Below are 72,089 nucleotides of genomic sequence, written 5' to 3'. Positions count from 1 at the left end.
TGAAGTGGTGGAGATGTTCTACTCTGTGCTGTCCAAGATGGTCACCACTAGAACACGTGGCTAATTAGCATTTGAAATATGGCTGTGAGGTTGAGGAAATAATTTTTTTATTTTATTTAATTTTAATTAACTTAAATTTAAATAGTCATGTCTGACCAGTGTGTACTGTACTAGACAGCACAGATTAAAAGCATCACTGGTCAGCAGCAAAGTGCCTGTGAAGCTTCAACGTCACCAAGATGAAGCAACTCATTTGTTCAGTGGCTGAAAACATGGGGCGTGGAATCAACTGTCTGATTTACGTCCTGGTTCTACCTCTTATTAACAAGGTAAAAAGCTACTCTGGGAGACATATGGGACTTCCACTTACGCTTGGGATGTAGAAAGCTGGAAAAAAAATGCTTCCACTATTACTAAAACAAAACAAAAATACTGGGCAATCTGAAAATTCATAACTTTTCTTGAAGTCATCAGAGAGCTGAGAATTCAGGGCAACAAACTAGAAATTTAAAGGAAGAGTATACCAATATTTACTTACCTAAGAGATGCAGCCAGATATCAGGAAGAATTCAAAACAACTTTTAACATATTGGTAAAAACCAGGTATGGGCTTTGAGAGAATATAGACACCTTAGCATGTCTAGTTATAAGGGAATTTTGCATCCATTTGTAGACTCTTTGCCACAGACCTCGCTAGAAGATTAGAGAGAATCTGGAGAACAAATTTCTCATGGAGCAGCATAGAGGAGAGGACCAGCAGTCACCCAGACTCTTTCTCCAGTCTGCACAAAGCACCAAAGCCTCGGATTGCTATGGGAAGAGCAATAAGCACTGTTCCCCTTAGGAACCTGGTGAAAACCCATTTCCATTAGGTGAAGAAAACTAGCCAGCAAACAAACAAACCAAACACTCTTTACCCATAGGGACAGTGACACACAGTGAGCCCAGATCTACAGTTAGGAATGAGGCAAGAATCTTAAGAAAGCCACAATTCTGAGCCTCAGAGACACAGTACCTGCCTGGACTGGGGTTTAATCACAGCAAGATAATGCCCCCCTCATTCCCTCACCCAAACCAGGCTAACAAGTGTTAAACAAGGAGTAATCCTGGTGTCTTACTGGAAAAGAGGCGAGAACATGAAAAGAGGACCTCTCTGAGACACAGTACAAAGAAAACACCTAAAACTGAGAATTGGAGCAAACAGTAAGGAAAAGACTGCAGTGATTGATCTCTTTCCAAAGTTCCCTACTATAGTGGTAACCTGTTTGCTAATGCAAGGTACTGGTTTCCTTGCCTGTGTCACTTACATTGTCAGTGCTTTCTGGGGTCCCTTCCCAATGAATTACCTGTTCTATAATCCTTGTCACAGGGTTGGCTTCTGGAGGAACTGTAAGTCACACTGTAATTAGTGCCTGAACCAATTTTAAACAGAATTTGCAATCTGCCTCCATATTATAATACCCTGGGAAAAAATTTTAAATCCTGATGCTTGGATCCCATCTGCAAAGATTTTGTTTCAGTGGTCTGTGTGGAGCGAGATATCAATATATTTACAGTGCTCTCTAGGCGATTCTGGGTGGCAAGGGTGACGCTAAAGTGTAGGTGACATGGTGTTCCATGGTTGAACCTTCCAGTGGGCCGTGACTATCTTACTGGTAGGGCTTTCATTTTATTCATATTTTTATCTCAGTTTCTTAGTCTGGTACCTCATATGTATCTTTAAATATCTGTTGTATGAAAATAATCAATTCAAGTAATATTACTTTGGGGAAGAGCTCATGAGGTAATTTTAAGGTACATCCACACATTGTCTGATATTCCTCCCTTCAAGAAGTAGACTTTAATTCTCCTCCCCTTGAGTAGGAGCTAACTTAGTGACTCATTTCTAATGAATACACCATGGTAGAAGTAATGGTATATCACTTCTGACAGTAGGTTATAAAAGACTGCAGCTCTCATCTGGGGTGCCTGTGAATAAGTGCTCTCTGTCTCACTCTCTCTTTTCATATTACTCACTCTGGGGGAAGTCACATGGTGGGCATCCCTACGAGAGGCCCACATGGTAAGGAACTGAAGCTTCCTGCCAACAGCCATGTGAGTGAGCTTGGAAGTGAATCCTTCAGCTCCAATCAAGTCTTTAGAGACTATAGCCCTGGCTGACAGCTTAACTGCAACCTCATGGAAGACCCTGAGCTAGAATCGCCAGCTATATCAACTCCCAGGTTACTGTCCATCAAAAAACGTGTGAAATAATAAATATTTGTTGTCTTAAGCTGCTAAATTTGAGAGCAATTTGCTATGCAGAAATTGATTGTGAACACAGCTCTTCACCACAATATACCCACCCAAAATTCCCTAGGCTATAAATTAGATGGTAATTCAGGTTCAACCTGGGAACAAGATGACCAAACCACAATTTACAAATCCTCCCAGATTAAAAAAGAAAATTACCACTAAAGTGGGTATTTGTAGAAATATCATATCAGAATGAAGTTATCTATCCAGGTGCATTTCTCATCTTCAGGAGAGCACAGACCACAGTCTGTTACATTAACCCAATACCACGTTTTGCTGTAGTTCTGAGTCTGCCGTGACAGAGTTTCTGCAGGCCACTGTGTTTGAATCACAGCCTATTCAGCAGGGAAATTCTGCTGCTACTCCTTCGGACCCCATGCTATAAATAGAGTACTTGCTTATTATTTAAAGTTTAGTAAAAAATGAAAGACATATTGCAACTAAGAAAGCTCTTAAACATCTAGGTTGCCTGTTTTTTGGTGGCAGACCTTCTTGCTACATAGAGGTAAATAGTCTCAGAGATTGTTTTGGATTGGGTCTCCTAGAAGCAGATCCTGAGGTTGCAGTTGATTCATCAAGCAAGTGTGCTGAGCAGAAGGCAGTAAGGGAGTGGGAGAAGCAGGGCAGCGAGAGGAAGAAACCAAGCAAGGCTAAAGTTTCCTTTCTGATGAAGACCAACTCTCACCCTGATCCTGGGGGAAGAATTCACCTGATGATCAAAGAGACCCCAGTGCCCAAAAGTCATCTCCAGGGCTAAGTTGAAGGTGCCATCAGTTAATATCAAACCCTGGAAACGCTGGGAAATGCGTGCAGAGTGCTGCAAGGGGATATGGGTAGGCCCCAACAGAGTTTTCTACAGAAACTATCTTTGGACACCAGCAGCATCTTTCTTTGGAGGATTGCCAGAATTAGCAAGCAGAAACACAAACTGCCTAGTTAAATTTGAATTGCAGAATAACAATAAATACTTTTCTGTAGAAGTGTGTCCCTTACTTCTTGTCTTTTATTTGGAACCCTATTTTTAGGATGCTTGTTTGCTTCTTTTGAAAATTAAAGAGACTTCAGTAGTTAGGAGGGTTGTTTCTTAGGTTAGAAAACAAACTCTTGTTTTGTCTATACAATGCCAAATATCAGAATTAAAACCAGAGATATTCAAATATTCCCTTCATCTATGCATCCATTGACCTATCCGTCCCATAAACATTTACTGAATACTAACAACCAGCAACAGAGCTGCATTCTGGGAATAAAATAGTGAGCACACGACTGTAATTGCACAACAATTTTAAAAAAGGGAAAAAATAGTGAGCAAGGTCAAATTCCATGTCTGCCTTTATGGGGTTAATAATTTTAAAAGTCCAGATACATTACCACATTTTAAATTTTCATAGATGCCTGGCATCCTATAAGCATATTTTACATCTAAAGGAAACATTACTCATGTGATCTACATTATTTTTCTTGAAATGCTTATTTGCATTCATTTGGAATTGATGGGCAGAAGAGGATATCACTGTTTACATATTCAACTCATTCGATGCTCTGTGTCCTTTGACCTATATATGACTTAATCGTATTTTACCAGTTAAGTATAGAAGTTAATTCCCAAGTGTCTGACAGAAAGAACTGTCTATGTGTAATTTTTTGGAATAAACTTCTCAAGAGTATGACTGAAGTACTTTATATTTCAGTAGCACAATAAATAATTTGTTCAGACAATAACAGCCTTGTCAAGGACAGTTTTCAACTAAAATAGTTAAGAAAGGATCATAGGTGTTTTCATAGTATTATGCTCTATTATTACCTATCATGAATAAACCTACCCAACCATCTCTACTACCCCAATGGCTTTTAAACTGTTCTCCTGTATCCCAGACTGGACTATTTTTATTTTTAGTTAGAATCAATAGCACAAAATTCCTCAGAGATAACATACTTTGTTATGTTGCCAGTTTGAGTCCTCAATTCCTTAATGTCATTCAAAATTGCAGTATGGTTCAATCTGCTGTTGTAGAAGGACTCTGCACCCACTGCAGGCCTATTTAGCAACAACTAGGGAAAGAAATTATTATTATTTTTAAGTTGATTTGCAAACAAAGCACAAAATATAGATGAATCTCACTGGGTTCCTCTATTTTAATTAATTGGAAAATGGCTCCAGAGTTATTTAGCTTCTTTTCTAGATATAAAAGAAAAAAATCAGAGGAATAAACAACTGAGTCATCTTTAGCAGAAGAATAACCACAGATATCTATATCTATAAGGAAGCCTAATGCAGATTTTTAAAAATGCAGTCCTCTTATTTCTGCATAAGATTTCTAAACCTCATCCTGTCCCTCAAAATATTTAAGGAGATACAGTTTGATAAAGAACAATGTCACCAGTGTTAGTGCTCCAGTGGAATATATTGGAATACATTCTGACAATAGAATATGTAATCTGACAAAAGCTTAGCAAAGGTTTTTCTACGTAACATTTGTTAAAAAGTGTAAGCAAAACTAAAAATGTCAATCAGCTTTTTGATTACTGACCTCAGACCCTTCCAGAAGCAAACCAGTACCTCCAATATTTACTTACCCCTTTGCAGAGAAACAGAGAATCTATGATCCCTGGCTGGCCACAGTCTATTGGGAACCAGAACTACGAAGGATCCCAAGGATACTATCCCCTTGAATAGGTAAAACGAATATCCTTGAGCAATCAGGGAACGATTCCAAGATACTACCCAGAAAATTGCATAACATACCAAAATGTATTACAGGCGTTACTATTTCCAAGTACTCTAACAGGTATTACATGAAGAAAAAAAAATACCAAGGTTAAATGTTTAAAACAGCTGGAAAAAATTTGAAAGATTTCCACTCCATGGAGTAAGGATCTTTTAATATGCTAGTGCATAGTGTGGCCCTCCAAAGGTGTACCCTTTGCAGTTTCCTAATCCTTTTTTAAGGCCAGAACTCATTTTTACCAGGAGCCTCTGAGATAGATAATCACTGTTGTTCAGAGAGCACTCATCTCTGAGCTCCCTCATTCACCCACCAAGAATATTTTAATTTTAAACAAAGGGTCCAAACCCTGAACAAAAGGAGTGAAGGCTGCATTTTACCAAGCAGACAAACAATAGATGGGGAAGATTTTGATGAGTTATTTCAATTTCACAGGGCTTCTGGTAAGACAGTCAACACCAAGAATCAGAGACAGCTTAGCTGGCAGATAGAGAAAAACAGTATTTCTTAGCCTGAGCTTTTGAAAGTAAAAGCTGCTTTTCAGATTTTGCTCTTATCTTCAAATTATACTTTTTTCAAACTCTAAGGAGCCACCTTTAATTTATTTTCTCCTGGAACTGACTTAATATTCGAGGAACAAAAGGGAAAAGCTGTTAAGCTATCATATGCAAATATACTCTTTAGAAAAGAGACCAGCTCTTCTGCTACAACAGTACACGGTAAAACTCAAAATTTGCAAAGTATTCATTGCATCCAAAGCATATGCAAATGAATACTCCTGTGAGGTCACTCCCAAATGTGTTCTGTGGACCAGGTCACTTTATTCTCAATGCTTAGCATAATATCTTGCTACTCACACACTATCTTGGACAAATTTGCAACATGGAATATTCATTTCCAAGGAGAAAGTTGTTTTTTACATAGTCAATGAAACAGTAGCATTTGTAAATTCTGTTTAAAAAAAATCAGATAGATTCAGTAATTGTTGCTGATGGTGGGGGACATCTCATGTAGTATGTGTTTGGTTTTCTTTTTTTTTAAGTTTATTATTTATCTGTTGGTCTCTGTGGTTGTTTTTCTTACTGAAGAGAGAAAAGAGTGCTGTCAATTTTAAAATAGTCTGCTATTGACACATTAGAAGGGAATTTAATTATTCTGGCATAAAAAGCTGGGAAAGCAAAATAAATACATTTAATACAGACAGACTCTCAGCTACTCTAATTGCTTATGCACTATAAGGGCTTTCAAATAATAAGTCCTTAAATAATAAATTGATACGGGAAAGAATAATGATATCCAGGTGCAAAACCTTAATCGGGGAGCTGGGCCGCATACTCAATGGCATAATTACCTCTATTACCATATTCTAGCCTAACATAAGGGTTTTGAGTCATGGAAACTGGACAGAAATAAAAGACAAACTATGTTCAAATCACACAATAGAGACCAGGTATCTAAAGAGATACTTGAAATGTAACAGCAAGCTTTGGTTTTACAGGAGACATTCCATTTAAACATGTGCCACACTTGGTCTGAACCGCAAAAGCACAAGTTAACAAAATTCTCTATGGAGAGCTTCAGTGTTCTTAGCCAAAAATCTTCACAGAAGGAACTCCTTTAATTTCCAAATAATAGTTCAAGCTACTCCATCACAACTAGATTTTGTTGCTTAAAAACAGACCCTCCTCTGTGCTACTCCAAACTCTGCACCAGGAGGCTTATTCACTGCAAGCTTCTGAAGGCACCCACTGCGTTCGTCCTCCGTTCTGTATATCCACACAGTAATTCACCTGAAAGACTGGCATGTGATCTGTGCTAGGTAAGGATAATTCCGGAGTTCACATTTCCTCACACCTAAAGAGCATGCGGTGTTTGAGAAAAAGATTCAATCTAATGCCAGCATCTCTTGGATGCATCCATTTTTTTTCATTAGTATCAGGATTAAGCAATGGGATATCTCACCAGTACACTTTCTGAAATATGGAAGTTTCTGAAAATGTCAAGTTTTTTTCATAATTTATTTGGTACAATTCTAAAATATGAACATTTCTGAAAATTTGGTATTTTAAAAATAATTTATTTGGCAGCAGAATCTGATTTGTTCCTATATAGCACTGTAGAAGTATTAATGTATATGATTATATAATATTACCCCACCTTCTCTGTGGATGTTACAAAATATATGGTATGTATATTGTATTACTTTGTTAATTATAGTACAAAACTTACCTAAGAATGTCAGAAGAGGGATTGCAACCCTGCTATAGGTATTGACTGAATTGCAATTTGATTCACCAACCAACACATACAAATGACTGAAAAGCATGGCAGCTCATGCATTACAATGAGGTTGCTACAGTTGCTGTAACCGTCTGTCCTGTGATGGACACCACATGACCTGCATCTCATCGCTCGGAGTCTCTGGCATCACTGATGGATCGATCGTTCAGGTCCAGTAGATTACTCTATTACTAAGTAATATTAACAAACATAAGCCTAACATTCTTCCACCATTCAAATGACAGAATTTTTATAAATTAAACCTTTTATCAGTCTCGTTGAATATTCCTGCTAGACTCTCAGGTAAAGAATTACTATATAATATAAACACAACAACACATCGAAGTCCTAGACTGTTACCTAGGCTACAAACCTAGAGTCAGAATGTTTTTTTATTTTTACCTACATTCCTCTAATAGTTGAATCTTTTCACCTTGAACACATATAACTTTTATAATGTTAAAAACTGCTTTTATTTTACATTGTAAATTTAAAAACTTGAATGCTACTGTCTTATTTCATCTTCTATTATCTAGACATTGGTATTATGCTTCATTGACCTATAGGCACCCTTTTCAGATATGTCTGATTAATACTGACTCTTTTCCATTTCTCTATTCTCGCTGCATTTGAAGTTCCTCTTCTCTGAAAGCTGTATTTCCTTTGCAGCCTCCACAGAGTATGCAATAGAAACCCTCTAGAACTATAAAGAAAAGAAAGGAGTCTTTCCCCATATCATTCAAATTCTATATCAATATGACCAATGCTGGGATAGAGTGAACAAATGCTCAAATAGAGTCAGAAACCTCTACTGTTCATGGCCAAGACCAAGTCACCATTGCAGAGCCAATTCAAAATAAGTCAAGATGAAATTTAACAGCTCTACCCCTCTTCAAAGTATAACTTTGGCTGAGATCTACACGAGCCATGTCAGTGTTTAATACAGTGAGAAGAGTTCCCCTTCTTAGTCTCAAAAACCCTCTGTACATGGATTTATGTCAGTCTGGACTGAAGGATATGCTCCGAGAATTTGTTCTATTGTTTTGTACAGCCTAGAGCAAACATATCTCTATCTTTCACAGAAACATATGTCAAACATAAAAAAAATATTGTTAGATTTTTCTATCACTTTGTGCATTATAATGCAGCACTTAAGGCTATAGGCGATGAACCCAGATTCTCTGAGTTAGATTCCACCTAAATTCTAGGCACTTCTTAACTTAATAGATGCAGAATTATTGGGGTCCTTTTAAGACCATGGACTGTAAAGAATCATCCTGCATTCCTCCCAAATCTTCATAAAGAAGCCTGCTCCCTTCTCAATATCATCTCAGGTGATATGTCTTCACAGAATTTTCATTTGTTCAACCTAATCTTTAAGTGAGTTTTTCTGAAGTAACTATTTTGGTACAAGATGCCACTATATATGGATGTTTGAAACAAGGTTTTTGCTACAAGAAACTTAAAAGCTAGTTAAAGTTACATTATAAATCCCCAATGTAGCTACAACTATGTACACATGCAATAAAACTTTGAGGAAAATATGCGTGTCTGCACTGAAACATCAACTTTAAAAATGCCTGCACCATGACACAACATTCTTATTTGAAAGTTTCAGGCTGGCAACCTTCTTATTCTACACCAGTCCCTCACTTATTCCTGGATTCATTTCGTTTACTTAGAATATTCCCTCATTGAATGAAAGCCCCTTAGATGACAAAGGACAGGAGCTTGCGAATAGCTTATCCTACTCATGACCAAGACCAGGAATGCCAACAGGAGAGGTGCTAAACTCAACTGTCTCTGATCTCCCTGCCTTGTCCAGCCTTCTCCATCAGGGTGACCGATGCCACCATTCATCCAGCTGTGCACATCAGGAGCACACCAGTTATCTCTGGCGTGTTCTTCCTCCTGCCACTCCCACCAGTCCTCCCTGGATTTTATTTCCTGAAATATTCCTCAGCATCACCACTACTGTTCTCTTTCTTAAAACACATAGTCAAGGCAAGAACTTCAAAATTCCCAAAGTATAGAAAGCACTTAATGAAAAATATTTTAAAATCCTCCTTTCCATTCCTCAACCCCAAATCCCACAAATCAGAAGTAATCATTGCTGACCATTTCTCACATATTATTCCAGAAAACTTCAGTGTGTGTAAAACCATTTTAATGTTGGTTGGGAACTCAGCCTAAGAAAGGAAAGTATTCACATCAAAGAAAATAATATGCAATTATAAAGTAATTCTAATCTTATTTGCATTGTTAGATGAATATGGAAGACTATCGAAGCTTAGACAACTATATGGTACTGTTTAAACTCACCCTGCTTCTCTGCTCTCATGTCTTATATCCCCAAAGGTGTCCAGAGCCTCACCTTCTTGAGAGTTTCTTGCCCCACTTATTCTTCAGCTACAACATCTTGAAAGGGCCACTTCGACACACACAGCAGGTCAGGTCCCCACTATTCAAACTAACAGCACTATGGGCTCCCCTTTCATGGTACCTACCAGCATTGTTATCAAATTAGTTAGCATGTAGTTAGTTACTTGGTGGATGTCTTACTGTTCTAAGATTCCTCAAGAGTAGGAGCCATCTCTCTCTTGCTCTCCTCCACTTCACCAGAATCTAGCACAGCACTAAGAGAGTAGGAAACCTCAAAATGTGTTAAGTGAAAGAATGAATAAATGGTCAAGATAATGAGTGACCAACAGAAAAGATTTTTGAAACAGTAAACTCCAAAGTTATAATATTGTTTCTATAAAAAGGGACAATTATAGGTTTTTAAAAAACTGACACCTTGACTTTTAAAAAGTTGTTGTTGGAAAGATGCCTATATTTTATTTTAATCCTATCAATTCAACAGAAAACATACAACCAACATTGCTTTCTAGAGCCAAACCCAGTAAAACTTATATCTTAGTGCAGATTTATGTATCTATATAAATGACAGAAGTGTGAATAGTAAATAAAGGCAGTTAAACATGTATGATTCAATCTCTCTAGACATAATTTAAGAAATGTAAGAATAAGAACACATATAATGATGTTCCGATATATGAATGTTGCTGCAAACACTAAATCAACTGACCCTTGAACAACACGAGGTTTAGGGGTGTCAACTCCCTGTGTAGTTGAAAATCCACATATGACTTTTGACTCCCGCAAAACTTAATTACTAATAGTCTACTGTTGACCTACTAATGGCCTTACCAATAGCATAAAGAGTTGATTAACAAAGAAGGAATGACCAGTGAGGCAGGCGGGAATGCAGTATGTATTATATACTATATTCTTACAATAATGTAAGCTAGAGAAAAAGAAAATGTTATTAAGAAAATCCTAAGCAAGAGAAAATATATTCATAGTATTCATTTTTTAAAATCCTCATACAAATGGACCCATGCAGTTCAAACCTGTGTTGTTCAAGAGTCAACTGTATCTGTACAAGCTGTTTCATTTACCTATTGCTGCATTCCAAAAATCCACAAGTTGGTAGCTTAAAACAACAATCACTGTAATTGCTGAAAATTTTGTGGGGTAACTGGAGCTCAGCTGGGAGTTGCTTCAGCAGGTCTTTTAGGGCTCTTTCATGCAGTTCCAGTCAAATGGTAGTGACAGCTGGATCATACAGAATGGCTTCACTCGCATGTTTAGTGGCTTGGCTGGAATATCTTCATATGGAAGCTGGATTCTAGAGCAAGGGCTCCAAAAGAATAAACCTCAATCTAAAAGTGTTATCAAGTTTCTACATGAATGATACTTGCTAATGTCAGATTATCTAACCTCAGAGTTTATGTGGAAGAGACTATACAAGGTCTTAGCCACCAGGAGACATGGTTCATTGGGGTCCATTAAATTAACAATTAACTTCTGGTCATGACAGAGGCATAGTTAGACACATTTTGCCTCCTCATGTAACCACAGACAGAATTACAACTATATCTCAAAACAAGTAACAACCAGAACTGTCAGAAAATCAAGCTGTATGGAAATCTGATGACCAAGGATTTAAAGAAACCATATTCATCCAGATGGGTAGGAGGGGCAGAGTCACAGAGACAGGCAGAGAGACAAGGAGACACAGTATGGCATGGAGAAGCAGCAGCAGCAGATTGGCAGGCAAAAAGCCTAAAGGAGTTCATCATCACCAAGCCATTATTACATGAAACATTAACGGGATTTATGTAAGAAAAAGAAGAAGATCAAAACTATGAACAGTAAAATGACAATAAACTCACAACTATCCACAACTGAATCTAAAAACAAACAAACAAAAAAAACCTAAGCCAACAACCAGAACAGGAACAGAATCATAGATACGAAGATCATGTGGAGGGTTATCAGCTGAGAGCAGGGAGGGGGAGAATCAAGAAAAAGGTGCAGGGATTAAAAAGCATAATTGGCAGGTACAAAATAGACAGGGAGATGTTAAGAACAGTATAGTAAATGAAGAAGCCAAAGAACTTATATTCATGACCCATGGACATGAACTAAGTGGGTAGGGGATTGCTGGAGGGAACAGGGTACTGGTTGGAATGGAGCAAAGGAGAAAAAAATGGGACAAGCATAATAGCATAATTAGTAAAACATATTTTTAAAAGTACACAATTAAATCCAAGGTGATATTTACAGCAAAGGAAAGACTATATCAATGGTGCCAAAGGTCACCAAGAGATAATAGAGAAGCTTACAGAGTTCACTTGACTCGTGGAGGATAACTCCTTTCTTGGTTTCCCTCCTGTTTCACTGACCATTCCTTCTTTATCTCTTTGCTACCTCCTCTTCATCTACTTCACCTCAAAATGCTGGAATGCCACAGCCCTGTCATTGCACAGCTTCTCCCCTTATCCACATTCATTCCTTAGAAGATCTCATTCACTTTCATGACTTTACTTCAAAATTCTGAATATTTCCAAATATGTATCTCTACCACTGACCCCTTGCCTGAACTTCAGAAGAATGTATCCAAATGCCTTTTAAAAATTCCACTTGAGGGGCTGATTTTCATCTCAAATTTAACATGTTAAGAACTGACTTTGTTTTATTCGTCTCAATAAATTCATCTAGTAGTTTACATAAAACACTCTGCAGCTACCCTTGACTCCCGTCTTTCTCTAACAACTCATATCCAAAATATCAGGAGTGAGCCCTGATTGGTATGGCTCACTTGGTTGGGCATCTGCCCATAAAGCACAAGGCTGTGGGTTCAATTCCCAGTCAGGGTACATGCCTGGGTTTCAGATTCAGTCCCCGATTGGGGCACATATGAGAGGCAACCAATCAATGTTTTCCTACCTCTCTTTCTCTCCTCCTTCCCCTTTCTCTAAAAATAAATAAATAAAATATTTAAAAACACAAGATATTAGCCATGCTATTGGCTTTACCTTTAAAATGCATCCCAAATATAGAATTACTTCTTTATGACCTAGCTAAGCCTCCATCATCTGTCAGTTACATTACTGTAATAATCTCTTAATTGGTTCAATGTTTTCATTCCTATTCTCCTGCATTCTAGTCTTTTCATAGGAGTTGGACATACTTTTAAAAGTAAATCTGATCCTGTCATTGCTATCCTCAAACCTTAAAATGCCCTCTTAAGGTAGGGGAAACAAATCTCTGAAGATCTCACTTTAGCCTTCAAAGCCCAACATGAGCCTTGCCCCTGACACATCTCTTACCACTCCTCCTTTTGTACTTTCTACCGTAGCTCACATCAGTTTCTCTGCTTTTACTCAAAAAGATGAAAGCATGCCCCCCTTTCTGGGCTTTTGCACTTGCAATTCCTATTGCCTGGCACCCTCTTCCTCCAGATATATGCATGACTTATTCTCTCTCCTTATTCAAGTCTCTGCTTAAATTTCACTTCATTAAAATGACCTTTTCTATCTACCTTATTAAAAAGAAAAAAAAAACTAGTCACATTCAGCAGAATCACACAGGTACTAAAATAAGTTCAAAGCCCACCTTTATGGTAACTGTCCAGCATATCCATTATTATCCATTCTTTTATCCTGACATTTTTCTTCATAAACCTTATAAATTCACATCACTATACCACATTTTAATTTGTATGTTTATTCATCGTATCTCTCTATTGCCCCTTCCCCAGAATGTAAACACTTTGAATGTAGAATATTATTTTTGTTAATTGCTGTAATACAACCACCCAGAAGACTGCTTTTTCTGTCAAATAATTTTTAATGTAGGAACTAATAAATGAACAATTAGAATATTTCTTCATCCCCACATTGTTGGAAAATATAAAGCTTAAAAAAGTAGACTCATCCTAACACTTAACCTAAGTTAAAACTAAGAGGAGTCTATAATGCTTGGATAAATCGGGCAAAACATGTTTTAATTTACTAGGAATTTAAGAAATACAAAAAGCAATATAAGGTAGAGAAAGGAAATTGGACTGAGATTTAGGAAACTTGGGCGACCATCCTGACTGGGATTCAAACATGTTTTATGACCCTGATGTAATAAGGACAGCCTCAGGAAAACCTCTTTTAATATAAAACCTTACACCCACAATACATCCAAAAAATAATATTCCTTCTTAAGAGAAACACATGGAATTAATAGATAATGACTATTGATCTTAAGCAAAGTATGCCAAGATTTTTGTGTCTCTTCCAAGAAAAAGATTACATATAATGCCTGCAAATCCCCCCCCCATCAAACAGTGCCTCATTTCCGTAAAAAATCTTACTTGATTGCTTTAAAGTTTCTCTAAAAGACTGTGGAGAAATTTTTCTATCAGTTTCCTAAATAAAGGAAGAAGAGAAAGGCAGAAGGATAAAGGGGTGGAGGAGGGTAGGAAGAAAAGGAGAGAAAGAGGAAGAAGACAGAAAGACAGTGGGAAGGAAGAAGAAAAGGAGGGGGAGGGTAAAAGGGGAGGAAGAAGAGCACAGCTCATAATGACAGGTAAAAATACTCTTCTCCAAAACTACCCTAAACAGTTATTTCATGGCCCTCCTGGGGCTAGAAGGGAAGCCATAAGTAGAATCTCTTTCTACCTGTCCTGTTGCCAAGTAAACTCTCTGTACAGCAGCTTCAGGGCTGTGAGATTGTTTGAGTAAATAATCCCACCTTCATGCAGAGAGCTGAATTATTACATCTAACACTGCAATGAATGGGTATTAACAGGCTCTGTATCATGGTGTCCTACAATTTATGAATCAGTTCTATCAAGTAAAGCATGGTCTTGTTCAGAGAGACAAAAGACTCATAAAGTCAGTCACTATATTGGGCAAGTCCCTATACTTCATAAAACTTAGTTTTCTCATCTTTTAGAAAGAAGAATAATAGTGGGTAGTGAGTTTTCTATAATCCTTTTTAGTCCTAAAATTGTTTCTTTCCAATTATTTCCATTATTTTTTCTTATTGTTACTCTATTTAGTTGTTTAACTAAAAAGATTAGTTAAGAAATTTTATTTCTTGAATTGTAATATGTGGAATGTTGCATTTAGCAAGGTTTTAATAAGTATCCTCCACACAAAGCCCTCCATGGTAAAAAGAAGTTTGGGAAACATTGGGGTTGTCATGGTTAAACATGTTCATTGCTGACAGGACTTGTCCTCTCTGCTAATAGGCTAATGTACCTCTATGACTGCATAAAAGAAGAACACTCTACAGTGTACATCACCTCCAAATTTTATCATCAAGCAAATTTACATGGAAACTCTGTCATTCTAGTTAAAGTTGGCTATACAATAGGTGTTTGTCTCCTCTCCTTTCTGAAAGTTCACTTAAAGTATTGTAAAATAATTAAGTTTAAATCTTCAGTGGTAAAGAAAATAAAAGGGCCAAGAGCTAATATGAGTTCCCGACAAGTTTGTGGGATATAATCAAAGCAGTTGCAGGAACAGGGGAAGAGGATAGAAGCTAGACAATGTATGAAGAAAAATTCAGCAGAGAATTCTGTCTATGACCTGAGAGAATCACAAAGAGGCTCTGGACTCACACACATACACACCATGTTGTGCGGAAGAGATGAGTGAGCTCAGAAGGAGATGTAGAGATGAAAACAGAACATTAATTAAAAGTTTCTAAATGAAATAATCAATAGCCACATCCTTCTCTGTCCCATAATACAACATAAATTGTGCTTTGTGATATTGTGATTTATAAGATTTTATATATATATATTTGGTCTTCATCCCTGTTTCAGACATGAAACTCCCAAAACCCTTGGAATTTCCTAATTTATTAAAGAAGCCATAAAGATGTCTTTTGGTATTGATAATAAGTCAACCTTTTCAACCACACCTAAGTTTTTGTTAATAAGGTGACTTTTGAAAAGCTCCTAGGTAACCCAAGGGTGGAGGCAGGTTGCCAGGAGAACCAACCAAGAAGAGCTGAAACTTTCAGTTCCCCACCAACTTCCTCTTCCCCCAATCTCCAGGGAGGGGAGCCAAAGTTCAAATCAATCACCACAACCAGCGATTAAGTCAATGGTACCTAAACAAAAATCTCAGAACTGCAGAGTTTCAAGAGCTTCCAGCTGGTGAACAAGAACACACCTATATGCTGGGAGGGTGGTACACTCCAAGCTCCATGGAGACAAACAGAACCCCCTACGCTTGGGATCCTTCCAGATCCTACCCCAGGTGTCTTCTTCTAGCTATTCATCTGTATCCCTTAATACCCTTTGTAATAACTGAATGGTCTAGTAAGTAATCTGTTTTCCTGAGTTTTTTGAGCTGCTCTAGCAAATTAATTGAACTTGAGGAGGGGGGTCACAGGAACCTCTGATTTATAGCCAGTACAATTGGTGGGTTAGAAGCACAAGTAACAACCTGACTTGTGATTTTTCATCTGAGGTAGGATAGAGAGGAATCTTGTGGGACTAAAGGCTTAATCTGTAGGATATGATATTACCTCCAAGTAGACAATGTAAGAATTAAGTTAAATTATAGGACGCCCAGCTGCTGTGGCAGTAGTACTTTGTGTGTGGAAACCCTAAACATCTGGTGTCAGAAGTGAACTGGTGTTGTAGCACAGCAGCAATTTTCAAACCAGTGTGCTGCAAGAATTCTTGAAACATGCAATGCCTATCTAGTCAGAGGCACTGACTCTTTTCCCTTAGATTGTCAGATAAAAATGACAACAGCCAACCCAACAATATCTGCCCCATGGGAATGAATCAAAATTATACTTATTTTTTGTCAGATTGGCAAAAAATATATATTTTTGGTATGCCACAGAATTTTAGTAATTAGTTTATGTGTGCCATGAGATGAAAAAGGTTAAAACTGGTGTAGTAGAGTATTGAGAATAGAGGAGATACACAGGAGTGTTCACTTTCTGAAAAATCTAAACACATTAGAGTTGATAGTCCAAGACTCTAAAGTTCAAGTGGTAAGGGTTGTGATAACTGAGAAAATGAAGTAAGAATTCAATCAACATGCATAACCTAAGAACTCAAATCATACAACAGTGGCCAGCACAGAAAAGATACCCACTATGACATTTCTAAACATTAAGAATAGGGGAAGAACTTTAAAGTTTCCAGAGAGAAAAGGCAACCTACAAAGGAGTGAAAACCAGATTGGTATCAGACTTTTCTTCCAAAATAACACATGCTGCAATAACTCTATAGTTCTGAGGAAAAAATATTTTAAGATTAATATGTACCACCAGCCACCTCAGCTGGATGGCTCAGTTGGTTGGAGCATCAACACATGCACAGAAACAGTACCTCCCAAAAATGATATTTGGGGCACATGAGCACACTGCCAATATTTTACTGCATAATAGATTCATTGTGTTAATTCAGTAAATACTGAGTTCAGGACCTTTTAAAATCAAGAGCCATTGGTATTATCATAATAATATTGCTTCTAAAGGATTTAAGAAATATAGTTTCTAAATTTTTGACCTTATGCTATGCTGCCCTTCAAATAATCAAAAATGGGTGAAACTGGTAGTGATAAGCAGGGAGTGAGGTAAATGAACAACTACAGAACCTCAGTGAGAAAAGATAGATGGACATGCCTGGGAATATTGCTCTAAGGCACTGTGTAGGTGGTTCCCATGGCAGTAAAAATATTTGGGGGATGGCAACATCATTGTTTCAAAACCTCAGGTTGTCCTTAACCACTGAACATTACTCAGGGAAGTGGTTTGAACAGTTAAAACAACACTCTCCCTCTCATCTTCAAAACAATAGGTATGATCCTGGTACTATTTTCTAGCTGTTGAAAATCAGGACAACAAGGCAAAGATTCTATTGTGTTCTCTGCTGTTTTCTGCTCAGTCTAGTTATCACCTTCTTCTCTGCAGATACAAAGCTTTAAGTTACCCAGGTGAATAAGGAATTCATAGCCAAGTTAGTACAGTAGCTAAAAAAAAATGGGAAAGCTGTGTCAAATAGGTATTTTGAAAAGCTTTCTGGCCTGTAAGTCTATAGAAGAATAAAAAGGGAAAGTATGTTTCTTAATTGTGTGATAGTGGGAAAGGAGCTACTTAAAGTTTCTATTAGGCAGCAGAGAAGTAAAACAAACCTGAGCATTGAAAAATTTCAGGGGTACAGGTAAAATCAGATCTCTGACCATTTAAAATTTCTTAAAATAGATCTTTCATCCCTAGTTGGTTTATAAGCAACATACCAAGCTTACCTTCAATAATAAAATGCAACCCCCTTGGAGATATTCAATGGCCCAGGAATCAGAGCCTATTCCTATGCTCAGGGCAGGCATTAGTAATTGATCATCACTTCATACTCAGCCCAGTGGAGCCTCCCAAACCTCTCAACACAGAGTTTCTGGCAGTCCCACTCCAAATAAGACACATGATATAATACATTTTGCAAGTCTGGCTACAATGTTGCCACTTATCCAATATTTCAATATAAATTGGACAAAGGCTTTGAAACCTGAGCATTGGTCACATGAATCAAACACTCCAGTTTTCCCTTTGCTTCCTCCTATCAGGACACTTCCTTTCTGATGTCCAACAGGTACCCTTGACTCTGAGCATCTACAGAAGAACTGACTACTTCTCTCCCTCTCCACAGTGGTGCCTGCTCATCTTACTTCTTCCTGCAAAGAACTCACTTCTCTCAAGTTCAGCAAACAGCTTGTAACTATTTAATTTGTGTAGCTTGTAATATTTTCCTTTGGGTCTGCAGATAATACAACCCAGTCCTCATGTTTCTATAGTTGAAATCATCTAGTTAGTTGCAGGACATGGATAGTTCATTTTCCTTTGAAAGTGCTTAAATAAGTTTTCTTTAGAAAATTCTATGTGTTTGATTTGGGTACCTAGACTCTATGATGTCATGTAAGCATATGCCTCCAACAGTCTCTTTGTCCCAAAGCCTCACAGCAGTGAATTACACTGCACTTTCAATACCACTAGAAGAAGGCTCTTCACAAAATTGTAAGAAATTCAGCTTTAGCTGGGTTCCAAACAAAGTCAGAATCTAACCTCCTGAGGAGCTTTACTTGCATTAACCAAGAGCATGGACATAAGTCTGAGAGCAGCAAATACTTACTGTGCTACCAGGTGAATCATGAGGTAGGAAGTCCCAATGTGCGAGAGCACAGGGAACTGGCTCCTGAAGCCATATAATAAATTGTAGATAATAACCTATAATGGTATCCATGCATGCTTGAGAAAGATTTCAGATATCAGGAAACACAATCTATACTCCAGCAATCATTAGTGTAGGAAGAATGTTAAAGACCTTTTAACAACCCCATCCCACACCTCCTTTGATATTTGGGAAAGTTGAGCTCCAGAAATATTAATTAACTTGCTTGAAGTTACACAGAGAAGGAAGCTCTAGTTTCCTGGTTCTTAGGCTAGTCATTTCTCCACTAGCTATCAATCTACCAGTTCTTAGTTAGGAATAGTTCATACTCACTCTGTTCGAGAAGTATTCTTTTTGTTTAAATATATACATGCATATGTACTATGTTTAATTATAGTAATATGTTATTGGAGAATCCATATATGATTTTGAAGAAAAAATAAGTTATTTATGAATGAAAATACATAACACATTTTTTTAGAGTTTAATGATAATTTAGAGATCAAAAAATAAAGCAGAGCATTGGCTGGCTGACTTATTTGGTTAGAGTACCACCCTGTACACCAAAAGGCTGAAGATTTGATCCTCAGTCCCCAATCAGGACACATACCTAGGATGATGGTTCGATCCCCCTGTTTGGAGCACATGTGAGAGGCAACCGATAGATAGTTTTCTCTCACAGTGATGTTTCTCCCTCTGTCTCTCTCTCTCTCTCTCTCTCTCTCTCTCTCTCTCTCTCTCCCCCCTTCCTTCTCTCTCTAAAATCAATGAACATACCCTCAGGTGAGGACTATATATAAATAAATAAATAAATAAATAAATAAATAAATGTAAAGCAGAAAAATATTGAAATCATGAATGACGTAGACTGGCAAGCCAGTGAAGACATCCTACCTCCTTTCCAGAATCCATTTACATGGTTGCAAAACACTAATTTCTAAGAAGTTTAACAAACAGCCCTCAAAGGAAGAATTAATGCTAAACATACTTTTCCTTTGGTACTTCAGAACGCACTATCTGACCTTCGTAACCCTAGGTGAATGTGCCTGTACTTTTCCTCACCATCTGCTTTTCTCATTCTCTACCTCAGCTCCTGCTGAAAGTGGAAAGTTGCCTTTGCAATATGAACAATCTGTTCTATGTTGTTTCATTTTGAAAATATAAATCCATTATCATAATTTTTGTAACAATAATAGACATCTAATCTCTGCTTGGAGATGCAGAAAGTTGAAAGAGCATCACTCCCAAAATTTGACTAAAAAACATCTAAGGAGAGCAAACTTGTAACTTTTCTCAAATCAACCAGTATACTTTTATCAACTAAATGGCCTAGAACTTAGAGAGAAAGAGGCACCTACAGGGAGAGATGAGTTATGAGCAGTAAGCTATCTAGTTCAAATGCCAGTAAGAATTTAATCTAACTTGACTAGATTAAACCAGAAGTCAAATACCAGTGAGAAGAGTTTGTCTAGAGAGATAGGCAATTTCTGGAGTCCAATGTACATTGGTTAGAGGGTGAAGACTTAAGTGGCAACAAATATAAAGGACTTTTGCTTCCCCGCTTCCCCCACCGTGACAAGCTTCACCCCAGACACTCACAGAAATGATTGAGAGAATCCTGAAAAATCTCTCTTTTGTCGTAAATTTGGAATAGGAGAACAGCAGTTACTACAGAGGGGCAAGACATTTGCCCAGGCCCTTCTCTCCCTTTTTACCTACAGAAAAATAAAAGCAGACTTTACTCTTTGGGGAAAGGGGTAAGAAACATCATCTCAGTTAGCACATTAGTAAAGTCCCCTTGCAGCTGAGGGAAGGTAACAGGAAATAAACCTGGACCCTGAAGGAGTAGCAGCAGTATATACAAAGTCCAGAACCTTGCTAGAGAAAGACAGGATCCCTGATAAGGCCACATCCCCAAGATTCAGGGACACAATGACTGCCTAAGACTGAGACTTGAATAAAATAGTGGAGAATACCCACCTCCACCCTCAGTCCCCACACTCAGGCTAATAGCTAATAAGCACTGAGTCACAAGTAACGTGCCAAAAAAAAGACCTAAGGCATAACAGGAAGGGAAGATTTAACGCTGAGGATAGAAAAATCACTGAAAAAAAAATAACAAAGGCAACAACAACAAAACAACCTCCTAGCCTGAAAGTAGAAAATATCCCTAGAGGAATTTAAACCACATGGCATACACTTGGGGTAATCATAGCAACAATAAGGCTCAAAGCTAGCCCAACCCTTAACTAGATTAATAAATCCTAGAACTAAGGGCTTGGCTGAAGGAAATGTATGCCCATTTTCAATGATAAAATTTACCTCAATCTCTAACAACCTACACAAAATATTCAACTTTCAGAGACAGAGAAAGTCATATAAAGAGACATGAAAAAACACACTCCCAGAAGACAAAGTGATCGTCATAACCAGAGTCAGATATGACAAAGATGTTAAATGTCTAACATAAAATTTAAAATAACTGTGATTAGTGTGTTAAAGGGTCTAATGGAGCAGCTGAATGACACCTAAAAATCAGATGGATAATATTAACACAGAGATAGAAACGGTAAGAAAGAATTAAATAGAAATGCTGAAAATTAAAAGCATACTAACAAAGAAAAAGAATGCTTTTAATGGGCTTATAAGTGAGCCAGGACAGGCAGATAAAGAAAGAATCAGTGAACTAGAAAATAGATTTTTTAAATTATCTAAACTGAAATACAAGGAGACAAAAAGAAAGCAAAAAAGACAGAACATTCAAGAGCTGTGGGGCAGTATCAAACAGTATAACTTACATGTAATTGGAATCCCAGAGAAGAGAGACAGGACTGGAGAAATATTTGAAAAATAATGACCAAGAATTTTTTAAGATTAATGATAGACACCAAACCACAGATCCAAAAACCACAGGGTAAAAAATAGATGCACATGGGTAAATCATATTTAAATCACTAACCACTAAACACAAGCAGAAGGTCTTGAAGACAATAGAAAAGGGTACAAAACATGCAAAGGAAGACATAAAAACAACAGATGTCCTTCAGAAACTTTATAAGCTAAAAGGTAATGAGGCAGTATCTTTAAAATACTGAAAAATGAAATTATCCGTCATGAATTCAATCTCCAGCAAAAATGAAGGAGAAATAAAAATGTTCAAAGGTGTATACAAACTGTAGAAGTTTATCAGTCAATCCTCTCTGCAAGAAATACCAGGAGGGACATCAGCAAGATGGCCAAACAAGGTGTCCCTTTCTCTCATTCTGCTGAATGACAATTTGACATCCATGCTCTAATAGAAGTGTCTTTTGTGGGAGTGTTGATAGGATATTGTCAAGCCTCATTACAGTTCAAGACTGTGGAGAGCCTTTTGAGAAGGCAGGCCATTTGCTGACCATGGTCCCAGCTAAAGACCCAGAAAAATCTCTGTAACCCTGAAGATTAAGCTGCAGTCCCATGTGTCATGGTCCTGTCAAGCACAGTATACAAAGAGCCCCACAAGAAGTCCCTTCCACCCATATGTTGGATAATAGGCTCATAGGACGTGGTCCCAGCTGTGGACCAGAAGTGGCCTGTGAACTGGTTCTAGTCCCTCTTGGCTTTGACCCAGGAGCCCCTGGAAGAAAGCCCACCAAAGACTGCCAGGCTATATGGATTCTGAAAGGGCCCTGTAATCGGACTCTAGCCTGTCTCTGCTATAGACCATGAGCAGTCCTGCTGACCCAGGGACCTGACAGGAAACAGTCCCATCTGCATCCCTGGCAATCCTGAAAGAGCCCCATACTTGCTTCCAGTTCTCTCTCAGACACGGTCTGCCAACAGGCCTAAGAGTCAAGGAAATCAGTGGGAAACAATCCTAGGAATCTACAATCTTAAGAGATCCATTAAGGATCCAATACTAGGCTCCAGGCACCTCCCAGCCACAGTCCACAAGCAAACCTAGTTGGCACAGGGACCCACTGGGAAACACTTCTATCTATGCCCCCTGGTTATCCTAAAAGGGCCCTATACTACTTAGTTGCAGCCCCTCTCAGTAACAGTCCATAAGCAGTCATGTTGCCAAAAGGACCTAGTAAGACACTCTCATAACAATACCTCAGGAAATCCAGAAAGGGACCTATATTCAGCTCCAGCCCCTCCAGCCATGGTCAGGGAAAAATTAAGCTCACCCAGGGACCTGGTGGGAAGACATGCCCATCCATGGCTCTACAGTTAGGTCTAAAGACCTCAATCTTGGCTGTGGAACCAGAAACAGAGCTGGGTCTGTCTGGGTTCCAGTCCCTTTCAGCCATGCTAAATGATCAGTCCTGCCTACCTAGGTATCCACCCATTGACCAGGGACCTGACAGGACCCACACGTGTCCATAAATGTGGTTAGCAGGCCGCTGACTCAGGACCCAACTGTGGACCCTGAAGCAGGCCCTTGTTATAGCACCACTCAACTAAACAAGGTAAAGAAGCTGGTCCAATCCACCCCAGAAACAGTCAGAATCTATACTTGCCTGAGCCCCTGTTTACAAGCCCACGAACTATGGACCCCACTGGAAATCCAGCGACAGCCAACTGCACACTCTCAGGCCAGGTAGGACCAGATATCAGGACCTTAGCCAGGAGTGAGTAATGCATACTAAAAATTACCTCTAGTAAGAATGGTCAATGGACTTAGGGGCAAATTTTGATGAGCAGCAAGACTGCATGGTCATAGAGTGTCTCCTCACAGATTGTTTATTAATTGCAAATGAAAAATATTATAGTAAAATTCGGTAACCCTTGGTGGGTAATTAAAATTAACATGAGGATATCAAGTGTTTACACGTGTAATATCCTGAAAAGGAAACAATGTCACTTATATAGTATATATGCCAGGAGTACAGAGTCTAAATCTAATCCTGAGGATGCATCAGACAAACCTATAAAAAGAAATTTTCTATTCAAAAGTAGGGGGTGCAGGGAGCTGTATTATCCAAAATGTCGATGTCTAGAAAGACAAATAAGGCTAAGACAACATTCCAGATTGAAGGAAACTTAAAAAAAACACACACACACATAAATGTAGTACTTGATCCTATACTTGATCCCATACTGAAAGAAAACAAATGCTTAAAGAAGACATTATTGGGTCAATTGATAAAATTAACATATAGATGTGAGACTAGATAAAAGTATTGTATCAATGTTAAATCCACTAAAATTGATAACAATATGGTGACTATGTAAGAGAATTGCCTATTCTTAAGAAATATACACTTATAGATTTAGGAATAAAGAGTAATGATGTAGGCAACTTGCTCTCAAATGGTTCAGATTAAAAATATATACACTGTCATATATATGTGTGTATGTATGTATGTATATACATTATATATAATTAGATGGATATATAGAGAGAGAAGGAAGAGAGAGAAAAAAATTAAAAAATAAATAACCTCTGGAAGAATATTGAAAAACAAACTGTTAACCATAATTATTTTCCCAGTACTGGAAAAGGAGCCTAAAGAAGTAGGGAGAAAGGTTTTTGTTTTTGTTTTCATTTTATACTTCTATAGTTTGAGTGTTTGACCTTGCCAATTTATGTTTTTTTTAATAAAGAATAGAAAAGCACCTAATGATAATATATTCCCTGTTGTCATACAAGACAAATGTTAAAGTTAGTATAAATAATAATATTTTATAATTTGGATTGAACATTAAATTTCATAACTATGCAGAATATGTGTGCTTTTTACATACTACAAACCAAAGTATTTTTAAGGTGTTAAAAGCCTAGCCTCAAGAAAAAGTTCCTTACCTATCTATTTACTTTCAGAGGAAAAACTTGAAATTGTGAACACCCTTTTTGTGCAGAACATTTGAATTTTCAAATTCAGAGTTGAACAGCAGAGTTCAGCTTTAAAATTACTTAAAACTGAGATAAGAATGCCCCCAGCCTATTTCCTTTCTCACCGTATTCAGCCTCAGGCTTTCACAGAAGGATGAATAAGTGGCTCTTCTTATTCATGTTTGGTATCTAACACCATCCTATACTACTTTGTTAGAAATATGGCTACACACACGCACCTACAGGGTGGGGCAAAAGTAGGTTTAGAGTTGTGGAAAATAGTACAATAATTAATAAATAGTAATGCATGGGTAACCTCTGTGTTTTGTAGACTCACAACAGCAAACCTACTTTGTCCCACCCTGTATATATCTGATACTAATTCATCAGTTCTGATGTTTCAGGGTTACCTCCAGCAAAGGAAGATTTCTTTTGAGGTACTTTTCAAAGGATTAGTTCAACTAGTTAAGGCCTCCTATAGCCATGCACACAATCCCTCTATAGTATTGCTTTTCAAAGTGTTGTGACTCACCTAGGGCTCTTATTAAAATGTACATCTTGATTTTGTAGGTCTGGGGAGGGGTCCTTGAGTTATTTTTGACAAATCATCGTGTTATTGATGCTATGGTCTACGGACCATCACGTTGAGTAGGGAGTCTGTACAGAATTGAGCATAGACAGGGATGGGACATAGGCCTGAGTCCTTCTTGGTTTACTTTTTATTTGGGGGAAAAAAAAAACACCTAGTTATGTTATCCTTGCTTTTATCAACCTAGCAGTCCTCAGGGTTATTTGAGGGCAGATACTGTATCATTTTCAACTATTCCAGTCTGGACTGAGACTATCATCTCAGAAATTTTCGTCATTTGGTATTTTTAGTTAATGGGCATAATATTAAAAAAAAATGAAGAAGTACAGGCTTTACTAGCTGTCCATCTGGTAGAAAAAGAAGAAAACAATTTAGAGTCATATGGAAATAATACTCTAGTGAAAAGAACATGTCTTGGACCTATGGGAGAGCTCCAGCCCGAGCCATGTCCCAAACTGCTTTAAGAAGAGTTGCGTAGGAGACACATGCAGTCTCTGTGTAAAGCAAGTATCACACGTATGCCTAATGACAGCAACTGTTGTCTTCTTCTCTGTCTCCGAGCCCCTCAGGGAGAGAGAGAGAAGCACTGTCTGCCATAGAATCTACTTCCATACCCCTGTTATACCTGTGAGAGACTAACATTTTAGGACTTATGGCTAATTGTCCCTTTCAAAAAGAATATGTACAAAAGAAGTATAGGGAAACTTGCGGAATCCATGGAATATCCATCATAATGTAAAAATAATTAATCCCTCAAGATAAGTGACTTTGCAGGAAATAGCCCGGATTTTATTAAAGACTAAAGACCCTGTTGCATTCTCCGACCGGTTTAAAAAGAAAAGTCTGTTGACATCAAACATGTAGCCCACATGGATTAAATTAGGCCACTCTTCGTGTTACAGTTTAAGATTTCATAAAGTACAGCTTGTGGTTAAATCATGTGTTTCGGTTCTGAAGGGCCGGTTGATGACTTCCCAATCTTTTCAATATTGTACCACTAGCAATATTTACCCCGGCACCACCACAGCCCTTTTCAATCTGGTCTTAATAATCCAGCCCCCAGATTTGTAGCCCACTCCACATTTTGATTCCCAATAAACAAATATTTGTGGTGTGTTCATGGGCTGTTTAACTGCTAGCACATTTGGTTTAGGACAGCATTCCCTGAAGAAAGGGGACACATCTGTGAACCCTGGGTTAAACGTTGTTGGGAATGAGGTTTCATTGAAAGCACCAGGTCTTTTTTTCTTAAAGGTTCAGTGACAGCCAATGGAGACTAAACTGGGACAGCTGTTCAAGGAGGGCAATTCTTCAAAAGTGTCTAATGAGGAATTTGTCTTCTCCACCTCAGTGCTCCCCCCCACCAACCCGCCCTTACTCTGAGGGCCCAAACGCTAGAGCATTAGTGGGTTTTGGGATAAGCAGGAAACAGAGAAGACAGTGGCAGGGAGAGATCTCCTTTATACATATGCAAGGTATCCAGATGCTTCAGTGTCTGAACTTCTTAGCACGAATCTGGGCATCGACTTAACCACTTGGGAACTCACATAGGCAAGGAATGTTTATTCATCTCAATATCTTCCTGTTTCCAGGATTAGGGGCTGTCAAAAACAAAGACATCAGCAAGTCCATGCTGTCTGTCTTGTTTCACTTAATTCATTTTGTTTGCAGTCACAACAAGCATGTTATTTATTTAGTTGTAAGTACATACCAAAGTAAGGATGCATTCGCTTTAATCCTTTAATTTAACAAGATCACATACTTTAGGAAGCCAAAGGCTTTACAGAAAGATTAGAATAAAGAGTTCTGTTTCCTCTTAGATTAAAATAGATATCCTGAATATTTGATTTGTGGTATATCATTATGTTTGATATTTAGGTGCTCTCTTGCTGAGGTCTAAATTAGTATGTTTATTAAATTCCCTCTAAGTGGCATTTTACCCACTGTGTTTACGTTTAGAATCATCTTTCACGACAAAGACTGTCATGAAATGAGAAAACTGATTTACTGTCTACATTTCTTCCAAGTTTGGTAGCTAAGACCCATCTGTCAGCAAAAATAAAACACATGCATGCACATGCACCTGCATGCTTCTTTCCTCACAAGAACTGTGGCCCTTTGGCCACAGTTCAGCTTGGTCCAGTTTTTAGCAGCAGGTACCAGGTCAGTGTTTCTTTCCTGATTTCTGCGAATGATTTCTGTCCAGTATACTCTATTCGTACCATTGGAAGGTGAGGATGGGTTTTCATTCAAAACCTTCTCTAGCCTGGTAAGGATTAGGCAGGAATAATCTTTTTGAACAAGGAATTGTTTACTTGTTGAACCACAATTTAAGCATCTACTCCTGAGAAATAGGTTGAGATAAGTAAATTTTAAAATAAATAATCAGTTTGGCTTGAGAAAACCATCCCCAAAAAGGTAAATCTATGAATGGAAATTTTTAATGGTTAAAGTAACAAAAGACTGTGGAACTAGTAAATCAATTTCTACAAAGGTTCATAAAGTGACTAGCTTTTTATCAAATGACACTCCCACCCTATCACTTCCAACCCCTCCATCCAATCCGTCTGGCCTGTGCAGGCAAAGGTCTCTAACAAATGGCAAGATCTGAGAGCAAAGGACTGATGGCACACAGATCTGTCTTCCAGGGCAATGGCTGCACTTTCTACGTCAGTCTTCCTCTGCATAGAAGTAGACCCAACCTTTCTCCTGCTGGTGTATCCTCTGGCTCAGTCCTTCCACAGGGACTGTTCAACCTCTACTTTGTAAGACAACATACCCAAGTCTGCACAACTCAAATGCCACAGCACAAAAAGCACACCATCAAGACAGATGCACTCATTAGCATCTCAGTCTGCAGAAATTTATCAGGTGAACTAATCCAAATGCCTGATAGTTCCTGAGGAACTGAAGTTCAGAGGAGGTAAATTGTGGTGAGAAAGAAAGGAGAAAAAGGTCTGAAGAATGGTCAAGTGTTGTGAGAGCAGCTGGACACTGAGGGGTAGCTTGTGCACAGTGGAAAGACCACCGTTTTGGAGTGAAACATGCTCCTCCTACATAATCCTCATATATTGGGTGAAGTTGCAAATACTATATATAGTGATCCATTTAATTCTCTCAACAACTCTAGGACATATGAGCTATTAGTATTATTACTTCCATTTTACAAACGAGAAAACTGAGGTACAGAAAATGTAAGTATTTGCCCAAGATCCCAGAGCTTCGTAAGAGATGTAGCTGGAATCTGAATCCAGACAGCCTTGCTCAAAGAGTCCACATCCTCAATAAACTTGATGCTAACTGTATTATGTCCCATAAATTAAGTGACTTAACCTCTGAGCTCCAAGGGCCTATTTGGGAAATTAGAGGTTACAATACTTCTGTCAAGTTGTATTGTGAGAATTCAATGTGAATATGCATGTCAATCATTAAAAACTTATTTTTCTAAGGGATGAGGTACCTACAGAAAAGGGAACTTCACCTGCCTCACACTTTTGTTGCCATGTTCCTAGGCGTCCCACAAATGTCCCATGTCTCCCCAGCCTGCCATCTATACACCACATGGTCACTCCTCCAGCCTGTCTACAGATCAATAAACAGCTGCTTGAGTAGGACCACAGGGCACTTTCATCTCCAGTACAACAGAAAAGAGCAATTAAGCAGAGAATATTAACTACAAGCCAAATCCTCCTCTTCTAGAACTGCAATGGAAAACTTGGGTTATTTGCTTCAATATGTTTTCATTCTCACTACATGAGCAAAATTCCTTAGTGCTAACAGGGTAAAAACTCAGCCTGCTGAGAATTACATCCATTTACCAGAAACTGCCTTTTTCCCTTCATTTTACATTTTCCAAAGCAAGGCACTGTTTTGATGTTGTCATATCAACAAATAGGCACTCACTGCCTACAAAGGTCAGGGAGGAGGCTGCAGATGACCTAGCAGGAACTGTATACAATTGGGGGGTAGAAGAAGCAGGTTCCACTCTTAGTTCTCCTGCTCTGTGGTGGCACTTGATTTAACTCCTCGATGTTTCTTGACCTTCCTCCCTAAATTGTGATACTTTCCTGTGCACCCCCTCCCAGCTCTAACACACAAGTCACTCTAGGGCTGCTCTACAAACTATCACCAAGTGGGTGGTTTAAACAACAGACATTTATTGTCTCATAGTTTTAGAGGCCAGAAGTCTGAGATCAAGGGGTCATCAAAGTCAGTTCCTCCTCAAGGCTGTGAGAAAAAAATCTGTCCCAGGCCCTTTCCCTACTTTATGAAATCTTGTTGGCAATCTTTGGCATCCCTTGCCTTGTAGAAGCATCACAGCAATCTCTGCCTTCATCTTGACATGACGTACTCCTTTGTGCATGTCTTTGCCCAAATCTTCCCCTTTTTATACGGACACCAGTTATACTGGATTAGAGGCCTACCCTCTTCCAGTCTACTCCAGTATAAGCTAATATTTTTTAGGATGCTAATGATAGCTTTAATTTTTGATGTTCTTTACCTTGTTAAGAAAATTCCTTTCTATTCCTAGTTTTTTTTTTCTTCCTTTTTTTATTGTTGATACTATTGCAGATGTTTCCATTCCACCCCCTCTTTGCCTTCCTCCTCCAAGCCCAAGCTCCCCCTTCCCTCTGATCATCACCACACTGATGTCTGTGTCCATGGCTAATTGCTTCACCTTCTTTCATCCAGCACACCCCTTCCCCTCTAACAGCTATCAGTCTGTTCCATGTATCCTTGACTCTGTTTCTATTTTGTTCATCAGTTTATTTTGCTCATTAGATTCCACATATAAGTGTGATCATATGGTACTTGTCTTTCTCTGACTGGCTTATTTTGCTTAGCATAATAATCTTCAAGTCCATCCTGTTGCAAAAGGTATGATTTCCTTCTTTTTTACTGCTGTGTAATATTCTATTGTGTACATGTACCAGAGTTTTTTTATCCACTCATCTATTGATAGGCACTTTGGCCGCTTCCAAATATTGGCTATTGTAAACAATGCTACAATGAACATAGGAGTACATATATTCTTTCAAATTAGTGTTTCAGGTTTCTTCAGATATATTCCCAGAAATGGCATCATTGGGTCAAAAGGCAATTCCATTTTTAATTTTTTGAGAAAACTCCATACTGTTTTCCACAGTGGCTGCACCAGTCTGCATTCCCACCAATACTGCACTAGAGTTACCTTTTCTCCACATTCTCCCCAGCACTTTTTTTTATTCATGTATTGATGATAACCATTCTGGCAGGTGTGAGATGATATCTCATTGTGGTTTTAATTGCATTTCTCTGATGATTAGTAACATTGAGGATTTTTTCATATGTCTATTGGCCATCTGTATGTCTTCTTTAGATAACTGTCTATTCAGGTCCTTTGCTCATATTTTAATTGGATTGTTTGTCTTCCTGATCTTGAGCTGTATAAGTTCCTTATATATTTTGGACATTAACTCCTTATCAGATACATCATTGGCAAATATGTTGTCCCATACAGTGGGTTGTCTTTTCATTCTGTTAATGGTTTCTTTTGCTGTGTAGACATAAGCTTTTCAGTTTGCTGTAGTTCTGTTTATTTTGTTTTCCATCATTTCCATTAATCTAGGAGATATATTGGCAAAAATATTTCTCCAAGAAATGTCTGAGATTTTACAGCCTATGTTTCTTTTATGATTTTTATGGTTTTGCAATGTATGTTTAAGTCTTTTACCCATTTTGAGCTTTTTCTTGTGCATGGTGTAAGTTGGTGGTCTACTTTCATTTTTTGCATGTATTTGTCCAATTTTCTGACTACCATTTATTGAAGAAACTGTCTTTACCCCACTGTATTTCCTTGCATCCTTTGTCAAATATTAACTGACAATTGAGGTGTGGGTTAATTTCTAGGCTCTCTCTTCCGGTTCAAATATCTGTATGCCTGTTCTTATGCCAGTACCAGGCTGCTTTGTTTACAATGGGTTTGTAGTATAGTTTGATATCAAGTAGTGTGATACCTCCAATTTTGCTCTTTCCCAAGATTGCTGAGGTTATTTTGTATCTTTTGGGATCTATATAAATTTTTGGAATATATGTTCCAGATTTGTAAAATATCTCATTGGTATCTTGACAGGAATGTGAAATTTATAGATTGATTTGGGTTGTATGGACATTTTAATGATGTTAATTCTTTCTATCCATGAACAATATATATGCTTCCATTCAATTTCTTCCTTCATTGTCCAATAGTTTTCCCTATATAGGTTTTTTACCAACTAGGTTAAATTTATTCCTAAGTACCTTATTTTTTCTTATTGTCATTGCAGTAGTCAGTGGGACTGTTTTCTTGGTTTTGCTTTCTGATAGTTCATCATATTGCATTAGGGGCCCACCCTATTCCAGTGTGAGCTAATCTTAGCCTATTAATTACATCTGCAACGACTCTATTTCCAAATAAGGTTGCATCCTGAGATAGTGGAAATAAAGACTTCAACATATGAATTGGAAAAAGGGGGCAATGATTTAACCCAATACAATTACCCTTTTACATTTTCTTCATAGAAGATATACCAATCTGATTTAAAATTTTTTTCTTGTCTGTGTAATAAGATTCTAAATTATAAATTTCCATTGAGGCACCAAAATGTGATATAAAATGCAACATGAAGTATGAGGAAATTATCAGCAGAAACTTAAAAATAAGAAGCTAAAATACTTAGATCAGATCAGCACTCCTCAAACTTGAATGTGCACATAAATCACTTGGGAATCTTGTTAAAATGCAAATCCTGATTCAGCAGGTCTAGGATGAGCACAAGATCTACATGTCTATAATTCCGCAGGTTATAGTGATACTGCTGGCCCACAGACCACATTTGGAGTACCAAGAGTAGATGATAAATTTATAACAACTATATAAAAGAGATGAAAGAAGGGAGAAAGAGGGTTTTGTGAGGAGGATTACTCTGTTGAGAGGTAAGTTGTCATTACAACTTCTCCTGGGCCCCCATGCAGGAGAGATATGTGTGTGGAGGAATCCTGCCTCCTGGATCCCAAGCCTAGGATGCAAGGCTCCAGCTGGACTTGTTGGGGTTTGCTGTGTGACCCTCAGGTTTTACGTGGAGAGTAGACTGTCTGATTCTTATATTAGAAACCTAATAGGTTAGAGACTGGGCTGCTGTCCTCTCTGATGGCAGAAACAAAGGACAGGTGACCATGTTAAGATCAGCCCAGACTCCCAGAGTTTGTCAGCAAAAAGGATATGTGAGAAATGGGCCACAGGCAAAAAAAAGAAGCTGTCTCTCAACTTCACTCACAACAAATGAAAGAGAAGATCAATATCAAAAAGAGAGGAAGTCAACCACACTCTCAGACTGTAGGCTTTCAACTATGGAAGGGAGGAAGATGTGAGCCAAATTAAGATCCTGATGACTAGAACAGTGTATTACCTGAGAGTAACAACAAAGGTCACAGGACTGTGAGAATGTTCATTCAGAAGAGAGGGGAAGGACAACTTCCACTAAGCAGATTTAAAGAGACTGAACGAGACAAAAATAAGGATGATTTTAGGAATACACGCTATGCCCTACACATTCACTGCGCTGGCAAAAATATCTCTCCTTGGCAGAAGGTAAGCCCAGAGAGAACAGGATCCTTGACTACCTAATTCACTGCTGTTTCCCCAGCTGCTGTGTTTGCATGTGCAGGTTATGCACTGCACAGTGGCACCACATCCAAGGGGATGGGAAACAATTTGTAGACATCATTGATTTGCAGGTTGACTACCAAACTTATCCAACAAAGCAGTATAAAACCTTTTCTAAATAAAATCAGGATATTATAACTATTTTCCAATAGACATAAATAAAAATACCTTGAGGAAGCTAATCATCACAAAACACCTCCTGGGCTAATGATGGTCCTGATATCCAGGGCCTTGACATTACCCTGGTATATAGTGGACTTTCAATAAATGTTTGCCAATGAACAAATTGAGATCTTCTATTAATACTTCTAGTAATCTATACTGAAAATGCTGACAAATGTTTTAAAGGAAAGTCCCAGAATGATTACATGAGAGAATTTGCAAAATGGCTAGTTGTAGAATTAACATACAAAAATCAGTAGTCTACATTTATAGAACCACATTAAAATATAATATAAAAAAGCCTATTTACAATATCAAAAAATAAAATGCCTAAGGATAAACATAACAAACTATGCCAATGTATTTGAAAAAAAAAGAAACTTTACAATACCACTACAACTTGAACAAGTGGAGAAAAGAAGACATGCCAAACAGTAGGTTTTATTGTTGAGCACATCTGAGAGCCTGGGGAACCCATAATTAGGAGGAGGTAAGAGTGCTTAAAGTCTTATTAATTGGTGGTTGCTAAAAGAATAAGTGAGGGAGAGTTCCAGCTAAGACAGAGGCATAAGTAGAAATGCTTTGCTTCCTCGCATGACCAAAAGAAGGATAAGAACCAATTTAAAAACAATAAACAACCAGAAATGCCAGAGTAGCAATCTTCATGGAACTCTGACAACCAAGGAGTTAAAGAAACATTCATTCAGACTGGTAGGAAGGCAGAGACGGGGAGATGGGCAGCCGGGTGGTGGAGAGGACCCACAGCAAGTAGCAAGGCAGCAGACTGCACTGGCGAGGAGGGGCTGGCTCACCAGGAAACTAAAAACACAAAACCCCTAGCTATAAATACTGTGGGTTACAAAGATGGAAGAAACTCCCAGTCTCACATGAGAGTTTGTTCGAAAGTGGGGCCAGAGCAGAATGAGCAAGTGGCATTGTTCACTCTCTAACTCCTCCCCCACAGACAGTGCCACAAAGCAGCAATGTGGGTTGCCCTGTTCTGGCAATACATAAGGCCCCGCCCCCCTAACAACTTACCAGGTGCACCAAGACAAAGAAATATGGCCCAAATTAAAGAAAAGCTCAAAACTCCAGAGAAAGAGATAAGCGACAAGGAGACAGACAACCTATATGATGCAGAGTTCAAAACACTGGTAATCAGGATGCTCACAGAATTGAATAAACTTGATGAACAAAATGAAGGAAGAAATGAAGGCTACACAAAGTGAAATAAAGCAAAATATACAAGGATCCAACAGTGAAGGGAAGGAAACCAGGGTCCAAATCAACAATTTGGAACAAAAGGAAGAAATAAACATCTAACGGGAACAGATTGAAGAAACAAGAATTCAAAAAAAAAAAAAAAAATGAGGAAAGGCTTTGGAACCTCTGGGACAACTTTAAATGCTCCATCTGAATCATAGTGCTGCCAGAAGGAGAAGAAAAAGAGCAAGAAATTGAAAACTTATTTGAACAAATAATGAAGGAAAACTTCCTCAGTCTGGCAAAGGAAATAGACTTCCAGGAAGTCTAGGAAACCCAGAGAGTCTCAAAGAAATTGGACCCAAGAAGGAACACTCCAAGACACATCATAAATAAGTTACTCAAGATTAAAGATAAGAAGAGAATCTTAAAGGCAGCAAGAGAAAAGGAGACAGTTACCTACAAAGGAGTGCCCATAAAACTATCAGCTGATTTCTCAAAAGAAACCTTACAGTCAAGAAAGGTCTGAAAAGAACTATTCCAAGTCATGAAAGGTAAGGACCTACATCCAAGATTGCTCTATCCAGCAAAGCTATCATTTAGAATGGAAGGGCAGATAAAGTGCTTCCCAGATAAGGTCAAGTTAAAGGAATTCATCATCACCAAGCTCTTATTATATGAAATGTTAAAGGAACTTATCTAAGAAATAGAAGATAAAAAAATTATGAACAATAAAATGACAACGAACTTATATCTATCAACAACTGAACCTGAAAAACAAAAACTAAGCATACAACTAGAACAGGAACAGAATCACAGAAATGGAGATTACATGGAGGGTTATTAATGGGGAGGAGAAGGGGGAGATGGGGGAAGATACAGGGAATAAGAAGCATAATTGATAGGCATAAAATAGGGGAAGGTTAAGAATAGTCTAGGAAATAGAGAAGCCAAAGAACTTCTATGTACAATTCAAGGACATGAACTAAGGGGTAGGGGGGAATGCTGGAGGGTAGCCAGGTGCAGGGAAGAGTGGGGATAAAGGGAAGAAAAAGGTGGGACAACTGTAGTAGCATAATCGATGAAATATACTTTAAGAAAAAGAATAAGTGAAATGTTTTATTTCTATCTTCATGCCCTCTATCTTAAATTATGTGCTGGACTAATCCATGGGATTATCAATAATATTAACATTTCCTTTCTGCAGTTGGGTATTTGTCTAGGTTCACTCAAAAGTTACATATATAATGGCCCCCCAACAGAGTCTTCAGGAGATATAGTTAAGAGAACTCATAAATCTAAAAAGACACAAAGGCAAAATGTAGTCCCAGGAGAGTCCTCGTTTCCTTTGCCCTTCTACCCTAGCACACTCATTAGTGAGGAAGGGTCATTTCTGACCAAAAAAAAAAAAAAGGAAAGGGAAGGGAAGGGAAGGAAAGGAAAGGGAAGGGAAGGGAAGGGAAGGGAAGGGAAGGGGAAGGGAAGGGAAGGGAAGGGGAAGGGAAGGAAGGGAAGGGGGAGGGGAAGGGAAGGGAAGGGAAAGGAAGGGAAAGGAAGGGGAAGGAAGGGAAGGGAGGGGAAGGGAAGGAAAGGGAAGGGGAAGAGGAAAGGAAGGGGAGGAAGGTGAAGGGAAGGGGAAGCGAAACGGAAGGGGAAGGGAAGGGGAAGGGAAGGGAAGGGAAGGGGAAGGGAATGGAAGGGAAAGGGAAGGGGAAGGGGAAGGGAAGAGAAGAGGAAGGGAAGGAAGGGGGGAAGGATAGGAAAGGAGGGGAGGAAGGAAGGGGAAGGGAAAGGAAGGGAAAGGAAGGGGAAGGGAAGGGAAGGGAAGGGAAGGGAAGGGAAAGGAAGGGGAAGGAAGGGGAAGGAAGGGGAAGGAAGGGGAGGGAAAGGAGGAGGAAGGGGAAGGAAGGGGAAGGAAGGGGAAGGAAGGGGAAGGAAGGGGAGGGAAGGGGAAGGAAGGGGAAGGGAAGGGGAAGGAAGGGGAAGGGAAGGGAAGGGAAGGGAAGGGAAGGGAAGGGAAGGGAAGGGAAGGAAGGGGAAGGGAAGGAAGGGGAAGGGAAGGAAAGGAAGGGGAAGGGAAGGGAAGGGAAGGGAAAGGAAGGGAAAGGAAGGGAAGGAAGGGAAGGAAGGGGAAGGGAAGGAAGGGGAAGGGAAGGGAAGGGAAGGGAAGGGAAGGAAGGGAAGGGAAGGGAAAGGAAGGGAAGGAAGGGAAGGAAGGGGAAGGAAGGGGAAGGAAGGGGAGGAAGGGAAGGAAGGGGAAGGAAGGGAAGGAAGGGGAAGGAAGGGGAAGGAAGGGGAGGGAAGGGGAAGGGAAGGGGAAGGGAAGGGGAAGGGAAGGGGAAGGGAAGGGAAGGGAAGGGAAGGGAAGGGAAGGGAAGGGAAAAGAAAATCCACCTTGGGATAATACCACAAGGGAACTCTGGCACCCTTGGCTTATTCTTCCTACTATGAAGAAATCTCATCCCCTCAATGGTCACTTGGCTGGAACTTTATCACTCAGGTTTCAGCTCAATTATAATCTCAGAGAAGATATCCCTAACTACTCCATCTAATGGCCCATACTTCACTACCATCATTTTCTGCTGCTTTGAAATTTTTAAGATTTTCTTCATAGACCTATCCCTCTAAAATCATCATATTTGCGTACTTATCGTCTGTGTCCTTCTGAGAGAATGAGAGTAGGACACTATTCTTACCATCTAGAACTTGCACCTTCTCAACCCTTTAAAAGTATGGCTGTTATCTCCTCTGGTTCCTCTGTGTCACTGGTATTTCTCTCAGCTTATTTAATATTTATTGAGCAACTAGTATATATCAGACACTGTTCTAGGTGCTTGGATACATCAAAGGAAAAAGAATATCTTCCTTCATGGAGTTATATTTTATTAGAAATAGATGAATGGTAAACAAATAAATATATACTATATCAGTCATATAGGCAACATGAGAAAACAAAGCAGGATGAGGGAACAGGAAGTCATAGCCTGGTGAGCATGAATATTTCGTGGGGGAGCAGGGACTGTCTTTCTGGGGAAGTGACCTGAAGCACTGAGGAAGGGAGCCACACAGCTAACTGGGGAAGGATGCCCCAAGCAGAGAGAATGTCACATGCTAAGGCCCTGAGAAGGAATGAGCTTAGGGTGTTCAAGAAGCAAGGAAGCAAGTGTGGAAGGCCACAAGAAAATATGGCAGGGACTGAGAGAAAATGCAGTAAGAAGGTAGCTGAAGACCAGATCATGTGGGGTTCTGTAGACCATGATGAGGACTTGGGCTTTCATTCATTCTGAGGCGATGAACCATGTAGAGAGTTAAGTGATCTGATTCATTTTTTGAAAGTAAACTAAGGCTCCTTAACAGACTATGACTTGGTGAGTGGGAGTAGGGGTAAGAGTAAAAGAAAGGAGGCCAGATGTGCTCTATTGCAACAGCCCTATGAGAAATGATGTTGTCTGAGACCAGATGGCTGGAAAGAAAGTGTTTGGGGACACATTCTAAGGAAAAAGCTGATGGGGTGTATAGGATTAAATATGGGATATGTCAAGGTCATGATTTCAGTTTTTTCCTCTAACCTGTCTGCTTGAAGTTTTCCTGGTGAGTTCCTAATCATCTCTTTCCAAAAAAATTACTGACCTCACCTGGGTCCTCCTCCGCAGGGCAGGTCCTGGTCCCTACCTTGCACCTCTTCTGTGACCATGTAACCAGTCCCATCTGTTCTATAGAGCTCATTCAGTCTAAACTGATCTCTACATCCTTTAAAATTTATAGAAACTGTAAAATTCAACAATTATGTTCTGCATTGGGTTATCTCTTCTTATAAATTTAAATGTTTTATTATTATTTAATGTTTTATATGATTTTATATCATTAACTAAAATATGAATTCTTCATGAGCAGGGAATCTACCTTATTTTCCTTTGCACGCTGTTATCACATAATACCTACTAGCACATATTCCTTACACTTAGTAGATGACAATGTGCTCATGTGATATATATGAACTTGATTATACTCTAGCTCTAGCCACTGCCTCCATTTCCTCACAAACCCTCTCCTTGTTCCCACATAATCTATGTCCCAACCACTCCAAAGTGTCTATTTTAGCTGAAAAAAATTTATATAGAGAAGAAATGCAAGATATAACTAAATGGATGAGTTGAAATTTTATTTTTGAGGTCTAAAAAGCAAAAGTGAGGAATTAACACTTAATCTGATGGGCAATTGTGTCATTAAATGTTTTTGAATAAGGAGGTGGTATAATAGCCATATTTTAGTACAGAATATTAATCTGCCTATTTGTATATTATGGGATGGAAGGGAAATAGGCAAGCAAGGATTGATATCACTTACCTAACTATTGAAAGGGTCCGTGTGAGAAGTAGTAAAGGCTTGAAATAAAAGGCTGGCAGGGGAAATGTGAATCATGTAATGGGAAGAATATTTTAAGTGTAGGAGACCGTTCTGCGTGGCGTGGGCCCATCTCCCACTAGGAGATGCACAGGACCCATGCCCACAGATAGGTTCTGCTGTGGGGAATTAGGCCTGCATTGTGCCTAGGTCACTTTGAGTCTTGGTCTTGCTAACAAACTCCCTCACCCTGAATTGAGGACATTTACTGCAAAGTAACTTCCTAAAATCCATGCTAAACCTTCCAAGGATGACTAACCAGTTCAACCACTTTGCCTTCTCATTTGCAAATATTCCTCTTCTGTGATGTGATTAGCGGCATTGGCTCCTTTGTTTTCTGTAAAAGGTACCCACCTAAATTGAACCTGTGCATAGTAAATGAGGACCATCAAGTAATGTGCAGAGGAGAGAAATAAAGGCATCATGGCGGAGGCCATGGCTTTTGCTCCCCTTGAAAAGCCATGCTGTCCCTTTTCTTCCACCAGACTCAGTAGTTTGTGTAAATGTCTCATTTCATCCATAATGACGTGGACGCTGTGGGCTGGTATCTGCATCATTTAAGAGAATCTTTAGGACTTTCAATAGATTAGGTATGCTGATTGGAAAAGTTACATGCAACAAGTTTTAATCCTCAGGATGTATAAAAGCCATGCTGTCCCTTTTCTTCCACCAGACTCAGTAGTTCGTGTAAATGTCTCATTTCATCCATAATGACGTGGACACTGTGGGCTGGTATCTGCATCATTTAAGAGAATCTTTAGGACTTTCAATAGATTAGGTATGCTGATTGGAAAAGTTACATGCGACAAGTTTTAATCCTCAGGATGTATAAAAATCATTTTATCATTTATAGAAACAGGGAACTCAAGGAGAAGTTCACTGAAGGCAGAATATGGTCGTTAATTTTCAACATGCTGTTTGTGACGGCATTTATCCATGCAGAGGTGCCCAGGAGGCAGCTGGAAATAGAGCATTATAAAATAAAAGGCGCGCCCGTACTAGACATAGATAGAGTTTTTCAGATAATAGTTTAAGAGAGCACAACCTTCATTTTCCAGTAATTCAGTCTGTGGCCCCCTCCCCAGCCAGACTAGTTTAGCTGCCACACAGCCCAAACTGTCCCCAACAAGTTAGCTCTCAACAGGATTATTCAACAAAGAAACTAATAAAGAATTAATTAGAGAGAAAGTACTGATATGGCTGGAGCTAGAATGACAGCCAGGCTCTTTCTCTAATGTAATTGCCACCCCCACCTTCACTTACCCAAATTCTTCTCTTATATTATTGGGACATTTAGTACAGGCCTGTGGATTTCTCTCAAATACACCCTATACCACTGAATTTCACAGTAAGGATATAGGAAATGTAACTGACATGGATTGCAGTCATAATGCCTTCTCAGATCCCATGCTGCACTTTGTCTTATTTGTGACATTACTGACTTGCCTCAATCAACCACACACCCACACACGACTTCTAGAAACTGCACTCTCCAGACGGGTTGGTGCGATTCCATGCAGGTCAAGCACGACATTCACAATCAGCTCTCCCAGTTGATAAAAGCATGAATCCAAAACTGAACTCAGCAAAGCTAAGAGAATGGTTTTGCTGAATTGGATAAATATCAATGGAAAGCAAGGATGAATGAATCATAAAACACCCAAGCAGTGTGGATATATTTAAAGAATTGTGATTTTTTTTTTCTGAGTCTCCAGAGTTAAGCCTGTAACTTACAGCCAAGAAAAGCAAGAAGCAAAGTACTACCTACACACACATCTCCAGCCAAAAGGAAAAAGTCATAACAGAAATTATGGCATAAAGATTAAACCAATCATTATGAGAACTGGAGTTAAAGTTTATGACAGGAGGTTATACAGAAAATTGACACGGGGAAAGTGCAAGGAGACAGATACTCTGAGTGGGTTTCATGTACTGAGAACTGACCCAGACTGACAATAAAGTGTTTCCTATGAACTACGAGCACTTTAGATCCGTATTTCTTACCTGCACATACAACAAATAATCACCCAGTGTAGACACAAAAGTTCCTAACTTGGAGGAAACAAATTATGCAATAAACAGAGATGCATTAATATGGGAGAATCTTTAGAAACCACTATTTTTAAGAGTGACTCCAGATGAAAATGTCACATGCTAATTTGGGGAGCTGTGACTTTAAATGTCAGGAATGTAGGCATATTGAATGGAAAAGGGCTAGTGTGGGTTAATGGTTCTTAAATTCTCTTTCCTGTTATTTTACTTGTTTAATAACACATAGTGATTTCAAATCAATATTAAGCTATTAAGTTGCTGTAACTTCTTAGACACCAGGAGAGAGAAAAATAATAGGAGGAAGAAAACAAAACAATTCCATGAGAATGAAGCACCACTTGAAATGTTAACACTTATGGAAACACTAAGATTGTTTGGTATATGTATGTGTTGTAAGCGAAGGGTATTTTCACTGCCTGGGACATTGTGTGAAACACTGAAATCAGATTATTCGTATCTAATGAAGCAACTGGGATGCAAATAACTAGCTAGTGTTTAATAATACTTAATAATAGGACTGTGAATCTCTGAATAAACAAAGGCATAGGAATCTAAGCAGGTAGAAATGAAATAACATATAAGATGAAAACCTTGTAAAAACCACTGGATAGACTTGCAGAGTCTGAACACCAGACAGCAGTGAACAGCTCCAGGGTGTGCCATTCCCAGCCTGTGTGTACAGCTCCCCAGGACTCGCTCAGTGAACAATGTGTACCGCTCTAAGTGCTGCCCAGCTTGGTGCATAGAGGATTTTTTTTTTTCTGTCAACAATGAGTTAAGTCCCAGAGTCTTCAGGTGCCAACTCTGGTTTAGATAATGGCTAACACTGTAAAAGGCCAAGCACCTGGTTGCTGTTGCATACTTATATACCCTAAATTTCAAAGGGAATAGAATAAAATTATAACACTTTCTAAAATAATTTTGGGGTGTATTTTCCTTCTCTAAAGATAGATTTTTATTGACATGGTTTCCCTCTGACTAAAAGACAAGAACAAAAAAGATAATGAAACCCATAAATCTTTAAAAGTTGGACCTAAATAATGATAGTATTTAAAATTCTTACTGAAATAAATGCAAATAAATATTTATTCTATCTTTCTCCAAGTTATAATTGTGATCTTTAAAAATAAAAAAAATTAAGTCATATAACACTTTCAGACCAATTTTTACTGAGAACATAAATGGTAAGAAACATGTAGTTATAAAGGTTACTTTGAGACAATCAAATCATTTCAAACACCAACAAGTAGGTCTCAGATGGTGATAAACACTGGCCATGATGAAGTTGACCTTGGCTTGAAGTTGACCTAAACCTCAAAACTTATACTACAACTAACTCTCAGAGGCATACCTCTATATGATACTCTCACTGCTGCCAAATATCACTGGGGTTTTGGAGTACTCAAAATCTGCCATAAAATCTCATTTATTTAAATGTCTTTAAATTCAGGATAGTTTTAAAAAGCACTGACAAATTCGAAGCTAATATAAGTATTTAAACATTGGAATGGGCTGACTTTTGATAACTGTATGTCATTCTTAAAGCAACCAAAGCACGTTTGAAATAATTAGTTAGGACTTAATAAGTAAACAAAACCAGTTTTATCTAATTTAAATGTTAGATGAACCTATTTAAAGCAATTTAATAGTTTAAATTAAATTACTGAGTTAAAAATGTGCAAAAGTGGTGTTGTAATAATTGCCCCAGTGCTATTAAATCTACCAAGGGAGCAATGAGTGTTACATTATTTAAAATAATGACACCACCTTACTTTCTCTAGTATAAAGAGTTTGGGTGAATGCTTAGTGAATGAAATTCAAGAAGATCTTAGGAAAAAGCCACTTTAGTACTCAGTGTCTCACAAATTCAAGTTGTTTTTCTAGCTCAAGTTTAACATAGACACCATTCATACCAAACTGCTATCGAGTCAGTAATGTGGGGTGGGGGGGGGGGGTGGATCTTACTGCAGAGAACAAGAGAGCACCACATTCATTTTGCCTTTCAATGAACTGCCACTGGAATTGCTGTTAACAAGAGCCTGGTTTTGTGGTAGCACTTATGCCATAATTTGAAAAGGCTGAATGTACCCAGAACTTCCACATACTCTGCCCTGCCTCCTATAATTAGGAAATCTAGGCATATTCCCGAGTTTAATGGATGGAGCAAGGCCTGAGGCTGAGGGAAGCAGGATCAGAGCTGTCACATGCCTCAGTGAATTAGATCCCTGACCACACGAAGTATCTCAATTCTATATTCCTGGATCATGCCCCTCAAACACTTGTCACCATCTCTAACAAGTGACTGCAAAAAGAAGGGCTGAAATGTTCCATTTTGACTTTCAAAATAATGCCTCTGTAATTTCTAAGTCCCCAAGAAAAGGGCCCATGAAGGTAGCAACACTGTCTGTCTTGCTCATTATTCTGAATCTGACACTATGTGGCATAGAGAAAATCTCAACAAATACATGCTAACTCACTGATTACTAAAGCCCTCAGAGTTCATCCTGGAGATCAATCTCTATTATTGCTACAAAAAAGAACGACCATTTTCAGGATCTGGCAAAACATCCATTGTATACATAACGTCATTTTTAAATGAATAAACATTAGGAGAAAGAGCTGAAAAACAAATGCATATATTTCTCAAATACATAATGCAAAAGAAAATCCCTGTGTTATTCTTAAAACCATAATCATCTCTTCCCTCTCTCCAACCTCCAGTTCTGATAATCCCTGTCTCACCGCATGACAACACACCTACCCAATCATCAAAAAGCAACCTCAGAAACCTTGTGACTTCTTCTCAGAACCATAGTTAGTCACTGTGCCATGAAAATTCATTTTATTCCAATCCTCTTCCATCTATCCCCAAACTTGATTGCCACAGTTGGTACTGACTCTTACCTGAAATACGTAGCAATAGGCCAGCCCTTCCCTCTTCCTCTATATGTTATTCTGTCATAAAAGAAAATTAGGCAAGTCTGAGAGAATTTACTTTTTATAAAGCAGATGAAGTTATTATATACTATATTTTCTTCAAATTATATTTTGTGATATTTTTAAGATATTCCTAGAGTTCAAGGTTAAAGTTACCAGGATATATACTATAACTATGCTTCTGCATTTTTCAAATAATCCATTTCCAAGTATTTTTCAAAATTACTTCCAAATTATGAAAAACTATTCCATACAGAGAATTCCAAGATAACATGAGTTAGTTTTTATAACACCTCTCTGCAAAATTGTGTGTGTGTTATACATCTTTGTGCATCTGTTTTAAGTATATAGATCCATGATTTGCAGAAATGCTTTTAATACTTTTTATTTGGATATTATTGTCATATAACATATTACATATATTTATAGAGTTTAGTATCTGTTCATGCATGTGAAACCATCACCACCATCAGAATAATAAATACAGGCATTACCCTCAAAACTGTCCATATAATACTTTGTAATTCTTCCTTTCTGATGGTCACTGTCTTGAAAGGCATTGTTTCATACATTTTAACTAGGTGGGTTTTTTCTTGGTTATTTTAGGTGACAGTAAATCTGGTTTCTTTTTCTCTTTTATAGAAGTAGAAGTCTCTCAGTTGATTTTTTACTATACAATTTTAGTTATTTTTCTTAGTAATTAATCTAAGGATTACAATATGCATCTTAACTCATCACAATCTATTTCAAACTAATACTAACTTAATTCTGGTAAAATTTAGAAATTTGAATGCATCCTCCTTTTGTGCCATTTCTATAACATATGTTACATCTATATATGTCAAATCCAACAATAGGTATAGTTACTGTTTTATACTATGATGCCTTTTAAATAATTAAAAAGAAAAGATATTTATGCAGTCTTTTACATTTATGTTGGGAACCGCCCTGACTGGTATCAGAAGCTGAAACCCCCACCTAGGCTAAGGCTAAGGGAACGCCCTTGGAACCGTAAGCCAGCAAGGAGACAAGGGCTTGTCTCCCTGGCAGGAATGCTGCTTCTGCTGCTGAACCCCAAAAAGCTTGGTCGGTTAGCCAAAGACGGGTAAGATTCCTCACAGGGGGAATGACCTAAGCCAGGCACGATCACTTTGGGAGGCCCCCCAAAAGAAGGATTTGGGGGGCTGCAGCAAAAGGGGGTGATGGACCCTCGCTCCTCGGCTTTGACATAGCCTGAGTTCTCATCGTCTGGGAGAAAATCTCCTTATTGCCTTAGTTCCCATGCTAAGCCTGAAACAATGACAGGGTGGTGCAGCTCTGTGCTGAAAAGGGCAGATTCCTTGGGTGATCAGGCCTAAGAAAGAACATGTAAATTACTGTGAAACCTTCTTTGTTTAGAATGCTCTCAGTTGAATGAGAGGGGTCTAAGGAGGAAGTCTGTTCCTCAAAGTCTTACAGCTCTTTGACCCCGACTCAATAGACCAGCAAAGTTCCTTGTTTTCTATAGTTCCTTTCTTCCCCCTGATAAGTACTGTACTTTACCTGAATTATTATGCAAAATGAGCCCAATAAAAGCAGGTATGGACGGTAAATCAGGGCGCCCCCCACTAGGAGGGGTGGCCATACTGTTCCTACTTCCCCACAGGACCTGGTTGTCTCTGTGTATGTTTTTCTCACGTGTTTTTCGGTGAGCCATCCACAGCATTCCGTGGTCACTGCTGGCCGGTGACCCACGCGCAACACATTTATCCACATAACCAAATGTAGTGCTCTTTATTCATTCTTGTGGATTTTAGTTACCATTAATGTCATTCCTTTTAGTCTAAAGAACTTCCTTTAGTTCTTTGTAAGTCAAGTTTGCTAGTGATAAATTCTTTCAGCCTTTGTTTATGTGAGAATGTCATTTTTTCTACTTTCATTTCTCTTTTGTGTATATTTTATTATTATGCTATTACAGTTGTCCCATTTTTCTCCCTTTTATCCCCCTCCACCCTGCACACCCTCTCCCTCCAGCAATCCTCCCACTCTTAGTTCATGTCCATGGGTTGTACATATAAGTTCTCTGACTTCTCTGTTTCCCATACTATTCTTAACCTCCCCTTGTCTATTTTGTACCAACCGATTATGCTTCTTATTCCCTGAACCTTTTCCCCCATTCTCCCCACTCCCTCTCCCTACTGATAGTCCTCCATGTGATCTTCATTTCTGTGATTCTCTTCCTGTTTTAGTTGTTTGTTTAGTTCATTTTTGTTTTTGTTTTTTAGGTTCAGTTCTTGATAGTTGTGAGTTTGTTGTCATTTAATTGTTCATAGTTCTGATCTTCTTTCTCTTAGATAAGTCCCTTTAACATTTCATATAATAAGAGCTTGGTGATGATGAACTACTTTAACTTGACCTCATCTAGGAAGTACTTTATCTGCCCTTCCATTCTAAGTGATAGCTTTGCTAGATAGAGTAATCTTGGATGTAGGTCCTTGTTTTTCATGACTTTTAATACTTCTTTCCATCCCTTTCTTGCCTATAAGGTTCCTTTTGAGGAATCAGCTAATAGTCTTGTGGGAACTCCTTTGTAGAACTGTCTCCTTTTCTCTTGCTGCTTTTAAGATTCTCTCTTTACCTTTAATCTTGGGTAATTTAATTATGATGTGTCTTTGCATGTTCCTCCTTGGGTCCAATTCCTTTGGGATTTTCTGTGCTTCCTGGACTTGTATGTCTATTTCTTTTGCCAGATTGGGGAATTTTTCCTTCATTATTTTTTCAAGTAAGTTTTCAATTTTTTGCTTTTCCTCCTCTCCTTCTGGTACCCATGAGTCAGATGTTGGAACATTTAAAGTTGTCCCAGAGGTTCCTAAGCCTTTCCTCATTTCTTTGAATTCTTGTTACTTCATTCTGTTCTGGTTGAATGCTTATTTCTTTCTTCTGTTCCAAACTGTTGATTTGAGCCCTAGTTTCCTTCTTTTCACTGTTGGTTTCCCATATACTTTCCTTTGTTTCACTTTATGTAGCCTCCACTTCTTCCTTTTCCTTGTGGCAATACTCATTCATTTCTGTGAGCATCCTGATTACCAGTGCTTTGAACTCTGCAGCTGATAAGTTGGCTATCTCTTAGTTGCTTAGATTTTTTTCCTGGAGTTTTGATCTGTTGTTATATTTGGGCCATACTTATTTGTTTCGGTATACCTGTTATGTTATAAGGGGTGGAGCCTAAAATATTCTTGAGCAAGTGGAGGCAACTCATTTCACTGCTTTGTGGCGCTGTATGTGGGGGAGGGGTCAAAGAGGAAACAGTGCCACTTGCTCAGCTATCACCCAGCTTTTAGTCACTTCCCCCGCTACCAACAAGTGAATTGAGTCCTTCTGCTGCTGATTCCCAGGTGGGTGGGTTTGTGTACGTTTAGGAACCCATGAGTCTCTCCAACAGACTCTCATGTGAGAATAGGAGTTTCTTCCACCATTGCAACCCCCACAAATTTTTACCAAAGGTTTTGAAGCTTCAGTTTTCCACACTGGAACCCTGGGTTGCACTGTCTGCCCCACTCCCCAATTGTTCCTCCTAGTTTATCCACATGTGAATTTGAGACTGCCCAGTCCATCAGCCACTGCCTTGTCCACCTGCTCTGCTAGCTGCCACCTTGACACGCATCATCTCTGCCCCAGCTGCCTGTCTCTGCTCCTCCTACCAGTTTGGATGAATGTTTCTTCCTTAACTCCTTGGTTGTCAAACTTCCATATGGTTTGATTTTCTGGCAGTTCTGGTTGTTTTTTGGTTTTATATTGGTTGTTGTCCTTCTTTTGGCTGTGTGAGAAGACAGAGTATCTACCTCTGCCTCTTTCTTGGCTGGAAGTACTCTACTTTCATTTCTGAAGGTTACTCTTACTAGATAGAGGATTCTTAGTTGACAGTTTTCTTTCAGCACTTTGAATGTACCATTTTACTGACTTCTGACCACCGTTATATCTGATGAGAAGTCAATTGTTAATCTTATTGGGGGGGTTCCCTTGTACCTGATGAGTCTTTTTGTTCTTGCTACTTTCAAGATTTCCTCTTTGTCTTTCAGGTTAACTATGATGTAACGAGGTATTCATCTCTTTGTGCTTGTTCTATTCAGTATTTGTTGAGCTTCTTGGATCTCAGTCATGTTTTCTTGTTAGATTTTTAAAGTTTTCTGCCATTATTTCTAAAAATATTCTTCTAACCCTTTCTCTTTTCTCTTCTCCCCCTAGGAGCCCTGTCATATTTATGTTGGTGAAGTTGCTGTTGTCTCACAGGTCTCTGAAGCTTTGTTCATTTTTCTACACTCTTTACTCTCTGTTCTTCAGTTTTGATAACTGTTGCTGATCTAATTGAAATTCAGTAAATCTTCTCAAATCTTCTACTGAGCCCTTCTTGTGAACTTTTTCAGTTATTGTATTTTTTCAACTCCAACCATTCTGTATAGTTCTTTTTTATACTTTCTATCACTTTATATTCTCTAATTACCAAGTCATTGGCATCTTACTTACTTTCCTTTTAATTTTAAGCATTACTTCATTTAACTCTTCAAATACATTTTTAATAAATGCTTTAAAGCTTTTCTCTGCTAAGTCTAACATTTTTCAACTCCAACCTTTCTGTATAGTTCTTTTTTATACTTTCTGTCAGTTTATATTCTCTAATTACCAAGTCATTGTCATCTTACTTTCCTTTTAATTTTAAGCATTCCTTCAGTTAACTCTTTCAATATATTTGTAATAGATGCTTTGAAGATTTTCTCTTCTAAACCTAACATTTGGATCCTATTGATTGTGTTTCCCTCTGAGTATGGGTCATCCATTCCTGTTTCTTTGAATGTTTTTTTATTTTGTTGAAAATTGAACATTTTAGATTATGTATTATAGTAATTTTAGATTCTGATATTTTCTCTGAAAGTCGCTGTTGTTTCTGGGTTTTTCTGTTTATTTGAGAAAGTTATCTACTATAAATATATGGAATTGGTTTCCTCTGCATGTCTACCCCCTGATGTCTCTTCTCAGTGATTTTTAAAAGATGTTTTATTTTTAATCTTGGCTTTCTTTAAGTCACCTCTGTGTCTGAATAGCTTAAGAGTCTGTGTGTTTATTCAAAGTTCAAGAACTTTCTGTCCTACACCAGCATTTATTTTCTGCTGGGATCTCTTCCATATACTCTGCATAGCTTTGTGGTCTCACAATTATCCAGGGATATGAGGATAATGTAGACTGTCTTTGGTCTCCTATGTACATGCACAATGAAGATAGCCAGGGATGTACAGAGATGTTATCAACTCCATCAATGACTGTCATATCTAGGATCCCTCTCACTAATTTCTGGATGGTCCACTGGTTCATTGCATTTCCCAAATGAGACTACACTTCAAATGAGCAGCAGTTGCTGGCCTTCCTCATTTGCTTGCTTCTAAAATAATTACTTTTATGGAGAATGTTGAGAATGCTTGGAGTGGGTTTTTCACCTTTCCCACAAAATCAAGTGAGTCCCTTCTGGTAGCAAAGCAGCTGGCTTTCCTGGCCTGCCCCAACAGGATGCAAATACCTCCAGGCTTGGATTCCCAATGTTCTTACCTGATATTCAGCAATTTTTCATAAATAATTGCTTTTCAACTTGTTTTTTTTTTTGCCTTTGACTGATTTCAAGAGCCACAAAATCTTTGTTTTGGCAATATTAACCAGTTTTATAGTTGTTTTTCAGGGGAAGGATTTGCTTCTTATCTCACAATGTAAAAGGAAATTCAGTTTCTCGATTGATTGATCATTCTGTTTATTATTGCTTCCATTTTCTTGCTTTTTCTCATGCTTAATAATTTTGAATTAGATGCCAAAAATGTGATTTTACCTTGTTAGACACTAAATATTTTTGTATCCCTGTATATGTTCTTGAGCTTTGTTCTGGGACACAATTAAGCTTGCTGGAAACAAAATGACTGAATGTTTATGGCTCTCAGAATTTGTATGTTGAAATTCTAACCCCCAGTGTAGGAGAAGATAAATCCTATGGGAGGTAATTAGGTCATGAAGGTGGAGCCCCATGAATGGGATTAGTGCCCTTATAAAAGAGACCCTAGAGAGCTCTCTCACTTTGCCATATGAAAAGACAGGGAGAAGACAGCCATCTATGAACCAGAAAGATAGCTCTCACCAGACACTGAATCTGACTGCATCTTGATCTTGAACTTCCCAGCCTTCAGAACCGAGAAATAAATGTTACTTGTTTAAGTCATCCAATCTTTGGTATTTTTGTTATTGCAGCCTGAACTGACTAAACCATGACCCTCTTGAGTTTTTCTTTTAAGCTTTATTAGATGGGGACAGAGCAATGCTTAGTCTATAGTTAATTTTGCCACATTGCCATGTTAAATCTTTTCTGAATACTTTATCCAATGACCTGATATTCTTACCTTTTCTAGAGTTGAGTATTATTAGGAACTCTTCCAGCTGGCAAGGATAAGAACTATTCCAAGTCCTATGTGTTTTGGTGATTATTCCTTTTAATTCTCTCAGATAGTGCTTTCCATGGCCTCAGAATGTTCCCTCAATAGCCTGTGCTAATAATTATTCAGATGAATGCTCAAAGGAGATCTACAGATCTCTGAAGTTCTTTCTCCTCACAGATCTCTCCTCTCTGGTCCCCTGTCCTTCAAACTCTGGCTCCCTTGGTCTCTCCCAGATTCCCAGCTATATCGACTTAACTCAGAGAAATTACCCAGCTCCACCTGAGTTCTCCTCCACTGTGCCAAAACCTGGAAACTCTGCAGGCATAAACTGAACAATCATATGGCCCTCCTCATCTGCTTCCCCTGTCTCTGGAAATTGTCCTTTATTGCTTGTGTTTATGTCTTGAAACCATATTTTTCATATATTTTTTGTCGGTTACTTTTTTCCGGTTGATTCAGGAGGGAGAGTCAATCAACTACCTGCTGGTCCATCTTGCCCAAAATCAGAGGTCAGGAATGCCTATTTTGACAAAAGAACACAGTTGTCTGTCCATTTTTTCCCCTTCATTTTTTTCCCATCATCTCCCTGTGAACCATTCTTGAGTGACATTCACTGTCACTCAAGACAGACTTGACCTAGTCTTAATCATGTAATATTAAATTTTTAAAGTACTTACTATAGGTAGTCACTATCTTAAGTGTTGAGGATCTTGAGACCAATTAAAACAGCAATCACATGGTGAAGGGGTGTTTAATTAGCTGGATTTCTGTGTCCAGTCTTTTAGATCAGCAATATCTTTGTTCCTCCCTCATCCAGATTCACATACTTTTAGCCCACCTGTTAGTCCTATTACTTCTCACTGTGCATTGAATGTGCCTAATTCATTTAGGTAAACAGGATATTTTTAAAGCCTCATACACCATTTTCTGATGAAAATATTTTTTTTCTCTTCATGTCATGTTCTCCAATAAAGGGAAAATATTTTCCTCTCTCTGTTATCCAGCCCTATATTTATTCTGTTTTTCCTCTCATTACATTAATTTTATTTGGGCAAAAGAACAACAATCATGTTTAAGCTTAGGATGGGAAATAACACAGCAGTGTTCCATAAATAGGGTTTAATTGCAGTAATTACTTACGTTAATTATATATCAACTGATTACTTTAAAGACATATTTATTGAACACCATCAGCTTTCAGAGGTACCCCTCATTCTCTCACTATCTCTTTCAGATTCTATATCCATGCTCAGAATAATCAACTGTCATTTGACACATGGTATAATAAGTACCTAATGAAATCCCAATTAAAATTGTATTTGAGTTGCTTAATTTTAGAGATAAATTAGAAATAATTACATGATTCAAGAATCCACATCAGACAGGAGACACACAACTATATCTTGACTAACTGGAAAGGACAAGCACAGATGAAGCCTTTTAATGTGTTTTCCAAAACCTGTTACAAAACATTATTGTACCTCAGCAGATGGCACTGAAAGATGTCTTCTTATTTTTTTTTAAATAGACAGTTTCCTTTCATACGCTGACATGAGTGGTTTTAGTTCTCATTATTACTGTCATCTGTTAGAGACAGGGAAGGAAAGAGGGGAGAAAGCACGTTATTTTCCATAAGGCTAGAACATCAGCATAGAGCCAGCCTTTGAGCATACTAAGTTTAATTTACTGAGCCTCGATAAGCAGGAGAATGCACTGACTGTCTCCTAGCTGTTCATTTCAAACAACTTATCTTCATTTGGAGCTGAGACACTTGGTGCTTGATCGGTACAGAGCTTTCTCTCTCTCCTCCCCCCAACCCCTAGCTAATTTTTCCCTTTTAAGATTTAATGAATTCTGGAATCAATCAAATGCTAGTTGTTAGTAGACACTAGCCAGGTAAAAGCTTTAATATCTTCTCTTTCATAGTTCAAAAGGTCATTTCTCTACACTAGGATCACAAAAATATATTTATTCCCTTCTGAGAAAGCTATTTAGCCTCCAAGGGGGCGCAGAAAACTGCCCTATTAAGTCCACCAACACTTTGCTCAGAGCTTGCTCTCTTCCTGCAATATCTTTGTTCAGGGGACAACAGGCTTATTTACAACTTCACTTGGGGAAACTGTGAACCATCAGTTTCTGATCTATGTAATTTGCTGTTAAAGAACACAATAGCATCTAATAAAAAACAGCTGTGACAAAATCCACTCTTTCTGGCAGGAGTGGTTCCTAATGTAGGATTTTAATTTTATCTCCTGATTGATAACACCCCATTAGCCATATCCAGATTCCTAACTGCAAAATGACACATGGGCACTATTTTAAGCTCACTCCCAGATGGGTATCATTATGCTTGCTTGTCCCTCTGAGCATGAAGTCCACAGTTTGGGTGGTGGCATATGAAACTTATTACTGCCTTGACACATGAAATGGGAAGTGCTGGTCACAGCTGATCCAGAATGTTCAAAATGCATAGATAAGGCAAGAAGAGAGATTTGAACAGAAAAGATGACGGGTGTTATAAAAAAAAGTCCAGGGACATAACACCAAAAGGAGTTTGTGTTTCATAAAAACATGAAATGTTTTTGATACTCCTGACGTTTAATTTTTGTAGAAGAGACACCGGAAGTGTCTTTCACTAGTCACATAGGATCTTACTCAAGAACAGCTAGGTTCATAGGGAAGAGGTCAACTTGGGAGACCAGTATGAATAATTATTAAATCAACTCCCCACCAAATCCATGGCAAAAACTAAACAATTACTCTAAAAGGAAGGGGGCATTTTGCCATGGAAATGTTGTTATAATAGTACCTCAGATGGACATAATGTAGAATTTTCACTAATTTTTACCAGCAAAATATTCAAGAAAAAATAAATCACATTAGAGTGACAGTAAAAAGAAGGCAAATGAAGGTCTGTGGCCAAGTTCTTGCAATTCTAATAAAACTGGTGACTGATTCATCATGCTTTCTGGACTTACTTTAATTATACATCTAAAACCATCCTTCACTACCGCAGGCGTGACAGAAAGGCACAGAGCCATATACCCACCTTAATGAGGTCTACAGAAAGCATGTCGACAATTATTTTGTAATGGCTTCAAAGTCCAAAATCAAGGTACATTTCTATATGCAGTTCCAAAAGCATCTCCCGGCTGAAGTGCTGTGGGACTGTGGTTCCTTAAAAGAGACAAGAGCTGGAGAAAATCACCAGGTCACGTGGGTTACCCAAGTGCCTGCACAGTTTGTGCAGCATTTCTCCACCAGCAATAAACCTCTCTCCAATAACCTTATTTCTTCAGAGTGAGAACTAGGACATTGATAAAGAAATATACATACCCTGTATGTGTTGATCTTTGTCATGCCCACAATGGGATTTTTCCTAAGCATAATGGAGCACTAAGTTTTGGTTTTCACCTTTTGTTTAAGTATCAGTTCCTCCAGGAGACCTTCCTGGACCCCTGGAATAGGCTGAAACTCCCACAGTGTGTTTACATGGCACGCCCAACTTCCTCCATATCACTGGTCATCACATTTAAAGTATAAGGCACAGGTGGCAAATACAAGGCCCGCGGGCTGAATCCATCCCCTCAATTTGTTTTATCTGGCTGGCACCTGGGCTGCAGCACCAAGCTCTCACTTAACTATTAACAAGTAGTTACATTTATACAGTCCTTAAATTACATTCAGCCCTTTGAAGGCAACCACGAGGCTGATATGGCTCCCAGTGAAAAATAAGTTTGACAGCCTTGGTGTAATGTTTATGTGTAGGAATTAGCCTTTTTAATTAACTTATGAATCCATATGTAGATAGTACACTGAATTCTGCATAAATACCCACCCCTCTGTTCTATATTGAGGAGCTCTTGGAATTTGCAGACTCCATGCTTGGACCCACTGATCTAATCTAAATTCCTTAGTTTATGAATTAAGAAATAAGCACTCTACATGGTAATGTATCCAATCTGAGGTAGGCTTAGATGAGGACTCAGCTTTCATGATTCAACACAAGGGACTTCTACTAAGTGTTGGGGACATTTTTTAACCCTTTATAAGAATCTGACTCATGTGTCCTCCATTATTTTAGCCCCAGCCAATCCTCCTACCTGGCCCTCTGCCTGGCACAGATAGGCATTTAGCAAGCTGCAGGAGAGATACACCCTGATTCTATGCCCTCCCTATCTCCTTAAATTATACAGCATCCTTTACATACTCTTCCGAATCCAGATCCCTCAGAACACTCCCTTCCTGTGTTTCCCCAACCTGTCTAGTATTCCCTCCTCCCCCACTTCATCACACTTCTCACCTTGTCAAGACTCTCCCCCACCTGCATGAGCATCTTGTCTGAGATTATCCCAAGACAGTAGCCCCAGGCCACCACTGGTAATCTTGCGGCCTGCAAATTCCCTAGATACTGACTTTAAAAGCTAGAGCCACATCCTCTCCCCCTACCTATCACTGTCGATATAGTGTTAGATAAAAGGGAGTGATAAGCATTTGGTACTTTTCCTACCTGAGGAACATCCGCTAGTATGTGAATCTTATGCCTTGCTTCCCACCATTGGAGAGAAGGAAAGGCAGATACCCCCCTCCCTGTGGCAGTTAAGGCATTTGCTCATTATGTAGGGGCTCCACCAATTTTCCCTTCTACTTTGAATCTCAAGGGAGGGAGCTAAATATAAAAGGTCAGTCAGAAAGTATTACTAACCCAGGACTGCAAGTTCAGGGTAAGGTGCCAGATGCAGAAAGGAGAAGTGTATCCTCTAAAGGATCATCCTTCCTCTTTGTTTTGTCAGATTCATACTTACACATTTTAACTCATTTTCTTTTCCTTTCCTCTGCCTTTCCTGTAACCATTGTATAAGGACTGTGTTAGTAGTAGTTAACTTTACAGTTTACTCATTACATGATAGGAAATGGAAACAGGATTGGGACAGAACTAAGAGCAGCATGGACAATACCTAGAGATTCTAAGTTTGGAGTGGGATGAAGCAACTAACAAGATTCAGGGCCATATATCTAAGAATACTACTCACCTTGGCTATAGTACTAGGTTTACAAAGAAGAGTTAGGTGCATTTTTAGATGGATGCATGTCTTTTTAGGGTATGAGTATAATAAGAAGAGTATATGTGAATGTTGTAAGGCCGACAGAGGGCAGAAGTAGGCATTTTTTAATTTTTTGGTCTCCTACAATCTGAATTCCCTTTCCAGTTTCAGAGAACCCTCATTATGTAGATCTTGGCCATAGAATGACCAGATAATTTATCATCCACATTAAACATCTATTAAGAATAAAGGGGGCACTGTTACTAACCATGCTGTAACAATCAACATAGACCAGGGCTATTGCAGGCAAGCCAGGACATATGGTCACTCAAGACCCAGAAAAAGCAGTCTCTGCCTTCTACAACAGAGACCATTGAGAGAGATGCAATCCCTCTCCCTGCCCCCGACAGGTAGGGCACAGGCATGAGTACTGGCTCAAACAAACCTTCTTGAAGGACTGATGTAAAATTGTTGTGGCTGTTATAAAGTATTACTAACAGTAGCAGATTACTAGCAGTAGAAAATTAAGGTAATAATTCTTGTCACTACCAGATATGGGAGAGCATACAGTGGCTGTATGAGTAAGTTGAGCAAAACTGTCCTAGCCAATACTGTTTTGTTTTGTTTTTAATATGACCATAAACTGGGTATGGTATCTAGTTTATAAAATGGTTTCTAATGAACCTTGCCTGCAGGTATTACCCTGTCTTCCACAGGCCGCTCCCACAATGAATCTGGAATGAACTGTGATTGCTTTAACCAACCAGAAGGAAGTGATGCCGTGCAGTTCGAAACCTAAACCTTGGGAAGACCTGGAAGCTCCCACTAGTATTTTTGGAAACTCTGAGCCACCACATAAGAAGTCTGGTCATCCTGCTGGAGACAGTACATGCAAAGCGAGAAGCTCTGAGATAACAGAAGAAGGGAGGCCCAGCAGTTCGGCTGTCCCTGCCAAGGTGTCAGACATGTGGGGGAGCCATCTCAGACATTCAGCCCAGTTAAGCACTCAGTGAATGAAGCCCAGACAACACCAAACAGAGCCATGCTCTGCCCAGTCAACCCATAACCCATAGAATTTAAGGAGATGATGTTTCTTACAGCCATTAACTATCCTAGTAATTTGTTACATAGTAGTAGATAACTAAAACTCTAAGTAATCTGTTTACCAGCTATTTTGGTTATTCCCATCTCATGAGTCTGGTTTTCTGATTTTCCTGTTTCAGTTCATCAGGCTTCATACAAACCTCTTCTTTCTCTTCAGATTTACTGGTGGCTTTTTAAACATAATTATCTCTACTTTTTTTCATTCTAGGGCAGGGGCTTTCCAACATTTCAAACACGAAGGCTCCATTTTTACTTTAAAAAATACATGTAATAGGTGTGCTTTTAGTTACCACTGATTGGGAAAACATAAACTGGAAAAAAGCAATTAAGAATTCAGCAATAACCTGAAATGAATTTGTACATTCTTCAGAATAATCATACATATACATTCAAAAACAAGGATGGAAACATCAATGTGGAAGCACACTACTTAGTCCTTTGGAGCATAGGAAGTTTACAGACCTTTGGACTCTTTCCATGGCTCCTCACCATCAAAGCCCACATCCCACGGGGTAGAAGCCACTAAGCTGGCACACATGTTTCTCCTTTACATTCTCTTAAGATGAAGCAGTCTCAAAGTACACTATTTCTTGGGAAAGAACAACAATCTGGAAAAAACTGCAGCTCTTGACAGATAATATCACAGAGAGTAGACAGAATAAATACATAAATTTTTAAGAACAATTTCTAAGAAACTAGCCATCTTCAGAGGATGCGGTGGAGGAAATCAACATTTTGGAGAGGAATGGCTCACAGATACAAGTTTTGCTGACAATGCACCTGAATCATAGAGGTAAAGTTCATGAATTCTGTTAATGGTCAACCACGTATACCACCTCAATCTGGGCACTTCCCCTTCCCACCCACATCTTTTTTATAAATAGAAAGGTACCTACCTTTTTCTATTTGGCCAAGTAACCAGCCAATAAAAAAAAATAGTTCTGCCCCAGCTGGCGTAGCTCAGTGGATTGAGCGTGGGCTGAGAACCAAAGTGTCGCAGGTTCGATTCCCAGTCAGGGTACATGCCTGGGTTGCAGGCCATGATCCCCAGCAACTGCACATTGATGTCTGTCTGTCTGTCTGCCTGTCTGTCTGTCTCTCTCTCTCTCTCTCTCCCTCCCTCCCTTCCCTCTCTAAAAATAAATAAATAAAAATCTTTAAAAAAATAGTTCTTTTTGGTTTGAGGGTATGTCAAAATTTAAAAGGTGGAGTTTTTTTTAATTTGAGGAGTTTTGTTTTGCATCCCACAAACATCTCTGATAGAAGAAACATTAGGATAAAGAAGGGAATAGCTTCCTTCTTGAAAACACATCCAATTCACTATTCCTTTTTATTAAAATAGAAAAATGAAACCAAAACAAGGTTAGGAACAATTTCTCCTCACTGTATTTTTAATGTGAATCCAGCAATTACTTCAAATATGGTCATTTCTCAGTTGCACAGGTGTCTCTCTGGAGATAACCCCAGGAATTTTTTGACATATTTGTATTTAAAAACAGACACATAACATTTTAGAGGAATCTAAGGAGCACCTCTTGGTGACAGATAGATAGTCCAGAGCTAAACACAAGTGGTGAGCATTAATAACAGAAACATCTTAAACTGATATGACATCTTTATAGATGGCATTTTAACCTTAACAGAAATATAAAATAGCATTAGTAAGAGAGGAGAAAGTGGGAAAGGTTCAGACTTTGCTCTCTGGCTTAAAAATGGCCAGCATAACTTTGCCCCCTGCAGACTGCAGTACGGAGCTGTTGCACTTTCACCACTTTTGTGATCATCAGCTCTTAGAATTCCTATGAAAATGAACCCATAAAGCAACTTTTCTCCCAGGCTCCCTGTCTAGATTTACTGTCACTATCCAGTCATCCAATTTCAATAAATCTCAAACTAATAATTGCAGATATCCATCACAACATAATAATTATTTTCTTAAATTTAAAAAAAATTCTCACTTTTTGAACAAGCTGTTTTTCTGTCTCAACTGAGGCTCCAGGCCTGGCTAGGAATCATTAGCCACTGAATGGATATAAGAAACTCAAACATATTATAAAAATCTTTGAATAATTCAGTTACCAAGTCAATCAGCCATAAGAGGCAAATGCCCAAGAAATCAGGCTTCATTAGTTAGCTACAGGCTTCATATAGAGCTACCCTAAGGATTCTGAATACTAAAAAATATCCCATACTCCCAGTCCTCTCTGTTATAGCACACATGAGCTTCTGTAAATGTTAGAATACAGGGGAAAGCAGAGGCAAGATGGGACCTGAATATTTATCAAATGCCTACATTGTTCCAGACCCCACCCCAGACACACATACTTTATTTTGTTTAATCCTTGTAACAATCTGTTAGCTATTATCTTCCTATTTTACCATGCTTCAAATGAGACTCTTAAAATGCAGAGTTATTTGAGGTCACGCAACTAATGAATGGTGAATAGTAAATTTGAACACAGGTCTTGCTTACTCTATACCCCACCCACCAGTTCCGTGTGCACACAACACCATAGGTCTCTCTTTCCAGTCAATGCCAGCATGCCAGCAAGTTGAAAGAATGGAAGAGGAAAGTCTGTATAATGATGCAGTATGAAATACCAGCTAACAACTTGATAGTAAGAAAAAAATATAAAGAGTTCAATCAGACAACACCAGACTTCTACTTTTTGCAGGAATGGGCTCCAAAGCAAGTCCATACGTCATTCTTTCCTTCTTGGCCAACCTATGACTGGCATTTAGGAACCATCCAACAGCCAAAGATGTAAGTACTGTTCATACTTATCTTTTGGAGCACTTTCACTGTTTTACTAAAAAATGCTAAGCTTACTGTGTTTGCACTTAATAGAATAGAAATACTCACCATGATATCCAGTTGCCTTTGTCTAGGCTGGGGTTCTTCCCCAGACTCAGATAAAATACACAAAAATTTGGTCTTGAACAATGAATCTATTATACTTGATCAGATATCCTAAATTTTCATTTTTCCTCAAAGTTGGTCATTATAATGAAGCTTAACCCCTCATTATTATCTTTAATGCCTCTCGTATAGCAGTCCTTAACTTCAACAATTAATTGGTAAATGTAAACTATGTGAGAGCAGATTTAGGAATGGATTATGAGGCATATAATAGAATCATTAAAAATCTTCTGTAGTCAGAAATAAATTTTTGGTGTGTAAATGCAGTGCTTTGGCACCTTTGCATTATGCTGAGAGGAAATATTTTGTCCTCATTCTGAAGAGTAGGGTACTTGGCAGTAATTAGAGCTGTTGATAAGACTTTCAAGATGTACTGTCAAGAGATTTCCAGTCAGGATGGCTGCAGAGGTAAACACAGCTCACCTCTTCCCGCAACCACATCAAAATTACAACTAAATTATGCAACAACTATCACTCAGAACTACCAGAAATTGAGTCAACTTGAAATTTGACAACTACAGAATTAAACAAACCACATACATCCAGACTGGTAAGAGAGGGAGGATGCAGAACAGGCGGATCCCATATCCACATGTGGTGGATAAAAATTTGGAAGGGATATCTCAGGAACAAGGAGTACCAGCAACACACCAGGCCTGCCAGCCCAGAGTTTCAATTATGGGAAGATAAGTCTCCATAACTTCTGGTTGCAAAATCTAGCAGGGATTAAGTCAGTAGAAGAAACTTCTGGGCTCCCAAGCAGTTCCCCTTAAAGAATCCACACATGGATTTATTCAGTTAATTCTCTCTGAGCTCCAGCACAGGAGTAGCAGCCTGAAAGGCACCAGAGGCATACAGGGAAAAACTGAAATGCCTAGCATCAAGGCACAGGATGGGGGACAACTTTCTCCCAGAAAGAAAGGCAGGCAGAGGCCATTGTCCCTTTTCTGAGCCCTTACCCCACAGAGCCACAAATCCAGCAGGCAGGAGTCATATCTAAGACTCCATCAATCTGGCTAAAACTGTTTGACCCACTGGGGAGATCCCCTGAGACTCCACTTCACCCAATTTACAGGCCCACCTAAGCCGTTAACCATGATTTTTCCATATGATTGGCTGGTCTTGGTTCATGCTTAACAACTTGCTAAGTCCTCTCAAACAAGCAATAGCCAGCCCTTAGTAAGCCCTCAGCACCTGTACCTCTTACTACATGACATGAGGCCCAGCACTAGCAGTAGCCAGCCTAGATTCACATCTTGGCTTTGCCTGGGAATCTCCAAGCCCAGCACAAGTAGCAGCCTTCTCACATTGCTTTATAGTTCATGCAGGAAGAACATAGGAAAGGGATGAACTTGGCCTGCACCACCTGGAAAACCCCAGAGCATATACACCCAGTGGACAACTATAGACCACATTGGTGCACCACCACCCTGCTCCTGCACAGCTGATCTTCCATGGAGGGTGGAGACTGGTGGCCAGTGGTCATAGCCAGTCCTTGCAGCTGACTATCCAGGGTAAATCTCTCCCACTAATGTGCCAGAAACAATCACGACTCAACTACAAGTGGAAGGAGGGCTCAACCCACATGAAGGGCATATCTTGAGTACCCAGCTTGGGTGATAGGGGAGGCTGTGCCACTGGACCCTACAGGACACCTACTACATTAGGCCATGCTACTAAGATAGAGAGTCATAACAGCTTCACCTAATACATAAAAACAAACACAGGGAGGCTGCCAAAATGAGGAGACAAAGAAACATGGCCCAAATGAGAGAACAGAACAAAACTCCAGGAGAAAAGCTAAATGAAGTGGAGATAAGCAATCTATCACATGCAGAGTTCAAAACACTGGTTATAAGGATGCTCACGGTACTTAGTGAGGACCTCAGCAGCATATAAAGATTCAGTAAGAAATGACAGAACACTAATTGAAATAAAGAACAATTTACAGGGAAACAATAGTAGAATGGATGAAGCTAAGAATGAAAACAATGATTTGGAACATAAGAAAGAAAAAAACAAGCAATTAGAAAAAACAAGAAGGAAAAATAATTTTTTAAAAAGGAGGATAGTATAAGCAGCCTCTGAGACTTCAAGTGTTTCAACATTCACAGCATAGGGGTGCAAGAAGGAGAAAAGAAAGAGCAAGGAATTGGAAATCTGTTTGGAAAACAATGAAAGAAAACTTATATAATTTGGTGAAGGAAATTGACACGTAAGTCCAGGAAACACAGAGAGGCCCAAACAACATGGGTGCAAAGAGAACCACTCCAAGACACATCGTAATTAAATTGCCAAAGGTTAAAGGGAGAATCTTAAAAGCAGCAAGAGAAACGCAGGGAGTTACCTACAGGAGAGTTCCCATGATACTGTCAGCTGATTTCTCAAAAGAAACTTTGCAGGCTAGAAAGGACCCACAAGAAATATTCAAAATCACGAAAAGCAGGGATCTACAGCCAAGATTGCTCTACACAGCAAAGCTATCATTGAGAATCAGAGGGCAGATAAAGAGCTTCCCAAACAAGGAAAAACAGTAGTTCATCATCACCAAGCCATTATTATATGAAATGTTAAAGGGATTTATTTAGGAAAAAGAAGAAAATTAAAACTATGAACAATAAATGGCAATAAATACATACCTATCAGCAATTGAATCTAACAAACAAGCTAGCAAACAAGAAGAAAATAAACAAAATCATGGATATGGAGACCATTTTGATGACTGCCAGATGGGAGTAGGGTGTGGGGGAATTGGCAAAGAGATGAGAGGATTAAGAGATACGAACAGGTAGTTACAGAATAGCCATGGATACATATAGTACTGTATAGGAAACGGAGTAGCCACAGAATGTATATGCATGACCCATGGACATGAAAAACAGTGTGGGGATTGCCTGAGTGAGTGAAATGCTGGGTGGAAGTGGGCAAAAGGTGAAAAATTGGGACAACTGTAATAGCATAATCAATAAAATGTAATTTTAAAAAAAGATGTACTATCAAGTGAAAGGCTACTTCTTACAGTGCTTTCTTCCCTTCTGGTGTGTTTATGGAAACACATCTTCCTTGAACACATATTTATCTATTTATTTGTCTTTAATTTTTTTATTTTTATTAAATTTATTGGGGTGACATTGGCTAATAAAATTACTTAGGTTTCAAGTATACAATTCTATAATAAATCATCTGCATATTTAATATGTTAAAGTGTGTTCACCATCCAAAATCAAGTATCTTTCCAGAACAAGAAATGCTGGCATGGATGTGGAGAAAAAGTACAGATGGGTGCAGCCACTGTGGAAAACAGTATGGAGTTTCCTCAAAAAGTTAAAAATGGAACTGCCTTATGAACCAACAATTCTACCTTGGGAATATATCTGAAGAAACCTGAAACACTAAGTAGAAAGAATGTATGCACCCCTGTGCTCACTGCAGCATTATTTACAATAACCAAGATATGGAAGTAGCCCAAGTGTCCATCAGTAGATGAGTGAATTAAAAGGTTGTGGTACATTTACATAATAGAATCCTATGCAAGTATAAAAAAGAAGGAAATCCTAGCTTTTGCAACAGCCTGGTGGACTCAGAACATATTATGCTAAGTGAAATAAGGCAGCCAGAGAAAGACAAATGCCTTTAATGGATGGGAAAATAAAGACCTTATTCATGAGATCATGTAAGACTCACAGAGCTTCTCCTTTCCCTAGCCAAGTCTCAAATAAGGAAGAGGATGGAAACAGAAGTTTTGGGTGGGGGGACAGATGCTGGGAACCAGAGCTCCTGCTAGGTATTCTTTTATTGTCTTAGAGAGAGAGAGAGGAAGAGAGAAAGAAAGAGAAACATTGATTTGCTGTTCCACTTATTTGTGCACTCATTGGTTGATTCTAGTATGTGCTCTGACCAAGGTTCAAACCTATAACTTTGACATAGAAAGTCAACACTATAACCAACCAACCCATCCTGCCAAGGCTCCAGCTAGGTATTTTTGAATGGCAATTCTGTCTCCATGAAGTGGTAGAAACACAACGGGGTGATACAACATATGACCAGGGATGCGGAACAGCAGTGTAAAAGATTGATGACAGAAGTTTTGATTCCATTATGATGCCACCATATGAAGTTCACAGCTCAAAGAAACTCCTTCAAGAAAGCGAATAAGGTATATTTTTTAACTCATTCTCCCATGTTAGCAAGTTTATGGGAGGTATATCAATTATCTATTGTCACAATAATATTGTGTTCCAAATGTGTCAAAACTATATGGCTTAGAACAATGTACCTTATTATTTGTTTTGAGTCTACAGGTTGATTGGATGGTTCTGCTGACCTGGACCAGGTTTGTGTGATCTTGGCCAGCCTCACTCATGTGCATGCAGTCAGCCCGTATATGGGCTAGGAGGTTGGTTTGTCCTCGATGGCCTTGGACAGGATGATTGGCTCCCTTTTATAAATCCAGAAGACTATCCCAGGCATGTTCTCAAGAGAACAGATGGAAAATTTCAAATGCTGTTCAAGCCTCCACTAACATCACATTAGCTAAAGCATATCATTGGCCAAAGTAAGTCACATGATCAAGCCCACTGTCAGCAAGAAGGAGCTTCCAAGTCAGAAGACAAGGAGTAGGGGCATGTTAATTGGGGCGCTCAATGCACTCAGTCAACCAGAAGGGTCTTTTATGGACTAATTCTAAACAAAGTTTTTAATATTGGTTAATTCATGGCTCCTTATAACTATCTTCCAGGTAAGAAATACTCCTTCATTATATCACACAAATCAGTTAAACAAATAGGAATAGCACAATTGGGGTTACTTAACCTTATCTTTATGGACTTGCCCTCATTAGACTTTACAAAGTTTATTATATATCTGGAAGCATATAGAGCTGAGAAGCATGTGGGTAATAAGTATTTTAATCGGCCAATGATCTAGAATGATAAATGATAAAAGTACACATTTTTGTAGGGTTCCACATTCAAAATAACCAGTCAAGTCAGGAAAACTAAAGCCACAGTTTGACATAGCAAAATTTCCTGTGGTATTGGTGATTACAAATTAGGATATTAACTATATAGCATACCATAATGATATAAAAGCAATAAAGTTAACATTCCCCCTAAAGACTTTCAGTTCTGCAGTTCCTGACTTTTGTGGGTTTAAATCTGTAACCTGTCATTGTAGTCAAGTAGCTTTTGCATTTAATTATTGGGGATTAGTGAAAGGGAGAGATAGAAAAAGAAAGAAAAAAATAGGGAGAGGGCAAGGGAGGGGAGGAAGTGGTGGGGAGGACTAGGGAGGGGAGAAGAATAACTGAGTACATCACTCCTCAAAGCTCACTTTCTATGGTTAACGTTGTCTGGTTCATCCCCTAATCACAACTCTCTATAGGAAGCAGATGGAATCAGTCTCTTTCTGCTTCTCCAGCTTTCCAACAGAAAGGACAGGTAGAGAATATTATCATTATTCCAGGCTCTGGATCCATAAATCAAGAGGTCATTTCACCCCCCCAAATAGTTAGCCATATCTTGTTGTCATTCAAGTCCAGCTGAGCACCATACATCTGAAGCTCAAGTGGCATTTTGCATAGCAATTCTAAAATAAGATACATTCTTGAACAGTGGCTTCAATAGTTGTGCTCTTGATTTTCCCTGCCCCCTGTCTTCTCCTCCCTGGCCAAAGTATCAAGGCCAGAGTCTGGAAAACACCTGTTTGAGACATTCTCCTACTCCCAGAATTGTTAACTGTCCTATAGGAGCAGTAGGTGGAATCCCACAGTGGGAAATATGAATGACATTGTTTCCTGGCAGATGATTTCTTTCTGGGATCCCAACTTCCCTCCACTTCCCGTAATTCCAAGAACTAAAGAGATTTGAAGTAATTTTTCAGAACATAGAAGGAAAAACATATGGAAACCAATTTTGCCTTAAAGTTTCATTCCACTCAGAACATTTGGTGTGAACTGGACAATCTTCTAGTTCCTGAGGTTAAAGGTAACTAAACACAGAACCTGCCTTGAGCATTTCACTGTTAAGTGACAATTCTGAGTTTCTAAAAGGCAACTAGGAAATCACTGTAGGTATTGTTTACCAGGTGCTTAGCAGAAGCCCAGGTGGAAAGAGAGGAGTGAGGAAGATAAAAAAAAAATCAAGGATGGTCCACTATCCCTGCTGAACCCTGGATGAAGACAGAGTGGTAAAAAAAGCACTTTCCCCACATGTGATGGCCAGACACATGTGGAACCTTGGTGAACCAAGGTCTACAACCTGGGGCAGTGACTTCACCTCTCTAATCTTAGTTTCTTAGCAGGTAAAGTGGGAATAATGGAAGACATAATCTCACAGGGCTTTTGTGGGGACAAAATGATTGATCTATATAAAGTGCTTGCCACAGTACCTATAACATAGATATAATACAAAAAAAACAGCAGGTGTTCTTATTGATTGTTGTTGCTCACACATGTTAGTGTTTAGTACTGCTAGGCATTACCCTAGCATGTTGCAAGCAGTATTTCATAATCCTTGATATGCATACTATTATCCCCATTTAGCAGATGAGGATACTGAAGCCTACAGGAGATATGGTACAAAAAGACTGGAACCTGTCTTACTTCAACTCCCTTACCATGCACTTTAGCATAATGACTAAACAGTTCTGTAACTGTTTTACTTTAGACATACATTTTTTTCTCCTCAGTCCATGCCACCTTATAGTCAGCGAGTTGAAAGTTGCGAGACTGGAAGAGGGGGTCATGTGATGAAGCAGTATTGAGTACCGATTAACAATGTGGTAGGAAGAAAAATATATAAAGTCACACATGGGAACTGGAAATTATAGCAGTCTGGAACCATTTACCATTGGGACAAATAAACTACATAATCCAATGGCACTTGGAGTTAATAGTATGTAAGAAGATAGTGGGACAGGGAGTTGTATATTAATGATCCTGAGACATCAAGAGAAAAACAAATTTTGTTCAGTTTTCTGTTTAAGAAGTGAAGAAAGTGTGATGTAATTTAAATGAATTTTCCTATCAAAAATAAGAAAATTTCTAAAATGTAAGGTAATTAAAGCAACAATAGATACATAGAGTAACAAATCATAGGCATGTTAATCTCTTTCAAAACCACCGAGCCCTACTCCAGTATATTGAGGGTAAGTTAACTGAAACTCAGAAAGGTTAAGTGACTTGCCCAAAGTCACACAATTAATTAGTACAAGGGCTGAGACCTAAGCTTTGAATTCTTACTGATAATGCTAATTGTTTAATTGATTGGTTGAGATCAATAGCTATAGAGTTCAATTTGGAGCTCAACTTTGAAATCATGAGGAGCTTTTAAAAATTCTGATGCTTAAGCCATACAAGACCCTAATATATTTTAAAGCTCCCCAAGTGATTCTGATGTGCAGCCAAGGTTAAGAGCTGCTCATTTAGATCAATAGCAATTTATGGTGCATCCACTAAGAGCCAGGTAATGAATGTCCTAAGCACTGGGGACACAGAAAAGAATAACATAGCTCTTGTCCTCTGGATGCTTACACCTGGCAGACAAACAGATGCACTGATGAATGTAAGTCAAAGTGATGGCTGCTGGAATCAAGTTGTCACATTGTAATTACATGGGGATGTTTTGAAATAACAAATTCTCTAGGGGTGGAGCCTAAGCAGCACGTATTTTTTAAAGCTTCCCAGGCCAGGTTTTGGGAACCACTACAGCAGGCAAAAATGTCCTCCCAGAACAGCCCCTGAGTTGTGGGCCTTAAGAGACACGCCGCACTTGGACAGGAAAAAAGTAAGGAAAATGTATTTAGGCAGAGGGAAAATCCTAGACATGGAAACACATGACAGCATAGAGTCTTTGGGAAACAAGTAATTCAGGGTATCTAAGGGGTCCAGTAAGATGAAGGAGCGGACAGAAGATGCATTAGACTGGAACTAGAGGCTGAGGTATGAGAGTTCGGCATGTCTCACTGAGGAGTGTGAAATTTATCCTGAGAGCTAGCTTTTCATTGTGCACATTATCAGCTTAAAAATTTGCATATACAAACATAATCTGTATTTATTACTATATCTACCATCATCATTAGCTAATATCTCAAGGCAGAGATTGCACTGTGGGAGTGGTTTTTTATTAACAATTCAAATAATCTTCTTGATAATTTTCATTTCTTTTTAGCTGATTCTGTAAGATCTAATTAGATCATGATTGGTTTTGCCCCATAATGTGGCTAACAAAGAGCTTGTATGAAGTGAAAGCAAGTGCCAGTTCTGCCATTGTCTTATATTTCCTTATAAGTCACTAGCCCATTTTCCTGGACGTTTATTTGGTTAAAATTAGATGACATAATCTGTAAATCCAGTTAAGCAGACTCAAAGGGCATTTTTGCTTCCCACCACTCTATGCTCTGGAATTCCCTCTCTTTCTTTGGGTTACCTCAACTCCAAACATGACACATGGACAGAGTATGGGTGCCAGCGTCACTGCCTATATTAAATGGAAATATACCTTAATTTCTTAATTCTTTAGAAATGTGCATGTCCTAACATTTCTTCCTGTAACCCATTAGGTTATCTTGAACACTCTGAAAACATTGCCATAGTGGTGGATGGTATGCTACAGAAGAGTTCATGATTCAAAGGGTAAAAAGATCAATGATGGCAACTATAATAAGGAATGTCCAATACTGGAGGTGGGAGAACAGCTAGGTAGCTTTGGAGAAGAACAAAGTGAATGAGAATTAGACTAAGGATTATCAAAGCAATGAGGGCAAGAGTGAGAAGAAAGTATTCTAGAAACACGAAGGACAAAAAGGTGGCAGGTCTCATGGATTTGGGTGGGAGAGAAAGGAAAAATCAAGTATGACTCCAAGTTTTCTTCCATAAAGTATCAAGTTATCAAATAAACAGTGACAGCAACACTGGCAAAGTCATCTGTAACTGGCTTTGCATTAACACAGCAACTTCCAAGCCTTTGCAAGCCTTTTACATTTCCTCTCCTTTAAAATTTATCTACTTATTATCTCTGATAATAAAGTCAATGCAAACTCAAAGAAGCTTATTCCTTATGTGTATACATGAGAAGCAAACCAAAACCACTCTTTGTACCATCAGTCTGAGAAAACTAGCTCTCCCCACCACCCTCCACCCTTGATAGAGATTCATACCACAAGACACAATCAAATAAAGAGATGAGCCTCTTAATCAGTATCAGTGTTTTAATTGCCACAGACACAACTGGCCATGGTGATGCATTATACATTTTTCATGTAGTGTGTGTCTGCCTGGTTTTTCAGAACTCAAATTTCTTTCGCACTTAAACTGTTGTCATCCCAATAATGTTATTCATTGTTAACAATGACTCCCTGTGCAATATCACAAACACAGGACATGATGCATACAGTTCTAGAAAGGAATTGGCAGGACAATTTCTTCCTCTATCATGTGAGCAATCACCTACTTTCCCTTTATTTCCTTCCATTTCTTTCCCCATGACACACAACGTGTATAGTTAGCATACAGTTGTGCTGAGTTATATCACTTTAGATATTTTCATCATAGGGATGTTAAGTGCTAATACCAAACCTTATAAACTCAGTTCTGCTATCTCAAAACAAGAAAGAGAAAACAATACTTTTTAGGTGTCATTCATTATATCATATCACCTATCACTGTTTCATATTATATTTTCAATATATGATATAGTTATATCAATTGCTAAATGGAAGCAAGATGTGAAATTTCTCATCTCAGAAGAGTCATAATACTACTAAGAAGATTGACACAGCCCCAGAGAGGAACTCCCAACAAAGGAGAGCAATACTTTCCTACCTCTCCAATAATTTTGCAACCACATACAATATGACTTTCACTCTCTTAGAAGTATTAGGAAGCAGTCTTTCATCCTCTTCAGTCCTAGCTGTGAAGTTGAATGATTTACATAATTAGTGAGATAGCACAAATGTGTCTACTGACACATATGTATTTATTGGGCAGAGTTAAAAGTTAAGATTCACATATGCCTGTGATCTCTTATTCCTCTGTTTTTATGTTTGACATGAAGCCTCAGGGTGCCGGCTAGGTAGTAGCCTATTCCATAGCTTTCCACAAATGCTGGTCTTCTAGAAGTACAGACTTGTGATGGGATAGAAGCATCTGGAAGCATATTTGGGCCTCAGGTACTATAAAGAAGGCTGCTGCTTTGGGATATTACCTGTCATCCTGAAACGTCAAACAGCAGGTTCAGGTATATCAATAATGGTAATTCAGGACTTCCAGTCAAGATGGAGGTGTAGATAGACATACTTGTCCTCCTTGTACAAAGATAAAAAAGGATCACAACTAACCTCAAAACAAAAAGCACCCAAAACTGCCAGGAAATCTAACTGAATGGAAGTCCACAACAAATGATTTAAAGAAGCCAAATTCATCAAGACAGATAGGAGGGGCAGAGACCAGGAACCAGGGCAGAGAGGATGTACTGTGGCAGCGGTGGGTCAGCTGGTGGAACAGGAAGTGCCACATTCATGTGTGGTGGATAAAATCAGGAGGGATATTTTGGGAGCAAGCAATCCCAGACCCAGGTCAGACCACATAGCCCAGTGTTCCAGCACCGGGAAATAAAGCCCCATAACTTCTGGTTTTTATAGTGGGGGTTGGGGTGGCAGAAGAAATTGCTGGTCTCTCAGGAGAGGCTGTTCAAAGGGCCTGCATAGTCCTAGAACATACACAAACCCACCCACTCTAGGAACCACCACCACTGATAGAGGGGCACCAGTCACATACAGGAAGGGAGTGAAGTGACAGGGAATGCCAAAGGTTAAAGATAAAGAGAGAATCTTAAAAGCAGCAAAAGAAAAACAGATAGGTACCTACAAAGGGGTTCCCATAAAACTGTCAGCTGATTTCTCAAAAGAAACTTTTCAGGTAAGAGGGACTGTCAAGAAGTATTCAAAGTGATGAAAAGCAAGGACATACAACCAAGTTATTCTATCCAGCAAAGCTATCATTTAGAATTGAAGGGCAGATAGAGTGCTTCCAAGACAAGGCAAAGCTAAAGGACTTCATCATCACTAAGACATTATTACATGAAATATTAAGGGGACTTATTTAGGAAAAAGAGGTCAAAACAACAAACATTAAAATTACAACAAAGTCACAACTATCAGTAACTGAATCTAAAAATAAAAACAAAAACAAACTAAGCAAACTAGAACAGGAATAGAATCATAGATATGGAGATCATTTGGAAGGTTATCAGTGGGGAGGGGAGAGGAGAAATGAAGGTAAAGTACAGGGATTAAGAAGCACAGCTGGTAGGTACAAAATAGGTAGGGGAAGGTTAAGGAAAGTATAGGAAATGGAGAAGCCAAAAGACTTACATGCACAACTCATGGACATGAACTAAGCAGGGGGGATTGCTGGAGGGAAGGGATGTACCAGGCAGAGGGGGACAAAGAAAGAAAAATTGAGACAACCATAATAGCATATTGATATAATATACTTAAAAAATTATAGTGGCAATTCAGTAAAGCAAGAGAATGCAAGGTTACATAGAGATGAAGCTACCAGAAATATCATGGCAAAAATTTGATTTGATCCATCCCAGTGTTTTTCAGACTTTAGACAGTGTAAAAAATAACAAGGGAGCTTATCATAGCCTGATTCCTTGACCCCATCACCAGAGTTTCTTATTCAGTATATTGAGGGGGGCCTAAGAATTTGCTCCAACAAGTTCCCAGGTGTTGCTTATTCTGCCAGCCCTCAGACTACACTTTGAATAGCACTGATTTAAGCAATCCTAGATTCCTAAGTATCAAGGAAGGTAGACCCAAATTTTCCATTCCCCAAGAGACAGTGTTCAGGTGCAGAAAATTTCTTTTTGAGATCTTGTAAGCTCTGAACAGTAATAGCACAAAACGTTAACCCATGGAGAACTAGAGAGTCAGGATCTTCCCATGGACTGTGTGTTCTGTAGTAGAGGGCAGACAGAGGAGGGTTACATAGTAGAGGGCAGCTTTCGTAACCCTGTCACTAAATTGATAGAAAAGCATAGGGAAGATTCTTCAAAGGAAGACATCCAAAGCTGACCCCTCATGTTCCAGTTCATTTTCACAGAACTATAAATAGTTAGAACCAGCAGGAACACTAGTGGTCACAGGCTAACCCTACTCACCTGCCTCTCTTCCCAGGTTTCACAAAAGAGGCATCAGAGCCCATGAAATTTAAGTGTCCCATTCAGTTTGGAACACTAATTAGTAGCAGAACTAAAGACAGCACCCGGGATGCTACCACATTTTCCATAATGTAAGACTATCTCTCAAGTTATTCCCACACCAATTGTTCAATGACCAATTAACTCCAACTTACAAGGTCACATATCCTACTCTAATTCCATGAGAAACCACTAACATAGAAAGAAGCAGCAAATCCAATGTGGAATTTAATCTTCAAGAACCTGTTAGCATTTCCCAACCGAATAAAATTGGAAGAGTAAACTTTAATGAGAAATAAATTTTGCTTTCTGTTCACATCTGTCCCTGTAGAGCAAGGGTGTCAAATTCATTTTCACCAGGGGCCACATCAGCCTCATGGTTGCCTTCAAAGGGCCGAATATAATTTTAGGACTGTATAAATGTAACTGCTCCTTAACTAGGGGTGAGGAGCTCAGCACTGCTGCCAGGTAGAAACAAGGTGCTGGGCCGGATAAAACAAGGTGGAGGGCTGGATTCGGCCCACAGGTCTTATGTTTGCCACCTGTGCTGTAGAGAATACAGAAGTCTCCTTTTTATGTTCTGTCTGAATATGATGATTTCTAAATTGTTGGGGGGGTTTCAATCAGCAATACTCCTGCCTATTTCAAATCAATCCTAGCAGTTATACTGGAAAACCAGAGA

This window comes from Phyllostomus discolor, chromosome 3 (genome assembly GCF_004126475.2).
Source record: "Phyllostomus discolor isolate MPI-MPIP mPhyDis1 chromosome 3, mPhyDis1.pri.v3, whole genome shotgun sequence".
Classification (NCBI taxonomy): domain Eukaryota; kingdom Metazoa; phylum Chordata; class Mammalia; order Chiroptera; family Phyllostomidae; genus Phyllostomus; species Phyllostomus discolor.
The sequence above is the reverse complement of the archived record's forward strand: the minus strand, read 5'-3'. Positions refer to the sequence as shown.